Source organism: Cebidichthys violaceus, unplaced genomic scaffold (genome assembly GCF_023349555.1).
Source record: "Cebidichthys violaceus isolate CVI_PGR_0920_01 unplaced genomic scaffold, fCebVio1.0.p SCAF_16, whole genome shotgun sequence".
Classification (NCBI taxonomy): Eukaryota; Metazoa; Chordata; class Actinopteri; order Perciformes; family Stichaeidae; genus Cebidichthys; species Cebidichthys violaceus.
In genome coordinates this window covers 12,138,828-12,210,916 of record NW_027176329.1, presented here as the reverse complement: position 1 = coordinate 12,210,916, position 72,089 = coordinate 12,138,828, and positions in this window count along the sequence as shown.

The following is a 72,089-nucleotide window of genomic DNA, read 5'->3' as shown; positions in this document are numbered from 1 at the left end:
CATGGTTAAAAGTTACGTATTAGTGATAGATGTTGGAAGGAGATTTACGTATCTAAAAACTTTTCTACGTAAACACCTAGCGACGAGCTAACATGACCGGAGGACGTTAGCACATCATTATCTAGCGTTAGCTATTGAACGCTACGAACGCTAGCTACCGAAGGTTTACTAAATGTATCGTAACAGTGAATAAAGACCTACCGACTTGGCGAAAGGGTCATGTGTTTATGGCTACCAAACGAGGGGACGAGAAAGAGGAAGCTAACTGAGGAGAGAGGAAGGAGACGATAAAGAAGTCAGTTTAGGCATTGCATTATCTCCTTCTACACAAAATAAAGTTTAGCATCACTGTTCCGGAGCAGCGAAATTTCTAATTTAAATCCGACCCTAAAACTACTCTCACAGTACCAGTGTCATTAAGAGCACTTTTAAGCCCTTTTCTACCTCATTTCCGCCCTTCGCCATCCGTCTTGCTACTGTGTGTCTCGTCTTCGCCATTACCTCGTAACTCACCTGACATTAATTCCTCCTCCCCTCCCTTTCTCTCTTTGTCTTTATCTTTGAATTTTAAGATTCCAGCCCTCGAAGTCATCTCGGGGCTCGGGCACTCAGCCAGCACAGTGAGCAGTGTTTAAATCTGTCTCTTCTCTTCCTGAAGAAGCCGTCCTCTGGATCTGCCCTGGAGAGAGAGAGAGAGAGAGGAGAGAGAGAGAGAGAGAGAGAGAGAGAGAGAGAGAGAGAGAGAGAGAGAGAGAGAGAGAGAGAGAGAGAGAGAGAGAGAGAGAGAGAGAGAGAGAGAGAGAGAGAGGAGAGAGGAGAGAGAGAGAGAGAGAGAGAGAGAGAGAGAGAGAGAGAGAGAGAGAGAGAGATATCATATAGAGCCAGCATTATTCATAAGGTACTTAAATTGTTGGGATCTTGAATATTCATATACCTGCAACTAACTGTGCAGCTCGGGAGCTTTGTCAGAGTCGCTGACTGTATGGGGGAGAGGAAGCTTTAGAGATGCTCCGGAAAACAGCTCGGAGGGAACGCATTTTCATGAGATCATTACAGATAAACTGCCACTTAGTTAAGGTATTTTTCCTTACTTATACATACTGTATATATACGTATACATAGTGGCAGGGAATAAAGAATATAAAACCTTTTTTTAAATTTCAATATTCGGTGTGTCGGGGTTACAACACAGATGGCCAAAAAGAATGGGCTAATAACTTTCCCGTCACAACTGCTCCTCTCCCAAAGGATTCTGTAACGGAGCGAGAGGTTGCAGGCAGCAACCGCGGAAAACCTGAACCGATCTATAAATTAGCTCGCAGGCCTCGTGGTCGGGTAAGCCAGGGGGCTGACGGCACTGATTTCTGCCAGTATAAGTCTCAGGTCTCTGCTGGGTGTCCGTGTCGTTTAGTTTTTTAGTTTTTTTCTTCACCACATCGCTCTCTTTTTGTCATACTGCCTCCCTCTTTGTGTGTTTAACAGTGTGGATTTTGGGTCTCTCTGCTGCTACTGCGGTTCATAGATGGCTCCTGCTGATATTTATCATTCTGTGGTCTCTCTCTCTCTCTCTCTCTCTCTCTCTCTCTCTCTCTCTCTCTCTCTCTCTCTCTCTCTCTCTCTCTCTCTCCCCATTGCCTGCCGTGATGGATGGGTAGTCCGCAGTAACCCTATCCCCGTCTCCTCCCTGCATACCTGAATAATAACATGTATACGGAGGAAATGTAGACCGGTCACTATGGCTGTGACCCGGCTGTCTGCTCGGGGTCGCAACCTCTGTGTGACTTCAACTCAAGATCTAAACATAACTCGTAGTGGCGCCTTGGGGGGGGGGGGGGGGGGGGGTTGCTGGATTTGCCGTAGCACATCTTCAGACGGTGAAGGAGAGCAAGTCTGTCGTAGATGGTATTTTTAACCATAATGCCCCAAAATAACTTGCAAATCGTTGCAACACGGAAGTTGTGCCTGACTACAAACGGCTGTTTTATGGCAGCGTCCTGAAACTTTTATGAAGTGAAAAACATTGCTCTCTTTGAAGACGGTAGCCTTTAATAACACGCTGTATCATTTATTTTTCTCAGCACACACTAGAGGAATGATGTCATTGTGCGGCTGACTGATCTGTCGTCGTGTTAAATCACTGTGCTGCCTTTAACTCATTTACCCTCAAACAACCCCGTCTTTAAAGACAGACTAATGACTCGCCAACGTCGACTGCTTCTTCCTGTGCTGGGACTAATGATGACCCAGGCTCCGGGTGTCTCCTTGGCTCAAGTCAGTGTGAACTCTGACCTTATGTGACATCATTTGACTCATTTGTGTCAGCACCAGCAGCTGGTGTAAATATTTATTACTAATCGCCCTGCAATGAGAGGAGTTTGGTTTTATTTGATCATGAGAGAGAGAGAGAGAGAGAGAGAGCTATTTATTTGGATGGCGTCCGTCCTCGTGATGTATTACTCAGCCTCGTGACTGCCACTAACAGGCCGACTTTTAAGCCTGCGTGAAATCTATTCAAATGAGCTCAGTCCATCGACCCAGCAGGGCTTCGGCAACAAAGTAGATCCCACCTCAGCTTTTGCTGGAACCGCCACACAGGGTCATTCTGCAAGACCAAGGTCAGTCAAATAAGTAACTTTACAGGGAGAAGAACACGTACTTCTACAGTTTAGTTTAGTTGTAAAGTCCTATGTCTATGCACTAGTGGTCAGATTTCACAGAGCTTTTACTTAAACTGGACTTCCTGGATCTCATGTCTAAAATAGGCTATCCTAACTGAGAGACTTCTACCAGAAGAGAAACAACACTGTTAATAATTTGTTTTTATCGCACTGGTATTAGATTGTTACTCTGTATCATCCGATAAATAAGTCCGGTCGGTAAGGAACAAATGGTATTGGAGCATTTCTTTTTGTTTTTGGCGGATGTTACGTTTTTCCTGACAAGCTCTTGCAGTCACCCAAATAATGACCGTCCTCTATCAGAAGCCATTTGCTGCTGAGTAGGGAGTGTACTACAGTGGATACACTTTGAAGTGCTTTTTGCCATGAAAACGGCTGCCTGCTGTGACTGAAAATGACCAAAGTTGAGAGAGTGAACTAAAAATCTACATTAAAGTAGCGGGCTAACCAATCGCTAAGGCTAAAATGTTCCTTAAAGCCAACAGGAACTCATCACAAGCGACCCCCTTCATATAGTAATTATTCCGATTGTGAATATAAAATTATTGATAAGTGCAGCTTTAAGCGTAAAGGTGCAACAGTTAAGTTACTTTTTTTTGGGAGAGTCATTTTTGGGAAGACAGTGAAAAATGACCCATTTTGTTGTACTGTCGGACGAGGACCTGCTGTAAATGCATATCAAACAGATCGGTTCGGTTCGTGGCCGTCTCAAAATCAGAACAAAGCCCTTAACTACAAGAAGACGTGTACAACCTAAGGCCTTGTCCCTGTTTTCACCACACAGCAGTAACAATGTGCAGTCATCTCCAAGTCCACCGTCACCTGAAACCCCCCCCCCCCAAAAAAAAATCAACTCTTCCTAGAACCACACAGATCTGACTCCAACTGCCCTCACAGGATCTTTCTACGGATCTTTCCATCAACATTCTTTTTTTTTTTTTTACTGGAATACGTAATTGTCCACAACTGTCAAATTCAATTGATTCAATTCACGAGGCCTTATTGGAGCACATGATACAACCAGTGAAAACCATCCTCGTTACCTGCCTTTCCTCGACATTCGTTCTCTCTTGCTATTTAACAACCACAACGTTTTTTTACGGCCGTCCCTGCACTGTAATAGGCCTCTCATTGTTAAGAAGCCATGTGGCCTTGGGCTGGTGGGGATGGTGGGCTGCTTTTAAAGATGGATCTGGTGGATGTGTGCTGGTAATATAATCTTCTAACGTGAGTCTGTGAAAATGTCACCGTGGCCTGAAGCTGCACTGTTTTTTTTTTGTTTTTTTCAGCCTCGCTTTGTACCCGCAGGTAAGAAAATCACTAGGAGTAATTTCAAACTATATTTTTAGGTGGATATATTAATTTTAGCAGCTAAGGGCTGCAGTCATCGTGTTAAATGTAATACTCCTCATCAAAAAATAAGTAGAATGCGGTTTATTGGCATCAAAGATGTTCATTCATATGTTTGTGCCCTGTTGAAAGGTAATGGCTCCCCCCATGAGGCACATTCTCACAGTGTTACACAGCGATCCTTCAAAGCACTCAGCAGGGGGAAGCTAGGCTACATGCTACAGCTCAATGCCCTTGACAAACGGCGACACATTTGGAGCAGCCTAAAAGAAAAACAGTACGACCAACTCTTAATCGATCTGTGCTTTTTTCCCCCTGATATCTTGTGCAGTGAAGCAAATGCTCAGTTGACTTGAAAGAACTAAAAAGCACTCGCCCACCTTGTCCTCGCTGCAACTTTCACCTTTCTTTGCAGAGTTTTGTCAGGGTTTTGGGCACTTTATGTCCACTGTCATCACTCACTTGTGTCAACTTATGACTCCGGGCAAAAAAAAAATCTTTTTCTTTTTTATTGCGTTTCAGCTCCATTATTGTATCACTTTGTCCCGTGGTGTCTATACTTTATACTTTAGTGAGAGACATATTTCTACCATGAGTGTGTGTTTTCATGGAAATCCAATAGACAATAGAGAGACCTGAATTTGAAACTGTACCGTCTGTACACTGGGGTCTCTGGGTAGAGCAGAAAAAAACAAACAGATGCAGCCGAGTGTGCAGTCAGTGCCTCACGCGATGTCAAATGATGGGACGTGCTGCTACTGTCCCATGAGACACTGGACAGTCAGCTCAGTGCACAACAACAGGTTAGCGTACATTTTATGTGTGAGGTCGTGTGTGTGTGTGTGTGTGAGTGTGTGTGTGTGTGTGTGTGTGTGTGTGTGTGTGTGTGTGTGTGTGTGTGTGTGTGTGTGTGTGTGTGTGTGTGTGTGTGTGTGTGTGAAGCTAGCAGGAAAAAAAGAAGGAAACATACAGCATCAATATTGTAAAGGCAGTGGGTGGTATCTAAAAGGCTTTTGCTTTTTGCTTTTCAGATGTCACCTGCTGTAAAACTTCCGCTATTTTCTGACATTTTATTGGCCAAACGACGGGAAAATAATCATTAGTTGTAGCTTTATTGCTGGCATGTATGAGACTTTCGAGTAATTCAATGTGTACATTAATTTATGCTGTATACATGGGAAAAATGTGATTACGACAGCTGCTTCATTGCTCACATCAAAACATGGTCACAACAGTGTGTTGCTTAAGTTTGCTCCGAAGCAACAAAAAGAAAAAAAAAAAATAAGAGTCACCTGCAGGAATAGTTTTTGGGAAATGTAATGATCTGCTTTCTTGTTCCGAGTTAGATGAGAAGATCAATGCCAGTCTCATTCAGCTCACCTGTTTAGCTGTGTAAAGATGTTATGTCTGAACACAAAGAGAAGTGGGAAAACAACAAAGGTGCAGTGACTTCCTGGAGACTTGTTGTCACAGTGAGGATGCCTGGAAACCAGCGCGCTTACCACACAGCAATAAACACTTTGGCTTGTGATCGTGGTTGGATGACAATTGCTTGTACCTCAACTCTCAGCAGGAAAGCACATTTCCCAAAATGTCAATATTCCATTGCTAATTAATGCTTTAATACTGGATCAAGACAGGTGTCTTAACAAGAATCCTCATAAGATAACAAACTTATCCTCAGTAAGTATGCAGTAGACACTTCATGCATACTAAATACAGGACTCAAAAGTCCCAATGATATAAAGTGCTAGTTTGTTTGCTTAACACCATCTTATGCTCTTATGCCTAGCAGCTACCACAGGGATATTTGTTAACCAGACAGAGTCGTGGGTGGTTATTCGCTGTTGTTTTTCGGGGGCTGCCCAGATGTCAAAGCGAATCACTGAATCCTCTTTGATCTGGCTTCTCTGAAGCAGCCCACATGGCTCGACATTCACAGGGTCTATTTACCTCTCTTAAGTGAGGTGGAAAGTGTCCCTCATTAATAACGGTGGATTGTTTTGTCTGTGAGCTGTCTGCCCACCATTGGCCGGCTGCTGTTTTTTTGCTGAAAAAAAATGGAGAAGTGCATCCGCCGAGGACAGGGGCCGCAACGGGCCGATGGCAGCGCCTTTTAGCGGCGCCGTTAATCTGAATATCAGACGCAAAAACATTCAGCCTGCGTAAATTGCTGCAACGAAAGCTGCTTATGTTTTTGAAAGAGACAGGGATTGAAATGGAAAAAGGTGCGTTTACGCGTCAGGCGCCCCGGAACATACGTGTGTGCATAAGTGGTTGTTTGCATGTACAACGTGCTGCTGAGGAGACGGGAGATTTGCTGGATGGAATGTCACCAGTTGAACTTTGCTGTCTAATACGTCTTGGTGAGTGAGGTAAGTCACATGGGCGGGGGGGCGGGCTTTCCACAGCACCTGTCTGTCTCCGTGGTTCCACACATGATCATTGGTTTCTAATCGTTGACCTGTAATGCATGCTCTATAATCCCCCCCCCCCTCACACCCATGACTCATCGACTTACTGCCTCTCTACAAAGGCAGCTTTTCAATATCAGATTTCTTCTTCTCTGTGTGTCGCAGTGGGAAGCTTTCTAGATTAACAAGCCTTATTTTGATTATAGCGTATTTATGTAAGTGCCGCACGGACAGAAAAGGAGATACCGGATCTATGAAGTTCAACACAGAGGCCTTCCCGTTTAATCTGTGTGCGGCCGCCACACGCCGCAGTGGGATGTGGGCTTATTGCAGCTGGGGGGGGCTTACGGGTTCACCACGCGGAGAGAGGGTGTTGTCCTCGAGCCGCACAACTGGCTTTTGTGTTTTCATTACGCTGACACGAGGCGGTCTTCGGAGGGCAAGAGTCGAGTCTGAGTGTGGCACTGCTGTCATTTGAGAAACTTCACATTTTCAGACACACTGTGTGACTCGGGGCTTTTAAATGACGAGCTTGTTTCATAACCACCAAGTCCAGCGTTCACTCTCCCTTTTTTAGCTGTGTTTTTTTTTGGTCTCTACCGACTCCTGATAACAATCTCTGGCTGTTTAGCTAAAGCGCTGTGTGTCACCATCTAGTTTCTAGCTGTGTCTGTCTGCTGTTCGATGCTGGCCGGCATTGTGCTGTAGGCCACGAGAGCAGTGAGAGGGGAATCCTAACTGAGCTGAGAGATGCTATGAAGCTCTGCAAAGGCAAGGTGGGTTCATCGCTGCAAACGTGTGTGTGTGTGTGTGTGTGTGCTGTCACACTACAATGGCCCCGAAAAGGAAGATGTCATTGACGGTCTTGCCTTCATAATAAAAAGCAGAGCTCCAGACACAACATGTCTGCTTCCAGCACACAGTGAGGCCCAGGTAGGTGTGTGTGTGTGTTTTGAAACGGGGCTTTATTAGAGTTCCCTGGGTACCCATTGGTTTCTTTTGTCTGATCCCTCAGACCCCATGGGAGCTCAGAGGCTTTAGAATTAAACTTAACTCTGTTTCCGACACACACACACACACACACACACACTTGTTGCTGTATAGATCTGCCCTACGCCGCCTCTTCCAATCGACACCACCACAGAGGGATCCCAAGGGGCCCATGTCAGCCTCCCTATTCATTCACTCCATGTGTGACATCGATAAAATGACCTGCATATGCTCAAACGCACCTTTCTGCCGCTTCCAATTTCCTGCCTGCTCACCGACACGACGCAGACGAGAGGGAGTACTGTATGAAGACCCGGTGTGCTCCGTGCCTCACAGAACACGGAGAGCGAAAGCGACAGCTTCAAGATCGCACCATGCGTTCAGAGTGTTTGTTGACTATATTAAGTTATTATTGGTTCCATCGACTGAGTAATCCACGGCTTCTAGTGGGTCAGTAGTACAAAGACAATTGTATATTCTACAAGCGTTTAGGCATCTGCGATTAATAGATAATCTGATTGGCATTTCATTACCCAATAAAGGAAGGAAGAAAGATGTGAGCAATCCTCACGGACTCCGTCCTCCATAAACGAAGAAATCGAGAAATCAACAGTAACACGTATTGATTCATAGATTCTTACTTCCCTGTCCACCGTAGAGAGTGATGGGAATCTGCCTGTAGTGAAGCAGGCGAGCTCACAGACAGACAGGGAGCCTCGATCAGTCAATGTAGACACGGTTCATGACAAGGGCAGCGGGATATTTGTGTGATTTAAGCAGCTTCACTGAATGCCACAAAAATAGACTTGAGGGTAAAATAAAAAAAACAGAATCTCAGTGAGAGTAAAGACGGATCTAAGGGCTGGGAGGATATATTCAGCCTGGACCCCCTGACTGTGGTGATACATTTGTTAAAAGGGAAAAGCATCTGTTCCTCGAGTGAAAAAACACATTTATGTGCATTTAACCGCTAGGGTTCCCCCACTTTAACCTCCAGTGATCACCAATATTTCAGCCGGACAGATCGACTCCTTCATGCTCTTATGTGGATACGTTTTCTCTTGTCTTGCTGGGTCCATTTTTTGGGCTAGAGTGTACTTTCAGCTTATTGGATAAAAGAATGAGAAAACAAAAGCAAAAAACCCCATAAAACCCTGCGTATTTTTATGTACGCTGGCTTTGCATCCGTCTCTTTAAACGTCAGGAGGTAAAAAACAAAAAGGACTGACTCGCATGATGGAGAGTTGAGACGCTGGCGTCCGGCTTTTGCCACGCTGGGCTGACGGAGCGAGAATATTGGTTTTAAGAGCTTTTTTCTTTTCCTTCCGTTTGATCAGAAGCCACTGGTGAGAACAGATGGAAAGGGAGAGGAAATTGAGAGAGGGAAGGAGACGGATATAGGGGGGGGTGGAGAACTGCAGTAATATTCTTGAGAGCTGCGGTGATCTAATACTTGCTGAAAAGGTGTAATAAGTCGGTATAAATGGACTGCAATCTGTTGGGATTCATGCAGGTGAGCAGCGAGAGGCTCGTCTGACGGGGCCGAGCTGGGTTTGGCAGGTGCACTTAAGACACACAGAGAGCTAAATAATAGTGAAAAGGGTTATTTCTTTTCATTTAATTCTTTAGGGCAAAATTCACAACAGTAATCCTATTATGCTATCAGTGTTGTATAACGTCCACGGCAGCATTCTCGTGACAGGTGGGTAATCTCAGGAAAAGTGTTCTGACAGTCCATCAAACCACAAACCTCGGCTGGAGTCTCATCCCTTTAGGATTCATTTTGAATGTCTTTCTGTTTTGATTTTAATCTCTTTTATGAAAGCCCACACACACACACACACACACACACACCCCACCGCCGCCACCACCACAAATACGAGCACCCCACCTTCAAACACACACAATAAAGCATCCTCATATCCCCACCGCAGCCCGCTCTGCCTCCGTCTTCCTCTCCCCTCCCACCGCATTGTATCGCCGTCCTCACCTGGAACGGCCACATCATGATCTGTTCTCAGTCCGTCTCCTAGAGAAGTAATCACCTCGCCTCAGCTGCAGCAGACGCAGCTGCTGTTCAGATGAATGATACAGAAGCAGTAACGAGAAAAACCCACACTGGATTTCGTCATTTTGCTTTTTTCTTTCCATCTCTACTGCTTTCGGTTTAGGATTTAACTTATTTGAGGGAAAATAGGCAAATGTGTCTGGGATTATTTGCAAAGTCACCAACAATGCTGCAGGACTGTAAAGCACAAAGTAGCGGTGCAGCAATGTTCTCCTGATGCAGATTCCAAAAACCCCAAACTCACCGCTCCGATACCAGTGCGCTCAGTGACCAGTGACGTCGGTTCTTATTTTCTGAGCCGTTCTCCTTTATCGACAAGCTTTGTTAAACGTTGAATTAAAACCAAATGGTACTTCAGTGTTTCAAACAACTTGTTACAGCTGCAGTGTGCATAGTGAATTTTTGGGAATGTTAGCTGAAGTTTTAGCAGTAAAGGCCTGCTACTCCCTTCACATTAAAAGGGTTTTATTGAAAATAAATAATTAAACATAAATAAATTAAACAAATACAATTTGAAAATAAATAATTTTTCAAATGATGATTTTTTTTTTTTGGTTATTTACACAATAATATCATGTGTGTATTAATAACATATTAATATTTCATGAAATATCATGGTTATGGTCAATACCGGTATGTCCCGATACCCCCTTAATAGAAGACTAAGAAAAGCAGCAAATGTTCACACTTGAAAAGCTGCAACCAGAGATTTTTTTGGCATTGATTGATGTATTGATTGATTGATTGATTGAGCTCTAATTAAACGCGGACCGTCTGGCCTATCACCGATCATCCTACCAATACTGATCTGACTGTTCGACGAATTCTTATTCTGCGGCTCAAACCCGACTTGTCCGGCTGAGATACACATCTAGCAGATGTTTCAAGAGATAAGACGACGTACACATGAAAGTGAAACCACTGTCTCATTTACAGCCTTTCAGTCAACGGACACATTTGATAATTAGTCCTTCAGGGCAGATAGTGAATAAACAAAGAGGTAGTTCTTTTCATGTGTTCCCATAAGCCTCATTCTTTCTTTATCTTCTTCTTCTTCTTCTTCACACACACACACACACACACACACACACACACACACACACACACACACACACACACACACACACACACTCTCAGAGCACCCACTCGCCCACTTTAAGCACAGTCTCTGTAAGGCCTTTAAATAGCTCTCTCTTTCTCTCTGGTCCATCACTTAAGGACACAATGTGCACGAGGTCCAGTGAGCCCGCTGAATGACGGCGTATTTGCCAGCGCTTCTCCTTTCTCTGCCAGAGTTTGAAGTGGCTCTCCTCCTGGGCCGTGTTTGCGATCGTCTCTGTTGTGGCCAAGGTAGATTAATCATTAATCAGCCCTCCCTCTGTCCCAGCACCATCTGTGTGGGCTCGTCCTCAGCCCAAAGGACCTCCGACCATCCCCTCCGTTCTTCCTATTCTTTGTCAAAACAAATTTTTTTTGCTACAAACAGTATCCTTAATCCTTTTTTGGGTCGTGGACATTTTTTTGATTTAAGGGCAGGAAATGTTGTAATAAATCGATTCGCTTTTACACACGAGGCAGGAGGCAGGACGCAAAAACCTGTTTTACTGTAATCTAGTGTGAAAACATTTCACATTTGCATAAGTGTTTACCTTAGAACGTGATTAATGAAAACTCTTAAGCTGGGATTTACTGCTACAAAGTATAATAATCCAATTATCCCAGCCAGCAATGCGTGCGTATCTATATCTTTCCCACTATTATTTCTCTGGTAAGCCTCTATTTTAAAATCTTTCCCATGGTAAGTTGGTATAAATCACAATGAGCACACTGCAGTCCTTCACATTGCTATTGTTGATTTTGTTTAGCTTACATCAAAAAGTTTATAGCACTTGTGCCACAAGGAAAGCTGGAGCCGCAGTCTAATCAGCGTTTAATTACAGCCGGTCATCGACTACAGTGTCGTTTTCTGGTTTTACTCATTAGCCATGTGGAGTTGGCCCTCAGAGGCCTTGCAGAGTGCTGCGGCCCCCACAGCTGCTTTCCCCATTCTCATTTCTCCAAGAATTTTCTTCACTCCTCTGGTTTTCTATTCCTTCTCATTCCTCTCCGGGTGTTTATTTCTCCATGTGTGTCTCTCTCCCCGTGTCTATTTTTCTGACTTTTACTCGCTGTTGTTTCTGCCTTTCTTTTTTTTCCGCAGCTGATGCTGACCCACCTGAACTTCCCGAATCTCTCCTATCCGCCGGAACAAAATACTAATAAGTGTGTCGAAATGACAACTGAATTTGAAGTAGCATTTACAACCAAGCATGGAAAATGGACTCTTTGGTTGAAATATGAACTACATGTCCTTTAAGTGCTTTATTTTCAACATGCCATCACTGCCAGATTTCACCTTTCATTTGCTTATATTTAAGTAGCTGCAAAAGTACAGTAGGAAGGTATTAAATATTAAACGTCTGACCTCACGGAAGTGCATTCACGTAGGCGTGTGTGTGTGTGTGTGTGTGTGTGTGTGTGTGTGTGTGTGTGTGGCTCCCTGCTTTAGCTATTTAAATGACTTAAAAGCCAGGTTCATCAGCAGGTCAACCTCGAAGAGACATGGTGATTTATGGTGTCTGCAGGAGGGAGGAGGAGGAGGAAGAAGGTGGGGGGGGGCATCTAACACCCCATGCAGAATGGGGTGTTTTGGCAGCCTGCATGTTTGGCGCCCCTGCCGTGACAAACTGTGTTGACGCCGTGGATAAAAAATAGGCCGAGGTGCTTTCATGAACACGGAACTGTGAAAAAACAACCAAACAAAGATTTTTACAGAAGCTGCATCCCACTTTTGATTTGTACACCTCCACCTTTTTTCTCTTCTCATCTACGACAACAAAGTGTAACATTAACTTCTTAACAACAATGCACGGCCAATTTAAATCTTATTTAGATCCACAGGCACGCATACATTTACTTGCCTAAGAGTGAGTCAGCCCCCCCCCCCCCCACTGCGCTCCCCTCCTACACTCATGCATTACTTTCCTTTCATCTCGCGACTCGCTTTAATCTCAATCACTCTTGATTTCCTCTCCATTTCCTCCTTTCTGTTCTCTGTGTCTGGCCCGCTCTTATGCTCATAAATCTGTCACGCCGAGGTCGATTAGTCTTGACGTTCGGTGCAGATATCGTAATATTTGTCTGTGAAGTGATACCGCCGCCCAGGCACTCTGTACTTTCACAGGCGAGGAGTTAGTTTGGGTGACATTCGAGATGTCAGAGAAGCTTCTGTAAAGAGGAGTCATTTGTGGGGAGACACATGTGAAAAAAAAAATAAAAATACTGCAGTTCTGTTTGGAAAAGACAGCCGTGTGCTTTTACATTGCTTGTCATCTAGTTAAAGTGTCTAGGCTACTGCAGTGCGGCTAAGATGGCTGCACACACCAGTTCAATGCATGCATGAAAGGGAATTATACATCATGCTAATCAACCACTTAACGTTAAATGCCTGGAGCCGGTCGCACCGCAAGCATTTCTGTACGGTAAATGTGGAGCTGGAGCCAGTAGTCGCTTAGATTAGCTTAGCATAAAGACTGGCAACAGGAGCTAAGCCGAGTTCTGTCCAAAGGTGAACAAAATACGAGCGTCTGCAAAGCAACACACAAACGACTTCCTGGGTCTGCTTGTTACATATATTTATACCCAGTACCTGCCAGGTGAAACTGTTGCTTAGCCAACGGAACCAACAGACCAAACTTTTGCTAGCTTGCTAATTTATGACCCGTTAAGAGTGAGGAGTAAAAGAGGTCATGTGGTTGACGCACCTGACATGACACTTGATTAAATTCAGTTTGTAAAATATGTGAAGGGGGACGATTTTAAACATGTCACAAAAAAAGCACAACACACTTCACATTACAAGACATTTTACCTGATAGCGCTGCGTAATAATGAATCCCGCTGCATTTCTAGGCTAACCCTGTGCAGCTGGTTGAGGCAGAGACAGTTGGTTAAGGTTAGGCATTGACCTGGAGTAGTCGGGGTCACGATAGCCCATTGGTCGGGGCAAAGGACCTGAAAAAACAGCGTTACGATACCTCGGAGAGCGTGGACGCCTGGCCAATCTTGACGCTTGAATTGAACGCAGGGTGGGTCTTGACAAGAAAAGCAGTGGGATTCATAATAATGCAATAACGGTTAGCACAATCTGAGAGGCTACCTCCCACTCAATCAAACTGCGTATATACGACTGACTCAAAATTTCTCCATGCATATAAATACGGATAATAACTTATATTATATATTTCCATTTACAAAGGAATAGTAGTTCAATATTTAGTTTTCCCCCTGAAACTGGCAGTAATGCTACAGTTTGTGATGCTATCGTGACTTCCTTTTGACGTAGATTATAGCATCTGATTGGACAGTGCGAACATTTACAAGCTCTTAAGATATTAAGATATTTCTTACATGTTAATGGTGCAACCCATTTTGGTAAATGTCTGATTTTAAGCTACTACGAACTGTACCCACAAAGTTAGTGATGAATTTATTACCCAATCCTAAAGATGAAAATAACGACATGTTATCAGCTTAACGCCACTAAAATGCTATATTTTATGTTATGCAAATGTATTGCCATTTAATCTAAAAAACAAAAGGGAAAACACCATTGTTTTGGGAAATTTCCCCCGAGATGAGCACAGCTGCTCTGCAAAAATGACTAAGCAGTTTTACCCGCTTTTGCATATTTTCCCAAACACAAATCCTGTTGACACACTTTTGGTCCAAATCATTTCCCTAAAAACACAATGAATAAAATCAGAGTATATTCAGCGCATAAATATTTAGATTAATTTTGCTCTCCACCCGTGGTGCTGTTTACCCTGTATTTTTGTTTTCCTCTCTGGATGCATCAGCTCAGTGCTTCTCCTATGGGCCCAGTGTTTGATGTGGAGTAAAAGGCTCCAGGAGTTTATGAATGAATATTTTAAGAAGGGATTCAGCGAGGCGGCGAGGCACAAAATGGTTCCTCTGTCCCCTTCTACAAGCCAGTCAGTCATCCTGCCGCGAGCCCAACTCTGGTATCTCATAAAAGCAAAGCTGCATCACTCTGCTGGGAAGGGGAGCGGAGTACAGCAAGGTCCTGTGTGTGTGTGTGTGTGTGTGTGTGTTTGTGTGTGTATGTATATATATTTATGTGTGTGTGTGTGTGTGTTCAAGAGAGAGAGGCTTGAGGTGGAGAGCTGACAGACAGAGGGAGTGTGAGACCGAAAACAGAGGTTCAAGGTGTGGGGAAAAAAGCGCGGAGGAAAATGTGTGGGCAAGAGTTTCTAAAATGGGAACTTGTGCTGTATGAACAGCAGAGATGTTCCCATACCCTTACCGAGGACCAATACTTGTGTTTCCCCGTCTGCTCATAGATGACGTGATGACATGATATCGGATCAGTGCCGAGACTGCTGGAGATGTTGCTGTAAAGGAGCCTGATCTTGTATGTCTCCTCAGCACTTGAAACTTGAACTACTTACCATTGTTTCAGTAATCCACCACTGAAGATAGACCATTGCTCTTTGGAGCGCCGGAGCCCCCCCATGTGTTTTCTCTGTAACTGTGATTATTTTTGACAGAACTTTTAATGCCCCCGCTTCTCAGCGGGGAAGTAAAGCTAAATCTCGACAAAACACCAGGTTAAAAATATGATGCAAACTTTTCACAATAGCAACAAAGGTGCCAAGGGTGCTCAGACTTTGAGCTGCATTCTCTGGGATTTCCCAACGCAGTCGATGTTTTCTGTACTCCCTGATGCGTATGCGCTTGTTAGCCAATCCTGTGAAAAAAACCTGGCAGTCAGCGTGAGGCTGGTATCAGTGTTGGCTCGGAAAAAAAATACACTACATCGACACGCAACGTGATCTCTGCTCGAGTCTCTGATTTTTGGCCGCAGTGCTGAAATTCCTCTTTGTCTGGTTCAAACCGGTCGTTCTCCGTCGGTATGGAGGAGGTAGAGAGGGAGGGAGGTCACGGTGGTGGGGTGCTGTAATGCGAGTTGCATCAGAGTCTGTCTGTGTTTTCACCTTGTTTTTTTCTCTCCCATGTCCTCTATAGCTACAGTGATAACATCAGGAGTGGTTGTGGGATTTTCTTAAAGGGGGACAATTGGTTTTGGAGCAGGTTTGAATGACCATAATTTAAACTATTCAGATGCTGAAATCAATAAAAAAAAACAAGATTTTAGCCTTGTTAGCGACGATTGTTTTGACATCAGATCAGTATTTCTTTTTGTTTTGTTAGTGGAGATCAGCTGCCTTCCACTGCTGCCTCAGAGATTATCTTGGGGAAATCCCATCCCTCAGGTCATTGTGTGCTAAACGTCCTGAGATTGAGTTGAGACCGGGAAAGCTAACTATCTCTGAAAGCATCGCCTCAGACACCTCGGGAGGGGCCAGGGCCACCGAGTGGGCAGGCGTGACCGACATACATAATACAGGGACGCTGTTTTGTCAGGTGAACCCCCCGGCTCTGTGTCATGAGGATGAGGTAATGCGTTATTAATTTTCCTCCATATATGTGTTTGTTAACAAGGACCGTCTCACTCACTGATACTGACTCGAGTAGCTGGAGCGGGTATCTGTGACAGTGGGGCGGATCTGGTACCGGATACCATATAGGGACTACAAAAAGTATAAGTATGTGTAGGTCTGTGAAGACAATAAAGATGTCTATTCCACGCAAACACACCATTTCCCAACCGCTACTCACCACATTTTGTATGTTCCTTAAAAATTAACACTTTGTATCACAGTGCCACAGCGGAGGTGAGGTCAGTGGTTTATGGTGCATCAGTGCATTTTAAATTAGCAGAGTACATAAATGTCTTTATCTGAGTCACTGGTCAATACCACGGAGGCAACATTTTGAGGTGAGATCAATAAGCAGCATGACCATCATGGACAGAGGTTGGCAGAAAAGTCGATTATTATTAGCTGGCTCTGAAGCAAACGTGTAATGACAAAAAATGCTCTGGGACAAAATATGTCGTACGAAATATTACCTGTGTTTGAATTGACTGAGCATAAAACCTTTTAATGTGTTTATTAATAAGGTTGTAATCTGTGATACTCTCGACAGATTTTTACAGCTTCTAGAGGTACAAAACGAAACTGAGGGGGTGGGGCTTGTTTGAATAAAACCCAGAAAAATGCAAGAGCCTATGTGCTTAAACACCAGAAGAGTTGTATCTTCGCTCCCTCTGACATCAACAGGGTGGGTCATGACGTACCTCAGAATAAAACCAGCAGCTCCACACCTTTCTGACTGAAAAGGACTGCAAGAAAGTGGTGACATTCGTATTAAAATGTTAAATCATAGCTTTATCAACTGCTGCAGCAGGTCCAAAAGTGTCAGCCTGTCTATTCACTGGAGCTCCTTTATGAAATATGTATTTGTCATTTACAGCGACGTTCATTTTCAGTCGCAAGGAGCAATTTTAAATCTCTCTTGATTTAGCAGAAAAGCCAATTTTTGAGAGCCTGAGATATGATCACTTCGGCAGCACATTTTCCCCCTGAGCACTTTCTCCTGGTATACAATTGAGAGCACTTGAGGTAGACGGTGTTTTTCCTCTTGGTCTTTCTAATAACGCCTCGTAAAACCCGGCTGATTTCCCTTAAATGTTTGTTGATTAAGAAAACGGGAAGGCAGGCATGCCTCGGTGCATTAGTTACCCGGCGAGCCAGGCTTTAAGGTACGCACCGCCCCGAGGCCACTTTCATTCCATACATACACAACTCAGCACTGTAAATAAGCACTCACACACACACACACACACACACACACACACACACACACACACACACACACACACACACACACACACACACACACACACACACGCGGCGCAATTAAGAATGTGCACAAACTATAGATGAATTCACGAGCTTAGAGTACTCCATGCCCAGTATTCCCAAACACACACACACACACGCACAGAGGTGTGATCCGCCAGGCGAGGCCGCGAAACGCCACTATGTGAGAAAACAACTCGCAGAGCAAACAGAGCCTCACAAGGAACCCGCTTGTTCCGAGGCCAGAACCCGGGGCAGCGCTCCTCGCATCTCTGTGAGAGGAGAGGGAGGAGAGCGGAGTGATCCGAAAAGAACCAGGCTTCGACGCGAATAGGACGCACGGAAAAAAAACATGTTGAGGGAGCAAGAGAGAAACATGAGAAGAGGAAAATGAAACGAGAGCACAGGGCCGATTGAGGATAGGGGCTCTGAGAGAGAGAGGTGGCGTGGAGGTTTTTGGAGGAAAAGTGAAGATGATAGCTGAGCCGCTAAACGAGGTCATGCAAGAATGAAGCCTTATGCCGTGTTCACATCAAACGTGGCACATATTTTCCGCGCGAGTAGATTACATACAAAGTCAATGATTAGACGCAAGTAACGCAAATTTGCGCGGGGTGGCGTGAATGGCGCATATTTGCCTCATTCGTGCCAAAATTGTCGTGACGCTGTGTCGCGATAGCCTGTCAGCATTGAGATGCTCCTCCTGTCATCACTGACGTCCTGCCGTTGTTGATTCAGGAAAAAAATACTGTAGCCGTAGGTAAGTGTGAGATAAATGGATTTTTGACTAACTAATTGTAGATTATTGTAATGTGTGTTATAGTTAAAACGGCCAGCAGGTGTCGCCAGCTCACCACTAGGGGGGTTGTCAGTGCATGGTATTCACGCTTCCTTGCAAAGTTTCGCAGAAGAAGAACAGCAAGCGAAGAGTAACGTAGAAAACAGACACCCTCAATAAAACATTTGTTTGAACTATATTCAAAGTGTCTGCTGCCGTTCTTTGGTGCGCCCGTCATCATCCACTGACGGGAGGGCAACATAAGCACCCAGAGCTCTATGATACCTCATATTAGTAGAGACCGGACGAAACTGTGTGTAGAATTGTTTGTGTTAAACCACATGGTACAAACAATGAAAAAGACGCTGCCGTATTTACGCCTATATAACATTATGTTGAGTGTTGAGCTCCATTGAGAAAACAAGTATTTTAAAAGTTATTTGCTTGTCTTGCGGAGAGAACTAACAAGACATGAATTCAAACTTTTTACAAATCGGCATCATTACGTAGTTATTTCGGCGTCCCTTTTCGCCCCTTTATTGCAGTTAAATCGCAACAAAATCTATTTATTTTGGGTTCATACAGCTGAGGTAAACCAGCCGACGTGTGGCTTGATAGACACAGTGAATACAGTGAAAATTTGCGCTTGTGTATTTCAATATCGTCTCCAGGGGTCATCAGTCGTTTCGGTTCCTGACTTTTTGGCTTTTAAAATAAAATGTTGCATATACAGTAGCCATCAAGTGTGTATTTAAGACCCCTTTTACGGCGTACTGTGTTTGTATGTGAGTCCGTTTGACACATTAAAAAGTCAGCCGGAGTCAGTCAGCGTTTTTTAGCCAACGTTAGCTTAAATAGCTAACCATCTACAGCGGATACAATCGGCCAGTGAAGGTTGGCTAGACGGGAGAATCCGCTTTTGTCTGCTTCTGTTTGAAATCAAGCCGCCATTGATTAAAAAATCAACAAACATTCCGCCGGCTAACTATAGCAGTTTTCACAACTAAATTCACGTGTCTGGAGAATCAGGTAAGGTCAGGTTTTATTTTCATAGCTTGACATTGACCGTGTCAGACGCATTCTCATGAACTAGAAATACTCAATTCAGTCCAGGTGAGGGTTGAGGCCCGGTTTTACACTGTGTCCACGTAGTTGCTTCGTAATGTGGTCGTAAACCACGGAGTCTCTTGCCGTTCCTTTAAAATTTGTCTGACGTTTTCGGCGTGGAATGGAAACGCCATCAATGCGCCCACTTGTCTCTGTGAATTCTCCGGACAGTGACCGGCTTGGCGCACACATGGGCTCGCTCAGACATTACGCGGACTTTGCACTAGGGAGCTTGGCATGGGTTAGGGTCCGTTTAGTGTCCGGTTCGACTGATTTTGACATTCGCGTTCTCACCCTCGCCTCCTCTGGGTAACATCTAGACAAGTTCGGGGTTGCAGTGCATGTGCTGAAGAGGGGTTTAGTTTAGCGGACCGTCAATGGCTAAAAGACACGAAGCATAAACTGTAATGTAATCTCTCTGCTATAATTCTGGATAGTTTCCCGCTGAGTATTTGGCATGTGACTTTTTTTTTTTTAACTTTCTGAAGCGACTATGAAAAAGGGCCCCAAACCTTTGCTATGCTTTCTGCAGAGACAACACTGAGCCATGAGGTCTGGAATCCAACATGTTTCTCCCCCTCGCCTCTCTCTCTCTCTCTCTCTCTCTATATATATAAACATTTCCATTTTCCCTCAAGCAGAAGCAGACCGTTTTGAGAAATGTGAGCTTGTTATGCTTTATGATTTGCAATCTGGTGCCTTATTGACACGTTGCCTCCTCTGCCACAGGAGATCCCTGTGGATAACATACTTCAACAAAGCACGCCGCCTCGCACCTCGGAGGCAAAAGGTCGGTCGAGGCCGTAGATGGATTTTTCAGGCCCGGCTTTCTTATTCTTTTCTTTTTTTAAATAGGGATACTTTAGGATGTTTCCAGCTCAGCTCACTCTGGATGACTGGTATTCCCCTCTATAGATGTGAATCGAAAAAGGCCTGCTGCCAAACGTTGTAATGACCGTTCCGGTGCCAGGGAAAACTTGAAACATGAACCGCATCTCGGACAAAGCCGATCTTTTTTTTTTTTTTTTTTGCGGACAGAAAAATACCCACATGTTCAGTAACGACATTAATTCTCGACTCGCTTATGTTTGCGAGGGAGCCATTCTTATTTTTCTGAAATTCTTGTTCGGTTTGCTGCTTAATTGCTTTCCCCCTCTAAACTACGATGATTGTGTCGGACACTTTTTCCAGTCTGGAAACCTTTACTCTGATTGGATGTTGAGTTGCCCGAGTGCCCTGGTCTCCGCTCTGCTCTGTTGCCATATACATTTCGGGTTGCTGTGACGCCTGGCAACAGTTGTTTACGTAGGCTGCGAGAGACCTGCCAGCTAGAGGTCCTGGAGCTGTAATGAAACGCTATGCTCAATATTTCCCCTCAAAACCCAAATAAAACCGACGTCAATAGCGCTTTTCTTTTTTAAACATCCAGAAATCCTTTCCTTTAGCGTAGGCTGCACATTGTAGATGTTTGCTTTATTGGCAAGAAGAACTGGCCGGCACGTCGCTCACAGAGGCGCGTTTGTGATGCTGTTGATGATGCACATTAAAGAGGCATTGTTCTCACATTTTCAAACGGCATCCAGTTGTCTGAGCTCCCAGAGTTCCCTATCTGTTCCGTCTCTCCCCTAAGCATCTGTTAACCATCAGCGCAACACCACTTCAAACGCTATAAACTGGAATGAATAAATAGTAATAGTACAAAATAGCGGGGTGGGAAAAAAAAAACGGAATAGTTATTTGCCATCTTGACAGTGTTTGTAGAATGTAGGACTTTTTTCACTATTAAAAAAAAAAAAAAACTCATGAGGGAGTCATTTGTATTGTTGTGAAATTTTTTTGTATTTGGTGTGTATTAATAGTATGTATGAGTTTGTATGACCAACACCACTGAGGAATTGAATTGGAAGGAGTGTAGGGGTATTATTCATTTGTTTGTTTCTACAAATGGATATATATATTGGGATTTATTTCATATCCATATATATTAAGAACAACTTCTGGGTCTACCATAATGTCTCTGTGCTCTGCTTTTGCTTATGTGTCACTTGATGATGTGATTTTCTCATTGCTCTGTATTTCTTCTTTTGGTAAACCATAATTGAGTTAACGTCAGCCGATAGCTTTGACTTCTTCTCCAGGGTTGGGGCCTGAGTGTATATACGTGTGTGCGTGTGCATTTCTACGTCTTACGGTCCGCACGTGTGGGATATCTACAGATCTGGGAGCCGGATCTGGACCTCCAGCTTCTGCAAGACACCCTGCTCTCATTGAGATCCAAAACGAGAGATTATCTCCGGCATTCCACATCTGGAAGCAGTTGAGCGCAGAGGAACCGCTTCTTCTGAGAAATATACAAATATGTAGGACAAAGTGCACATGAATGGAGGGGGATGTGGCTTTTTATACTGTATGTCACTGACTCTAACTGTGTCCTGATGGGCTTTGAGCTTTTTGTTATACACGTGTATTGGATTTCTTGATTTATCATTTTCGGAACTATCTGCAAACACAACACAGCATATTTGTCGTTATGTTGGCGTCTACTCTTATTACAGTTATACAAACATCATATTACTTTCGAACTTTATCCTGCGACAGTTGAAGGAATAGTTTGAGGTTTGAGATGAAGCTAGGAAATTGTTAGCTTAGCATAAAGACTGGAAACAGGGGGGAACAGCTAGCCTGGTTCTGTCCAAAGGTAACAAAATCTACCCAGCAGCATCTCTAGAGTTCACTTAATTGGCACGTTATATTTCGTTTGTTTAAGCCACGCTAAAACAGAGGTGGAGTCTTGGTGGCAACATCCCAGTAACAAGAAGGTCACAAGAAAAAGATGCAGACATGAGTCCTAAAATTAGTCAGCATTTTTTCACTTCTGCCCCCCTTTTGGTTAGATGCCTGAAATAAGATTTGTGGTTTTCACAAACTTAACATATTTTAACGTTTTTGTTCTATGATATAAAATACGCAGTAGATAACCCTCCAATGAATTTAGAATTTTTTAAGTGTCTTAAAAAAGGCGGTTGCCAACAAGTAGCTAAGAGAGACAACTACACATCATAGTGTCCTCCTTTACAGCCTCGTTGTACACTCGCAATCATGCCACCTGTGTGTAGTTTGTTTATAGCCTAATGTTAGCTTAGCTTTTACTTCTGGCGATTGAATTTACACTTGTGATGCTGAACAAAACGTGTAAGTATCATAAACTGTTTTTCTGGTTAGAGCAGACACGCTTTCTATCTTTTGATAGAATTTTGACGTTATACCAGCAACAATACTCCAATTGCAATGTCGTTATCTGTATAAAACACAGACATGAAAAAATAGAAAATATTTATTTTTAACTCAACATTGTTTATATTTCAAAATAAAAGCATCTTTCTGGGGGAAAAAAAACTTGTATTTCTTAAAGCAGGCATTTTATTCTGAAATACTTGCAGGGCAATGTTGCAGAAAATGCAGTGAATTAATGGATTACAGTATTTTAATTGTGAATTCTTATTATTTACAAATGAGCAAGCTCTTCTTAACTTTTTTTTCTGTCTAAAATAAGTATAAATGACATTTATAATGAAATAAAACATTCTGGGCAACCTTTATGTAGAAAGAAGGGCTGGTAGCAGCAACAGCGTCCGTGTGGACACCACACGAGTGAGAGACGAAGCTGCTTACCCAGGCGTGCGGACCAGGCGTCAAGCTCACCATCTCCAAAGCCAGTAGCTTCGTATTTAGCAGACAGGTATCACAGTTGTATAAAACTCCCCATCCAACTCTCTACAAGAAAGCAAATAAGCGTGTTTCCCAAACTGTTCCTTTAACAGCGACATGCCACAGAATCACCTGATACTTTGACCTAGTTGACCTCATGCACTTGAGCTGAACCATCAGCTGTAGGGGCTCCTGCTGACCGAGCTAAAACAACACCACCTCCAGAGGTTCAAGCAGGATCGTGACCTTTTGTGAGATTTCATAACATTTGAAAAAGAGTGTGGGGGGGATTTCATGACGTATTCCTCCATTAATGAAATGACATACATCAGTAAGAAGAGCCCTGTTAAAACTACATCCATTTTCTCACGTCCTGTTTTATGTAGGCATAATTATCAATTTGAACTATGCTTGCTACGCCTTTGTAATCATTCACTCTGAGCTCACTTTGTCCTCGATCAGTCCTCTGAGATAGAAGCTGTTTAAGCAATGCAAAGAAAACTGCTGTTTTTTATTTTTATAAAATAGTCAGTGTGAAGTCAAGCGAAGAGATAAAAAGTTCTGACAGCAACCTCTGTGGTTATTATACATAATGGATCAGCATATTTCCAAAGACGCACCTGCATGAATACACACACACACACACACACACACACACACACACAATCATGATGATAATATTCAAACATTTGCGGATTCATTAACACCCTCCCATACATGCCTACCGCTCTCTGCAGTGCGATGGTGTGTGGCTGAAAGCATTTTTGTTTTCATGTGAGATGATTCATGTGAGCGCACAGCATGGTAATCACCAGCTAGTTGCCGTGCATCAATCAATTAAGAGAATCTGTCAGAGTCCCATAATGGTTTTAATACGCTGCCTCTTTCCACTGGCTGGGTAATTGCCACGTATTTACTCAGTCATCTCGGGTAGTTCTCTACCTGGTTAAGCCGGTGCCTGAATATAAATGCCTGGAAAGTTAGTTTCAGGTGGATTGTTTGAAAGGAAAGCCTGCCACAGTGCATACAACAAAATAAAATAAAAAAAAAAAAAAAACCAGAAATGATGAAATGATGATTAACATTGCACCTGCAGCAGGAAGAGACTGAAATCAGGGAAGTGCTTTATATGTGGATGACTAGATTTGATTCTTAGCGTAATGGGGCAGTGTTGGAGGAAGCTTTACTAAGTGGAAGTAAGTAGTACCAAGCTGTAAAAGCACACGATTACAAGTAGAAGTCCTGCATTGACAATATGACTTAATATGACTTAATATGCTATTGATAGCATTGATGACATTCAGCCACTAGATGTTGCAGTCCCTCTTTTAATTGCACTCGCATCACAAACAAGTGGTTGCCGGTTCCTTTCACAATCTGTATATTTCGTGGGGCGAGACGTTGACAGACTGAGGTCATCTTGCAACATGTTAGCTAGATTTAGGTGACTTTGCTTCAGTGTTTCAAGGTTCATGTAACGTGATCTCAGGATACGGCTAGCTAACAGTGGTGTGGTGCAGGTGATACGTAGGAATACAGCGTATACCGACTTTCTTTTCCTTTTTGCAGTATACAGACTTCTAAATCCCCAACTGATGCGCATCATATACATTGTTTGAGTGAGCTATTGCGTTAGGTTACTGGACACAAACCATCGCTAATGCTAAAGTAGCTCCTCAGGGATTGAAGCTGCTATTTTTCTAACTTTGACAATCTAACTGGTGACAACACATTAGTTAAAATCGTAAATGGACTCGCGCCTTCCTAGTCTCCCGACTGCTCAAAGCACTTTTACACTACATGTCCTACATCCAAGTTAAGTGTCTTTCCCAAGGTCACATCGACATGGACTGGAGGAGCCGGGGATCGAACCGCCGATCCTCTGAATAAAGGTACTATGGCTGTTAGAGTTTATATATGCCGCATTGTAGTTTTATGGGTTATTGTTGTTCGGACGATGAAACTAATATGTGCTAACGTCAGTTATCACTTGTTGCCACAATAACTATTTACGTATTGTGCTGCCTGATGGAGAGCAGGGAGACGCCAGTGTCAATGAAGTCAGGCGTGGCATTGATTCATATAAACTGTTGGTTTAATCTTTATAATGCCTCAGATTTTATAAGCTCTTCATATGCTTTGCATGTCAAATATTTAGTTTTGTAAAGTGATATTTTTCGGACTATAAGGCGCACCGGATTATAAAGCGCACTGTGAATTAACGTGTCTATGTTCACACATAAATCACACCGGATTATAAAGCGCATTAAGCAAAACAACACAGTCCGGTAAATCAAACTTTATTCAACTCCGTTGTAACAACAAATACCGGTACAGAAAAATACACTCACTTATCGATTCATTCCTCTTCCACAAATCCATCGAATTCTTCATCTTCAGTGTCTGAGTGAAACAGCTGTGCGATTTCGGCATCAAGAATGCCCGAATCCCTCTCGTCATTTTCCGAGTCAGTCTTGTTGCTGTTATCGGTACTTGGCTGTTCAGTGATGATTCCAGATTTCGTGAAAGCTCGGACGACAGTTGCGACCGACACCTCAGCCCACGCATCAGCAATCCATTGGCAGATAGTGGTGTAACTAGCCCGTGTTGCCTCCCGTGCGTAGCGTAATGCTCCGAATATCCATTGAGCGGAGCGGCTTCGTTGCTTACCAAAGTTGTACTTACACATTTCGACAGATTTTTGAGCGCATTGTACCACATAAAATCGATCAATAAGCACAACAAGTAACCATACATAAGGCGCGCTGGATTATAAGGCGCACTGTCAATTTTTGAGAAAATGTAAGGATTTTAAGTGCGCCTTACCGTATTTTTCGTACTATAAGGCGCACTTAAAATCCTTACATTTTCTCAAAAATTGACAGTGCGCCTTATAGTACGAAAAATACGGTAAATACAGCTGATAAATTTCGTAGAGTAAGGTGTGGAGTATTCCCTCAAGTTCAAAGTGGCGTAAAATTACCTCCAAGTGTGTCCCTGAGAAAGACACTGAAACACATTAAATGCTCGTCCTTTTAAAGTAATTGTAGTTAAAAGCACCACATGTGATTGCCATAAGCCATCACCTTATCCTACTTGTCATTACCTAGTCTTCATCTCAAAACACTTCAGTGGAACATTTCAAACACGGCAAAAACTAGTTTATTCTAATGAGCCAATAAATTCAGTTTTGGTGGGCAAAAATCCTAAAGCCTCGTGCTGGAATATAGAGCCAGGGAGTCACAGCGATCGCAATCTAATAAGAGGAGGCTTTGTGTGGAGCAATATATTGACATGCAGTTCGGCTGTATTTGCCTTTCAAATGAGCCTATTGATGGCTTGAAAGTCACAACAGTCACAATCCAACTGTGCCAGTTGGAATTGAGGTTTCCGCTGCGGAGTAAAAAAAAAAAATAGCAACAAGCGGGGCTGAACCTTTTTGTTCGCTTTCGTACCACCCTGCCTCTTCCTTCTGCTTCACTTTCATCATTCTTCTTTCAACTTGTCTTGCAGATAGGATTTGTCAGGGGGAGCGACGATGAACAAATGTCGCCCTCCGTCCTCTCGTTTCCGGTGAGCTCAGCCCCGGTCGGTGCCGCTGATTAATGCCGTCTGGCCTTGTTTGGTGCCGACCGTGGTGCCCCGCATTCAAGGCCCCTCAGTCTCTCGGCTAATTAAAGTCATTCTTCAGTAATATTCCTAAATCAACTGTTTCCTCTTGCCTATTTGAGACCTAATTGGAAGCATGTGCACTCAACCCAGAGGGCTCCTTTTAACCCCTGACACTTCAAGAATGTTGCAGTCATTGATTTTTACTTCACTTTGCTGTGTATTTTTTTGCAGCCAAAGAGAGTGTGTGACTGTGAAACCTTTGCTGTTTTTGTTTTTTTGGTTTGTGTTGTGTGGTTGCACGTGTTTTTGGAAGCTTTTTTTTATCTTAGCGTTATCAAAGTATCAACGTTTGCAACATATTGGCTGCACAGCCGACCCCATGCTTCATGCTGAGAGGGTTTGAGCTCAGGTCGTGTTGTGTCACCCGAAAAGGCATCAGAATGAAAACAGGATTTACATGAATCTTTGACGAATAACATCGACGGAACAAATGCGTCTTGCCTGCAGAAAATTTGCTGTTGAAATGCCGAGTGCCTTTTTATTTCATTATTTTTTTTTTATTTCACACTGATTTCATCATTGCGATGGCGCCTTGTGCAAATTCTTTCTGATGCAGACAGTTTGATTTGACACTCCTTGTCTACAACTTTGTCTTCTATATTACACACATTATTAAAATATCCCTGGAAGATTAAAGCATCCAAGGATGAACCATCGTTTGTGTGTTTGTGTGTGTTTACTATAAATCTCTAATATGCGCTTGTACACTGTGATTATACCATACCACTGCGTTCAGTGCAATTTGTGTTTTTCTTCAAATCATTTCATATTTCATGTTTCTTGGCTCCATTGTTATTCAAATGTGCTTCCCCATTAAAGCAAAGTGTCTCCCGCCTGACTTCGCTGTGTGTAACATAGCAGGCTGCTGCTTAAAGCCCATTGCCAACTTCAGACACTACGCTCTTTGCTTTTACAATCCTGGAACCCGACACATGTTTAGCCTCTGCCTGCCGCAGTAAACAATGGCTTTGGTGCTCGGACTTGTTGCCTGTTTTTTATCATTATTGTCGCTTCATTTCAGTGGATCTGCAGGTTGTTATGAGATTTAGCATCCGAGGCTGTTGGGTTTTCTCTCCACAAAACAAACGGGCGTAAAAACTCCATTTGGAATGCGAGATAATTTCAAAGACAAATTGTTGTGATATTTTTCCAGGGTGTTTATTGGTTGAACGGAGCGGCGGCTGTGACTCACTGAGGCGACCCCGGCTTGTCGTTTTCACGCTAGAAACAAAAATAGGGATTGGAAACAATCGGGAGCGATAGAGAGGCTGGGAGGGGGAGATTGATTTCTCAGTCACCATTTCTGAGCCATTAAGCTTTACCTATCCTCCTCGCTGCCGATCTGCCTCCCCTCACACACACCTGCTCCCACACGGGACATTAGTCGTGTTCAAAAGGAAAGATGAGACACACACACCGCCTCTCGGCCTCCGTTGGTCCATGCATCCGTCTTGTGCCTGTAGTCGCTCTCTGTGAGCAGCGAGCTACTGTACCTGCAAATTACTGTTTACAGGCAGAGCGGGCATTGTTGTTTTTGCTTGCTGGTTGTGTCGTCACACAGTGGAGAGAAGCACACTACAAAGAGAGGGAGGGAGGGAGGAAGAGGTTTCTAGTGAGGTCAAGCAAACGCTGCCTCCTTGAGCAGTAACATTCAACGAGCAGCGACTGAAGACGTTACACAAGAGGCTGGACTTTTTCAAAAGAACCCTGCTACGATTGTGTTATAACCACGATGCCCTTGACTTTAGAGAGCACTGACACTGTTATAGAACATCATAATAAGTCCATATTCAAAACTAATACAAACAAATGAAACCTAATAGTAAATCAGAGAACCAGGGCCACAGGTTGTAATGTTATGACACTGAACAGCAACATAAAGCTTCACAGTCAGACCATGTCAAAATAGTAGACCCCAAGGATAATAAGACCCAAACCAAAAAAGTGAGAGAACTATAGACTGGGTGTAAGAAGTGGACGTAGTCATCGTGACGTCACCCATTGGTTTGTGGACTGCTGTTTTGAAACCTTCAGTTCTGCGATCTTGGATTGTGGCCGTCGCCATGTTTTTTTTTGCAGCCAATGAACGGAAGTTACCATATTTGGAATGCGGAGGACTGACGTAGAGACGACGCCGTATACATCTCTGGCAGCGGCAGCAACCTGTCAATCACAGTAAGCCCGCCCTAAAGCATACTCTGCTTTATGGTCTATTTGACTCTAAATGGACCATAATTTATTAACTGAACATCATGCTGTATTGAAGAAGACTTGAGAGAAAATGAGACCATAAACTCATGTTTACAATGTTTACTGAGGTAATACAAGTGAGAAGTAGAGTCATTTTCTCATAGACTTCTATACAGTCAGACTTCTTTTTGCAACCGGAGGAGTCGCCCCCTGCTGGTCAATAGAGAAAATGCAAGTTTTAAGACACTTCGGCTTCAATCGGCAGACCCAGAGGTATTATATATTATATTAGCCTCGTAAAACTCTTGCAGAAATGCACATTGACGCGTGGTTAACGTTGTGAAACGATTGGTTGGGTTGAGGCAACAAAACTACTTGGTTAAGATCGTGGTTTGTGTTGAAAAATGACCTAACAACGTAACGTATCAACGCAACGTAACAGCGTAACATTGAAACTACCATAAACAACAATAACTTTCTTTACCTAATGTTATGCAACAAGCGTAACAAGGTTCAGCAGGCTGGATTAGTCACTAACTGAATATCTTCCTAAATGAGTTCCCTCTCTTACTTTGGAAGACACTGACTTGATCTGAATAAGTCAGACTGCTGATTCATCATCTTATTAGCTTCAGATTAAGGTTGTACATGTTGTCCCCCATCACTTACAATGGAAGCACATTATGAAGGAATCTCTTATACATATTCATACATATACAGTATGAACAGTAAGAATGATAATAGTAACCATAAACTTTTAAAAATGCACATGGGGCGCTTGGCTATTGTTTTCAGACGGATTTGAGAAAATGTGAACCTATGCTTTAACAAGCATTCTTGGTGGAAAAATGTAGCAATACATACAATTTACCCTGCACCTCAGAGTTCTTCATCTTTATGAAGCACCATGTGATCGGAGCTGACAGCGAGTCCTCGCCGATCCATAATATTGGCACACCCAAGTAGACTCAATATTAGTTGAACTAGGCCCAACTCGGGTGCTGCATCAGGTGTTGCTTACAAGGAACCAAAATGATCTGTTAAGAGCTCTGTTGTCAAGTAAATATCCCATGAAGGGTCTCTCCATCTCGTGGATCTACTTGTGACACTGTCCTCCTTCATGCTTAAAGAGCTACTTCCGTTTTTGGCACGTGTTGTCACGAGTTTTGAGACTCTTTCTCCCCCGACTCATTTACAACTGGTGTAACATCAATTTGCTTTGCCTTTTTAAAATCCACTTTTTAAATTGGGACTCTCTGTTGCGACGAACAAATGCTGCTTAAAGCTAAATGTGATCACACGTCTGGTTGATTGTGATTTTCAGTTGGCACTACGGTCTCAAACATATCCACAGGACATGGTTCCTCGACTTCAACACAATCCAAAGCCTCAGATTTGAACATCAACTAAAAACATCATGCAAATTTCCATTTACTGCAGAGCCACAATGTCACACTATAAGGTGAGGTCACCATGAGTCTCTGAGAGAGAGAGAGAGAGAGAGAGAGAGAGAGAGAGCTTTCAGGCTTTGATGAGAGCTCAAAGGTCTTGTGGAGGTGTTTGGCCACAGTGGCCTCTGCTGGGCGGTGAGGGTCGAGCACGCGGGGGCCGAGAGAGGAGGAACCTCGGCCGTCATATTTTTTCAAGAACTGGCTGACGATCGCTAATAAGCTTAATCCTGCATCCGACTATAATGAATCACACTCAGCCAACTGTCGTGGTGGACAATAATTGACGTGGAGTCAATTGGGAGGTGCATCTGTTCTGCCTTTGCTCAGTTACTGTAGAATGATGACAGCAGTGTTTGCATGTTTTTGTTTTTAATTCAACTGGAATGCAGCGGTGTCTATGAGATTAAAATCAGAGCTCATCAAAGCCTGAAAGCTCTCTCTCTCTCTCTCTCTCTCTCTCTCTCTCTCATATCTTATCGTGGAGAGCGATATCAAATTAATATCTGACATTAATTATAATTCCTGAGATAACAAGCACGCTGAGAGGTCTGAGGAACGAAAAGTACAACAAAAGAAAAACAAGCAGTGAGAGGACACACAAATATACCCAATATTTACAGAAAAAAACTTTAACAGTTTGAAGGCAAACTTTAAGACACTATGGAAACATTTGTTGTATTAATAAACTCCAGCCACAGACGGAGAGAACAAAGTCAACTGGTGTTTAAAAAGCAAGCGCATGGTATACAGTAAGTGATGTTTTCCAATAAACTGCTCTCGGGAGACTTCACCAAAGCTATTTTTGGTCTGTTTAAAAGTAGCCGAGCTCTGATATAAATCAAGTAATTGCTCACAGAGTCCCGCTGATGTAATTTCAGCCTTAAGCTCCGAGAGGCAGAGATCGGCCATTAAAGTGGAATAAAAAACGATGCCGTTTCATTCGTCTGCGTTGAGTGGCCCTAATGCCCCCGTCTGAGTCGAGAGCGCGTGGCGCTGTTTCGTGTTTTAAAGACGTGCATTTGGCGCGGTAATTGAAAGGCTATTATATCACAAAGGGTTTGAGGTCCCAAATGTTATAGCGCCAACGGATTAAAGCCCGACTCTGACGGAGCGACCGAAAGAGAGGCCATTTCACAGAGAACCCATGAAAGCCTCTCGTGGATCTTTAAACGATAACTTTAATCTTCGAGCCACATTTTCCACAACAACCTACAGACAGACGGGGGGGGGGGCTTATGTGTCATCATTACAATTTTGGCAGACTGTATTACTGTATTCACACACACACACACACACACGCACACAAAAATACTTGTGCAAGAGTGACGGCTAAATCAAGATGCCAGCAGGAAACTGCTTTTGGTATGTCATCCTGTTACAGCTCAACATTAAACGGGATTAGAGGGGAAGCGTTTGCTCAGGGGACGACTAAATCTGGAACGAAACGAGGAAAAAGAAACATTCATCATACTTTGAAATGTGCCTTTTCTGCGCTTTAAATCAAATTCCGTTACCGCGAGACATCCTGATTGTTGTTCCTCCTGTACCCGGTGGAATTTCTTCCTATCGAGTCATTTAAATAGGAAAAGTATAAGCTTCGAATAAACGGGCGAAAGCAGGTTCCCACAAGACTGGAGAAAAGGCTTTTGAGAGCAGCCAAGAAAAAAAAAAACACCATCACCCTCTACTGCTGCCATGTCATGACATCATCCTGCTTCCTCTGTACTGGTGTCCCTGTGGCCCAGGCATCCTAATTCTCTGGCTGATGCTCTCCAAAAAAAAAAAAAAAAAAAGGCTGGGTGACTGAATTCAACACTGACAGACAAGAAAATAATAGCGCTGCACTTTAGCAACGTGAGTATTCTCTCTGACACAACCCGACATTACCAGCTCGGATTGCCCCTGAATTAGATAGTTAGTTTGCTTTGGCCGCAGTCGCGGCTCCCACAAAAACCTGGACACTGTATAAACTCCAGAAACGTCTCTAATGACAGACACATGGCACTGAAATGTGACCCCCGAGCAATAATCACCGTCATTTAGGGCTACAGCAAATCAGTGCGGGCTATTCACACCGACACCAGTGCGGACCGACAGCAGCGTGGGGGAGCAGTTTGGTGAATATATCCATGTAGGTACCAGAATTAAAACTGTTTAACAATATCAATAACTCAGTATAACTTTTTTTTAAGCTTTTATTTTCTTATTGAAAGGCTTTCTTGAGATGTGGCCATTTTATGTAGAAGGAAAAAGGTAATATGACCTTATTCTTGCCATTAACCTATGACTTATAGAGCTACACGATTCAACGATTCAATAAACTGTCACAGTTCAGTCATCCAGCCATCAGTAATTTTCCATTGATCCTGCCTCTGCCCCACTCAACCTTTCAGCCACGCCCACCTCGTCAGTTCACTCCACTCACCTGTGCACACAGCTGCCTCTCATCACATGCAATCAGCCCAGCATATAGTCACCAGCTCCACACTCACTCCTTTGCCAGATTGTTCTTTGCCATGCGAGTCTTTCCAGCGTTCTCCTGCCTGTCTTCCCGGTACCGACCTCGCTTGTCCCTGATTCCCTGCTTCGTCTGCCTCCTGGTTATTCGACCTAGCCTTCCGTCCCTGACCAACAACTTTGCCTCTCCTCTCCTGATTCCTGTTTGCCGGTTTCTAAACCGTTTGCCTGTCTGCCGGAGTCCAAGTAAAACGTTGAACTTTTTACCTCTGTCTTCTGAGTCCTTTGTACTGCAATTGGGTCCATACACCACCCGTTACAGTACAATCTGGCCAGACATGGACCCAGCAGGACCACCCTCACCACAGAATCGGTTTGAGAGGATTGAGAACGCGCTCATGCAACATCAGCAGAGAATGGAGGAGGCTGATGCATACGCCAGACGAGCTGCAGAGGCCAATGCCAACGCCTTTGCAGCCCTCTCCGCCCAGTTGCAACAGCAGATGTCCACTCGCCCTCCTGCAGTTCCAGTCCCCACACCGGAACCTCCTGCTCCAGCTCTGCCACAGCCCAGGATGATCTCCGAGCCCCGAGTGGGAACCCCTGAGCGATATGATGGAAATCCTGAACTCTGTGGTTCATTCCTGACCTCCTGCTCCTTACTCTTCAGCCTGCAGCCATACACGTTCGCCACCGAGGAAGCCAGGGTGGCGTACGTAATCAGCAACCTGACCGGCAGAGCCCTCCTCTGGGGAACAGCAGAGTGGGAGAGGCGGACTCCCGCCTGTGCATCATTCCTGGCCTTCTGTGAGGAACTACGCAAGGTGTTCGGGTTGGGCGCTTCCGGATCTGATGCCGCCCGTGATCTGCTCTCCCTGCGCCAAGGGAACCAGTTAGTGGCTGACTTCTCCATCGACTTCCGGACCAGGGCCCGTCGGAGTGACTGGAACACTGCGGCTCTGCGCAATGCTTTTCTGCATGGTCTGGCAGACTACATCAAGGATGAACTGGTTTCCTATCCTCTACCTTCCACACTTGATAAACTCATTGAACTTACTGTCCGGCTGGACCTCCACATCCAGGCCCGGAGAAGGGAGAGGAGACAGAACACTCCTGGTCGTCTCGACCCAGCCCGCTGCCCGTTAAAGAAACAGGGCTCACCAGTGAGTGAGGAAGTCCTGGTGAGTCACACGGCAGCAAAGTCTTCCTCCTCAAGCTTACGCCCCCTATTCCAAGTCAAGCTCCTCCTTCCTGGTGGTGCACACACCCTGCCCACCTTTATAGACTCTGGTGCAGATGCCAACATTATGGCCGAGAGCTTAGCCATACAACTGGGACTTAAGAGGGTTCCGCTTGACACCCCAATTCCTGCCAAAGCCCTTGATGGCCATCTTCTGGGGACTGTCACTCACCAGACTTCTCCTGTCCACTTGCTACTTTCCGGTAACCACCATGAGACCATCCGGTTTCACCTCCTGTCATCTTCCAACATTCCACTGATCCTAGGCTACCCTTGGCTCCGTCGACACAGCCCCCACATCGACTGGGCCACAGGGGCCATCCTCGGTTGGAAAAACTCCTGCCACCAGGTCTGCCTTAAAGAGGCCTCCGTACCCCAGCAGACAACGCACTCCAGTTCCTGTCCTGACTTGTCCAGAGTTCCTGCCGAGTACCATGACTTCCGGGAGGTGTTCAGTAAGGCTAAGGCGACTTCATTGCCACCTCATCGGCCTTATGACTGTTCCATTGACCTGATGCCTGGCACTTCACCTCCCAAGGGGCGTTTGTACTCCCTGTCTGGTCCTGAACGGGAGTTCATGGAGTCTTACATAAATGACTCCCTGGCTGCCGGTATTATCCGACCTTCGTCGTCTCCTGCTGGGGCAGGATTCTTCTTTGTGGAGAAGGACAAGACACTGCGCCCCTGCATTGATTACCGGGGACTTAATGACATCACTGTAAAGAACCGGTACCCTCTTCCCCTCATCTCCTCAGCCTTTGAGTTACTTCAAGGGGCCATGACCTTCACCAAGCTCGACCTCTGTAATGCCTACCACCTTGTCCGCATCCGAGAGGGGGATGAATGGAAGACTGCTTTTAACACGCCCACCGGACATTATGAATATTTGGTGATGCCATTCAGCCTCACCAATGCCCCAGCAGTCTTCCAGGCCTTGGTCAACGACATCCTCAGAGACATGATTGACAAGTATGTTTTCGTCTATTTAGACGACATCCTCATTTTCTCCAAGTCCCGCGAAGAGCATATCCACCATGTCCAGACGGTCCTCCAACGCCTGCTGGAGAACTCCCTTTTCGTGAAGGCCGAAAAGTGTGAGTTTCACACACAGTCTGTGTCATTCCTGGGTTACAATGTGACCCCGGGTCACCTGGAGATGGATCCTGCCAAGGTGGACGCAGTTAGGTGTTGGCCAGTCCCTGAAACCCATAAGAAGTTGCAGCAGTTCCTGGGCTTTGCCAATTTTTACAGGCGCTTCATCCGCAACTATAGCTCCATCGCTGCCCCTCTCACAGCCCTGACATCCTCCAAGACTTCCTTCCGATGGTCCCATTCTGCAGATACGGCCTTTCAGACCCTGAGGGACCGCTTCAGTTCTGCGCCCATCCTCCAAGTCCCCGACGCCGAACGGCAGTTCGTCGTGGAGGTGGATGCATCTGACGTGGGTGTAGGGGCTGTGCTGTCCCAGCGAGCAGCCAGTGACCAGAAGCTCCACCCATGTGCCTTTTTCTCTCGGCGTCTTTCCCCAGCCGAGAGAAATTATGACATTGGTAACCGGGAGCTCCTAGCTGTTAAACTGGCCCTGGAGGAGTGGCGGCACTGGCTGGAGGGAACCAAGCAGCCCTTCCTGGTTTGGACGGACCACAAGAACCTGGAGTACATCCAAACCACGAAGAGACTCAACTCTCGACAGGCACGATGGGCCCTCTTCTTCACCAGGTTTAATTTCACCCTCTCCTACAGACCTGGCTCCCGCAACGTCAAACCTGACGCTCTGTCGCGTCAGTTCCAGAGGGAGGATGATGGCGCCAATGTTCCTGACACCATCCTTCCGTCCCCGTGTGTTGTGGCATCCCTGACTTGGGAAATTGAGAAGAGAGTGAGAGCTGCCACAGAGGGTCAGCCTGGTCCGAGTGCATGCCCTACTGGTTGCTTGTTCGTGCCTGCAGCTCTGAGGTCGGATGTACTCCAGTGGGCCCATGGTTCAAGGTTGACCTGCCATCCTGGGATCCAGAGAACCCGGGATGTCCTTCTACAATGTTTCTGGTGGCCCACGTTACAGGAGGACACCCGGGAGTATGTCAGAGCCTGCCAGACCTGCAACCAGAACAAACCATCGGGCCAAGCCCCATCCGGCCTCCTGCAGCCTCTCCCGGTGCCACATCGCCCCTGGTTCCACATTTCAGTGGACTTTGTGACAGGCCTGCCCCCATCGGATGGGAAGACGGCTATTCTTACCATTGTGGACCGCTTCTCTAAGATGGCCCACTTTGTGTCCTTGCCTAAGCTCCCGTCAGCTAAAGAGACAGCCCAGCTGCTCCTCAACCATGTCTTTCGCCTTCATGGGATTCCTGTTGACGTGGTCTCGGACAGAGGGCCCCAGTTTTCATCAGTGTTCTGGCGAGAGTTCTGCAGCCTCTTGGGAGCCACCGCCAGTCTGTCATCCGGGTACCACCCTCAATCTAATGGCCAGACTGAGAGGATGAACCAAGAAATGGAGACGGCCCTCCGGTGCATGGTGTCACAGAACCCATCCTCTTGGTCCCAGCATCTGTTGTGGGTGGAATATGCCCACAACACCCTGACCAGCTCCGCCACCGGTTTGTCTCCTTTCCAGTGTGCCTACGGTTACCAGCCTCCTCTCTTCCCAGGGAGATGGGCCTCAAAGTTGCCTTCATTTCTTAGCAGTTGCCATTTTCTAATGCAGCATTTTGCTAATAGCGAGCTAAGCTGATGCAGTTAGTTGATTAATCGATTAGATGTTCATGCTCCATCTTCTCCACGGTGGGGATTTACTGCTTTCTCCTTGCCTGCTATTCTTGATAATAAACACAATAGATTTTTAGTTATTTGTCTGGGGAAACGAGCAATTTGGTCAAATCACCTTGAGCTTTAGAAAGCAGTAATAGGCATTTTGTCACTATTTTCTGACATTTTGTATCTTAAACGACAAACCAATTCATGAAGAAAGTAATCGGCATATGATCTGAGTTGCACACTAAATAGCACGTAAACAAATGCTTAAGACCTTATTCACATCAGTGTTAACATCAGTTCACATCAGCAGCTTGGGCTCAAGTAGAAGAAGCCACAGCCATCCATGAAGGCTCTGTGCAGGAGAGCTGAGCAGCTGGTGACGTACAGTATGTTGGAGAGCGGAAACTATTAGCAGAGACCTTTTAGATGCTGGCAGACTACAAAGACGAGAAGCCACACCGCTAATGGGACAACGTTGGCACTGCCTGTTAGCTCTGACTGGACCGGATTGGTTGACATGTTTCAACAGCCTTCTTGAGGGGGCGGGACTCTCTTCAAGAGATGGTCTCGTCTCACGCACAGTGGTCGAAGCGCCCATCAGGGCCGCGGTTCGAGACATTCTCTGAACTTTTCTCTGCACTTTGCTCACATTCCCGTCTTCACTCCGAGGACCGAAGAGTCAAGAGTGACTGAATCTGACGCCTTCATGTGTTTGGATCACAGACGATGCATACTCATGTAGTACAATTTTAAACATAATTTTGCACCTCAAGAACATCTTGTCTCGCACAATGTACGTCACCAACACCAACATGGCTGTTAAATTTAACGTTATCTTACCTAATGTGTTGAGCCACTGCCAAAATTCAAATTTCTTGATGTGGAAAATGAACTTTTAAATTGATCAAACATATGTGTAAGTCATGGCACAATTCAAATGGAATGAAAAAAAGTATTTTTCACTCACAGTGACTACCGTACATATTTCTTTCCAAAATTAGGTCCCATGGTGGTCCACTGGAAGGGGCGGGACATCACATCTCTATAGCCAACAGCATATTAGCGTAGCAAAGAACTAGTTCTTGGCTGGAAGAAGTCACAGTCTGGCACATCTGTAAAACCGCAACATTTCAGTTTTACACTTTAACTTTAAAGGTGCTGGTAAGCAGATGTTGTTACCCTCTGATAGTCAGAATAGCTGTCCCCCTTTGTTTTTGCTAAGCTAACCAGCAGCTGTTGAACTGCAGCCCCATATTTACCGGGCAGATATGAGAGTGATATCAATCTTCTTATCTAACTCTCAGCAGTTCCCAAATATTTCCCAAAATGTCAAACTGGAACAAATAATTAACATTTATCAGTCATGTGCTTGTAATACAAACCAAATAGAAGCAGTTAGAATAAGTCAAAAATGAAAAAAAAACTTTAACACTTCATCATCAAAGATTTAAATGATACATAAAATATAGTCCTAGCTTGTAAGAAAGTTTTAAAAAAGCATCACAAAGAGCTGCTGTTACGAATCGCTGAGTGTGTTTTCTCTCTCTCTCTCTCACTCACTCACTCACTCACTCACACACACACACACACACACACACACACACACACACACACACACACACACACACACACACACACACACACACACACACACACACTCATCCACTGCTCTTTCCGTCAGCCTCTCTGCTGTAGTCTGCTGGTGGTTTGGCACCAGGGCGGCGTCGAGGTTCTGAGGGGAGATCTGGGCCTTGTAAATACAGCCATTATTAATCTTAATAGGAGCGACCCAGGACGGCTCTGAAGGTGTCTCTGCCGTCGGAGGCAGCAGACCTGCCGTAAATCAGGCACTCTGTCCTCCACTGCATCACTCTGTAAATCTGTCACTACCTACGTACATCTTAACCCCCCACCCCCCCCTCTCCCACAGTCGCTCCACTCTGCTGCCCGCTGTCTGTTCTGCATGGGGATTTTGAAGGCAGTGACAACAGATGTGTGGGCAATAATTAGAGCGAGGGAATATATCATTTCACAGATGAAGAGAGGGCCTTCCTCATGATGTGTGCTGTTCATGACAGATGGCAGTGCGTCGGTTGGTTTTATGGTTGCCCTCTGTGTGATTTAGTCATGCCGGGCAGATCGCACAAAATTACTGTTGGGATGATTTTTTTTACTCAGGTCCTGGTTTCGTCCATGTCTCATCATCGTTTGTTGCCAGCCTCGATTGTCAGTGTCAAGTGTTCTCAACTCAACGGGAGTTTATAACAATGTCTTGAGGTAAAACGCGGCTTAAAACAACACAGCTAATTCCGTAGTTTTCTGAACTATACTTTCATACGGGTGTTATTGTTTTTTTAATGGCAACAAATTCCATGAAAAGACAGAAACAATATAGACACAGTGCAACAAGTCATAACGTCAAAACCATGCCCATCTGAGGGGAAAGAAATTGGCGCCACAATATGCAACCAAGGGCCGAAATGCTAACAAAATGCCTGTAGCTAGCTAAAAACGACTTGAGCATGTCAAAAAGGATTACTTTAGCACCCTATGTCTACCAGGGGAGCAGTTGAGAGCTAAAAATGATGATGGGACAAGTTAGCTGTTAGCAAGCTAACATTATGTGTTGGCAAACTGCAGTACCGTCATTAGCTTTCAAACATAATAATACTACATAGCTTTCTGATTTGTCCACATTCTTTAAAACACACAAACTGTGTTATCAAACTGCTTTATCCTAACATATAGAAATATAGTTAGCCTAAAACAGAAATGTGGACAAAATTCTTGCTGCAGACGTACAATTGGTGTGGGTGGGACTTAATTGCGCTCTGTCTCCGTGTGTTGTTCCGTCTTCCAACACTGATTTCTCGACCCTGTGGAAATCAGCCCATAGCCCATTGGTTCCCACTGAAGACATTTTTTGAAATGGCAAAGCAATTTCCTGAAACAGTTGGGCATCGAAGATTTTAGCAAACCTCACATTAAGAGAAGTAAGAGGACTAGTTCCTGCTGTGGATGAATACACACAATAATGAGGTTTGCTGGTAAGTATTTACAGTAGCAGGACTCAAAATAAACTCCCTGTGTTCCCTGTCACCCAGTGCAATGTTGTGGCTCATTACATGTTTTTAATAGTTTTTGGACAACAATGGAGGCCTATGGCACAATGTATGTTTGGAAACGGCTTCACGGGCGGAATAGATGAGAAAATCTAGAATATCATGAGCACTGTCCTTTAAAAGTTACTGAAGGTGCTCTCTCTCCCTCCCTACAACACACACCTGCAGACACAGCTCATGACCACCACACATCAGTCCTGCAAAGACACTTCTATCCATGCACTTGTAAACCCAGACACACGTGAGAACACGTGCACCCGTTATACATCTTCATGCAAAAAAAAAAAAAAAAAAGGAAATTTAAAAGTGTTACGTTTCAGCATGGGCGCAGTCCACGACTGATGAAACGCAAGCTCTCGACAGTATTGGCTAGACCGTACACACACATACACACAGTGCACGAAAATCTCAGATGGTGGCCCGGCATCGATAGCCAACAGTAGAGCTCATTCTCCTTTCCTTGGGGAATTTTGATTGGGATGCCGATTTAAGCCATCTAAATTCCCTATTAAACACAGCACATTATCCACCAATTCTCTGGACGCCATGCCGGTAAATATAGATGTCTCTCTTACAACTCTGGACATGTTTAACTGCAGAGAGGCACCATGCAGTTGGTTTGTAGTCCTGGGCTGTAAAGCACCGTGCCAGGTTAGCTACATATTATGGTCCAATAATCAATGTCAGATGAGACAGAGTGTCATTTTGTAATCTAATCAGGTCCACAAAGTATAGCTGCTTTAACAGCTGGTGCCGATCCGACTGTAATTCCCTCCCACCGTCAAGGACTGATACTATTATCTTGGCCTGGAACAATGGCTGGCTTTAGCAACGGCTGTGTGTGCTGTATGAGACAGAGCGAGCAACCGGTGGACTGCTTACATTGCAAACAAAAGCCGGCTTGTCCGGGGATCAGTGAGAGGGGAAAGTTTATATTTTTACACTAGTATCAATGGCTGAAGGACCTTAATATAAAACCCTAAGAGGAAAGGAAGCCACCCTTCAGCGTCTTCAGCGCCAGCTCCAGTTCACAGGGTCGAGGGCGATGGCAGGAGTAGTAACCTAACATGCATACCTTTGGGCATGGAAGGGAACCAGAGGAAACATGTGGGACCAGGGTGGAGATTTGAGGCCAGGGACTGACCGTCCTATTGTGGGGAGCCAGTGCTGGCCGCTGAGTCACCCTACCGCCCAGTTTAAGCATCTAATACAAAGTTTCTCATTCTGAAATCAGAAGCGCGACCTTGGTATGAATTTTTAATTTGCAGTAAATTCCTTCGCACAGCCTCGAGCCACAAGTCGACCTCCTCCGCTTCATCCGCCTCCATCGAGCCCGAAACGGCCGTCAGAAGGCCCGAGGCTTTATTTAGGGATGACCGTCGTGTCGGACTGTTTGGACGTGTAACCGTTGCTAGCGTTCAGCCTGCCGTAATAACAGAGCGGCAGCGACTTGTGGCGAGAGCCTCCCGTCATTTTCTCATTCCTCGACCCGGCCAACGCCGGCCCACCCATCGACCCACTCCCCTCCAACAGCTCTCCCGTCTGAAAAACAAAAACAACAGATGGGCTGTGCCAAGGAGACCGTGACTGCTCCCGGCCATTACCGCAGTCAGGAGCCGCAGGGTTGAGCTGCTTGGGTTGCAGATATGTAAAGTAACCTGGTGGCAAGGGGAGTCTGGGCTGCTCTCCCTTGCATGTCTTGTTCTTGCTGCTCTCAGCACCTCATAATGCTTTTATAATTACATACCAACCCAGCTGAATCCTGATTAGGTGATCATTTTTTTTTCTCCTGGAGAATCAGCTACTATAAACATGTACAGCAAACATCAGGTCGGCTCGTGGTGGAAGAAGTACTTAGATACTTTATTTAACCCCCTAACCCTTTTTATTTACATATTATATATATATTACACTATTAATGCTGATGCATCAATGTGTAAGTATGTTACTGTTGTGGTTGGGGTGCAGTTTGTTTTGACTACTAATAGGTAGTGTAGTCCAGTGGTTTACAACCCGAGGGTGGGCCCCCCTCCAGAGGGTCACAAGATAAATCTTAGGGGTCACTGGTTGATTAATGGGACAAGAACCAAAGTCTAAGTTCTGCTTTACAGATTTGTATTCATTATTTTCTTAATATTATCTTTATGTATATTTTTCTTTTGGTTGAATATTAGAGCGATTTACCTCTTTGGGCCTCAACTGTTATTTAAATGAAGCAATTTGAGGTAGTTTAGTTTAGAGGGTTAACCTCAATCAAAAATGTGACAAGGGGCCCCAACTAAACATTTTTGTAGGGGGTCATAGGCCAGAAAAGAGATGGGGTTCAGGTTTCTGAAAACTAACCAGTAAAATCAGCATTCTCTCTGAAATGTAGTGGAAGAGAAGTATAAAGTACCTCAAAGTTGTACTTAAGTGCAATACTTGACTGAAAGTCTGATCAGAGCGCATTTACCAGGTGGAAAAAGGCGAGGCGTGTTTTTTGTAGTTTGTAGTTGTTCTTATTAATTTTTTGTTACTAGGCAGCCACAGAATTCGCACTCACGTTAGCGTAACACAAACTGTGACATGTAAGAGTACAGTTTTACATTACTGAAGACAACTTACCTGAAACCTCAAGTACCGCACTAACTTGTCTGTTCAGATCATGGTAACGGTTGGTGAACACATGTAACTGCAATTCTCCAGCAAAAGTCCCCACAATGAGGAAAAAACTCAAAGGAGTTCAGGTGCTCTTGCCCTCTGTTAAGTTAAAAAGACGTGAGGTTGTCAGCAACGCAGAAGCAGCGTGCAAAACGCTTCACTTTTTATTTGAAACAATTCTAAAAAGACGCCCCAGGCTACTGAAGCATACTCTACCTGATCAGGGCCTATATACTTACTTTTTGCCCCTCAGGCTAACCCTCTCTAGTTACTTGAAATTCAACGGTATCAGGCAACTGACAGAAGCGGTTAATCACTGTGTTTATAATACTTAAACATTTATGTTGGTGATAGGGATTCATGATTATGTCATGATGAAAACAATTAGCTCTTGAAAACACTCCTCCAGAACTGAGTCTGCTGTAGGTATATTACGTCTTCTTTTTTGGTTTTATCAAGCAACATCTTGACTCAAGGAAACGTGTTGTTATGTAGAATTGGTTTGTTGCTATGAACTGGCGTGTGATTGTGGTTGTCATGATGTTGTGCGTCACGAGGACGGAGCACTTGTTCGGAGCCGGCTTCACGCACACACCTCATTTTGTTTTCAGGCAAACATTCGCTCTGGCTGGAAGGTCGAGTGGGGACTCATCTGGGACAACAAATGGCATGAAATAACACAAACAGTAATGGCTCTGTTGGGGATGAGGCCATTTTCACTACATAGGAGGTCTATCTATTTCATCTCTTCATAGTCGTTTTGTTTGGGGTAATAGCAAGGCGTTCTTATCAGAAAGGGGTTGTAGCAAATGGTGAGAGACTGGAAACATGAAACAAAGCCGGGTTCAAGACGTAGATTCAGCTGTTCAAACACTTGCTGCCATTCTACTACTGGGAGAAAATAACAGCCATTTTTGTTGTCCTCCACCTGGAGAGAAAGGGATAGTCACACTGAAAATGCCAATTTAATCAAGAGGGAGAATGGGGCCGTGTAATATCATCATTATAGGTGTGAAAGGCGGGCCTTGAATCTGCTTCGCTATCGTCATCAATCCTCTCTGGAGGTGTTTTCATCCCTCGTCTCCTCCATCTCATCCTCTCATTCAACGTGTGAGGATTCAGGAAAAGAAATCGAAGCAGAGATGAGAAGGAGACTTCTGCGTGACATCTCTCCTCCCCTCCCACCGTGAGACCAAAGGTGTGTGTGTGTGTGTGTGTGTGTGTGTGTGTGTGTGTGTGTGTGTGTGTGGGGGGGGGGGGGGGGGGGGGGGGGGGGGGCTCCTATGAATCAAACGTCTCTTCTGTTTCCATCCAGGAGACACAATGAGGGAACCGAGCCGCTCCTGGAACGCGCCGCCGAGCAGCAGAAAAGCTCGGCGGTGCCAAGTACGCGGCTCTAACTGCTACCAGATGTACAATTACAACCACTTACAACCGCCGAGGCCCTTTTTTTGGTGGGCAAAGAAAAACAGAGGGGGATAAACTCCTTGGCAAAATAATGAACATTCTGCAGAAATATTTATCCGTTTCAGCTTTTAGCTGTGTTTTTTTGAACACTAGTATTTTACTCTTTCTAAGACGAGGATTGTGTGTTCTGAGCCACATAAACCACTACAGAAGTTACTATGTTTTATAAGCTAATTATAGCCCAAACACACACTGAGTAAGAGAGTGTGTATTGATTTTCATCCAGCTCATTATTGAGGCCAATTGAATGAGCCAGATTCTTTCCTCTGCTCCAAAAGTAGGACAAAAAAAAGAAAGAATTCTAAATCAATTACCAACCTGCTTTATTCGTCTTTTTTTGAGGATTTAATGTTCATTGAAGTTGACTCGTAGTTTCCCGAGCTGTGCCAGGTGGTATACAACCTCATCTATCTTGTCCAAACGGTTTTACTTGCCTTCATTGTAGAGAGTTCATGGGAAGATTTTTTAGAAGGAGATGTGGGCAAGGAGATAGAGAGAATGAGAAGCATCTGTTTCACATGTTTGGGAAGTCCCCTATTCCTTCATATTCTCCATTTCTGGAATGTTTTCCATTAACCCCACGAGCCTCTGATCATTTAGAGATGGAATGTTGGAGGTGCTGGTATGTTGACAGTTAGCTAGACAACTCCCCCTTAGCTAATTTTGCAATGCCTGTCAAGCTTTCTTAAAACACCCAGAATTATTGGTAGTTTTGTAAAACAATGGGTTGTTAATGTCAGACAGAGTTTAAAAAAAAAAAATGCAGCTTTTTTTTTTGCAGAAATTAGGCTGGCAGATTTATCAGCTCTGGCTTGCTAGTTCATAGTGATGTGTTTGCGAACAACCTATTAGCTACATGAGTTTAGTGTTTAGATGAAGGATCTTGTTGAAGGGGTCTTAAATATGCAAGGCTCAGCAGAGGATGTATTTCCTGAGGCAGCTGAAGAAGTTCAACCTGCCAAAGATAATGATGGTGCACATCTACACTGCCATCGTTGAGTCCTTCCTCTGCTCCTCCATCAGTGTCTGGTACGCTGCAGCCACTGCCAAGGACAAGGGCAGACTGCAGCGCATCATTCGCTCTGCTGAGAGGATGATTGGCTGCAATCTGCCGTCCCTCCAGGACTTGTTCGCTTCAAGGAACCTGAAGTGGGCAAGAAAGATTGTAGCCGACCCCTCTCACCCTGGACACAAACTGTTCGAGCCCCTTCCATCTGGCAGGAGGCTGTGGTCCATCAGGACCAAGACCTCACGCCACATGAACAGTTTGTTCCCATCATCAGTTCATCAACAAAGCCCGGGACCCCCCCCACTGACTCCCACCGATACACATCCCATCATATTTAAATACACTTGACAATTTTACATTACACTGCATTACACTTGTCTTACCTGTTTGCCTGAGCACTTTATTTTATATTTTATTGTACATTTTTTATATTTTCTACTTTTTGCACTGTGTTGATTAATGTTATGCACCATCAACCACATACAATTCCTTGTATGTGCAACATACTCTGGCAAAATAAACGGTTCTGATTCAAATGATTTAGAAATTAAAAGATTGTGATTTTATTGATTAAAACAAATCTTGTCATCAATAGTTTTAATGTATCATAAGCTGCTTAGTTAGTGTAAACAGGTTATAGCTCCCTCTCTAATATCTATTCATGTTTATTCATTTTGAAAGCCGTAGTCCACACTGCATCATACACTGATTTTTCTACCTCTGGTAACTATGGCAAGGGGAGTCGGTGCGTACAAAGAACTCACACATAAATCATCCGAAGGGATTTATCTATTTGTAATAACAAATAATCTTTCACAGCACTCCATGCAGCGAGAATATAATGTCGTTTTCTGGAGGTGCTGTGGGGACTCTCGTCTTTATTCAGCTTATTTGGCACCCCAGCTGGAGCTTAGGAAATTGAGTTTAGCACGTCTGTATTTCTTACAGAATTTTCCAGCGTTTTGATTTGTTTAAAGTCCGTCTGCTTCTGCATAACAATACGCCATCTGTAAAAAAGATGGAAAATAATCTTTGCGCTGAGCTATCGCCGCTGTATTGCCACGATACTTTTCCTAATGAAATGAATGCGCTGTCTGTTGAGCCATAGAGTACAGCGAGCAGCCCAGCTACACTAGGTAAGGCTATGCAAGCAAATAAAACGCTGACTCCGCAAGAGCGTGACTCACAGGTGTGCAACAGTGTACATAAGAGGTGGACAGCATGTTATTACAGGTGCGTAACCACATGTTGACGTACCCTCCCTCCCCTCTGCTGACAGAGTTTTATATGATTCGGTCTCCTCTGACCCTGAAGGCACAGGGTGAGCACACTGCAACCAGTCACTGTAACCCAAGCGCCGCTGAGTATGACATTATGATTTAGCCTCAGTTTTGTGGCGAGGAATGCGATGACTGAAATGGGCTCAGGGAGTCGGTGCGGGATCCCTAAATCACTACGCCGAGGATTGCGATAACTATGTGTGAATAGACAAGTTTACCAGTTAAACATTTTTCAACTTTTTGTTGGTCTTTTGTCTGAGAAGAAAAGAAAGAAAATACAAATGCCTCCCGACTCTTTTGACTCGCACTGGTGATTTAGAGCAGTAGTTGAGGTCAGGGGTTCCAGTCATCGGATGGATCATGAAGCCCGGCCAAGTGATTTTCTTCAGATTGCTGATCATGGGTGGAACGAGTACTAAATGTGTTGCTTGGAAAAGAACAAGTGCTGTTATCTTGACTTTTTCGTTTACGTCAGCAAAATGATGTAGAAAACGAACTAATGAAAAGGAGCTCTTTTAAAATGTTCTCAGTGTAAATTATAATTACTTGCTCTTAAGATGAAGACAGACCATTATAGAGAGACCCCAGAAAAGGGTGCTTTCACACCTAACCGGTTTGGTTCGGTTTAAACAAACTCACATCTGTCAGACGGTTTGTTTGAGCTGGTGTGAAAGCTGTCAATAAAACCCTAGTGCGGGCCGAACAACCAAACCCGGGCCGCCTAAAAAAAGGTGGGTCTGGTGCGGTTTGTTTGCGATGTGAAAGCAAATGAACCAACCACAGGATTATATGATATGTATGTATTTATGCAAATCAACGCATATGCCCGTCAGCGTGGGCATTTTCTCTGATTATTAGGTCATAAGCTGTTTAAAACTGCCGGGCTTGTAACTTATTCTTTGTACTTTTTCAGTCAATCAAGTCCATTAAAAAGTGTGTAATTAACAATAATTAGCCCCAAGTCATTAACATGCGGTCTATTTGCAGTCTAATAGTAATAAAAGGACGCCAAAGAACATAAATGCACTCATCAGATGCATTAAAATGCTGCATGAATTTCTACCGATTACCAAAAAATGTTTGTTCCCCACGTGAGTCCTCCTGATGATGCAGGCCGTAAATCGCCAAAACTGTCCAATCAACGAGTTCAGTCCGCATGACTTCATGTTTAGTCCCCTCGGTGCATTTGTAAAAAGTCAAATATACAGACATCTATCAAAATGCAATGTATCACGTTTCCTTCCCTACGCGCCCGCATTTACTCACTCGTCAACTTGACTTTTGAAACTTTAGAGGCTCGCACACTCACAAAAAAATGGTTGCAGACTGGAGTCCTGAACGGGGTTAACAAGAGGACCTGAGTTCACCCGTCTCTGGGCAAGTCTGATCCGCGAAGGCGTCTGTTGGTCTGACCAGGCAGGTCTAACGGCCAAGTATGTGCCACAGAATATTCTAACTTGGAAAATGTGTGTTTCAGGTTTCTTCAATTGGTTTCCGACCAACATAAAAGCAGGTCCAGAATCCTCTCACTGTCTCACCAAGGAGCCGTTCTTCATTTAGATAGCTGGATGCTAAGGAGACAAAGTGTGACTGGGTCAAATTGAATAGAGCAGTTAAGCTTGAATAATGTGGGAAAAATGAATGCTGTCACTATAAAAATATATCTTATCAGGCATAAAACCTTCCATCAACCCCTGCCATCAAGTAATAGCCTGTCGCGTTTTTTGCAGCTGGAAATGATAAATGACGACAAAAGAGCATTTGGGTTATTTTATCTCAAACTGCATCACTAAATTTGACTAAAAATATGGACGCCTTGTTTTGACACAATGCCATAAGTTTTGATGAAGAGACGTGTTGGTGTTTCACTCGCAGCTGACAAAAAAGACAGGAACCTGGGAAATCAAGTGTGTCAAAATTGTCATTCGTTTGGCGTCTGGTAGGATAGGACATTTTTAATCATGAAAAGCCGTTTCCTCGTCCAGTATTACAGCACATCCATTGCTGATGGAATATACAGCATGTGAAATACTCCCACTGTGTTTTCTTACAAGAGTAGCAGAGCTGTGGGGGCATAATGACCCCTTTCATCCATGTTTCATTCTCCCTTGAAATGAAGCTTATATGATTTCTCTCTGCTCACAATACGGTAACTTTCCGGGAGGAATCAGATTTTTTTGTATTGATTCTGCACCTCCCGTGACATGCTGGTGGTAATTTGAATTCCAGGGACTCTATTGTGGTGAGATATGAGGCCGGAATAATCATCTGAGCCTCTCTCATTTGGAATTCATAGGAAACGTTAACTCACGTCGTCATCCCTCTAGGGATGTTTTTGGCATGTCAACATATAAATATTGGATTCTTTGCTATTCTTACAATTTGCAGTGAGGTTAAATTATCATTCTCTTGGCAGATTGCCGAAGGACATTCAGTAATATTTAGTATGACTGGTGACCACTGGTGGGTTGTTACAAAATAAAATTTACCCAAGTATTGTAATTCAGTAGGAACATGCACTCGACTCTTCTATTTTCTTATACTTCTACTCCACTACAATTCTCAGCAATACATCAGTTTTTTAGTAGTTCTTTTACAAATCCAGATTTAGCATGTTATAGAATGTGTTTCTTTGTTACAAATTGGTTAAATTTAATTGTCTTATATAAGATGGTTTAGTTTCTTAGTTATTTTGAAGTTTGGATAAAACAAGCACTGTGAAGGTGTCACTTGTGGCTCTGGGTAATTGTGACAGATGTTGCTTTACAAACCAAATCATTATTATTATTATTATTATTATTATTATTATTATTGTTATTATTATTCTGTGAGTAATGATAATCTAATGAAGAATGGTAAACACTCAAAGGGGACATTTTTCTGCTTAAACTAGTACTTTTACTCTTAATACTTCTGTATGGTACTTTTACTTAACATTTTCAATGCAAGACTTGTAGTATTATTATATTGTGGTGTTAATACTTCTACTTAAAGGATCTGCTGACTGTGCCTGTGTGACCAAAAAACCATATTGACGATCCATTTCAATAAATACTGACAAAATATGTTAAATGAAGATGAAGCAGAAACATCTGTTTGTGTAGCATTTTGAGTTCTGCACACAGTCCGTCTTCATCTGTTTCATACGTAGAAAGTTTATTTCTGCCTTTGAGAGGAGAAGAGGAAGTGATGTTATTTCAAGCCCAAATTTCTTCATAAATCCTGCGGTTTTGCAGCATGTTCCGCAGTACGTCACGCCGACCTCTTTCAGCGTGTGTGGCTTCTCCTGTTAAGAATGAGCACATTCACACTACAGGTGCGCCGTCGAGAGACTGTCAACTTAGTCAGTTTACGAGAACATGTTTCACAGAACTGGAACGGGGACAATAAAAACCACTGCAGGGCTGGACTGGAAATACACAGCGTCACATTACCACCGTGAAAAATACCCCGACTGTACCTAAATCATAGAATACTTAGGCTGGCCTGCTTTCTCTCTCAGCTGTGTAGACAGTAAGTGGGATGTTTTTTTTTTTTCTTCTTTCCAGCCCCGGGGTTACCTTGGCAACCCAGAAGAAAGAAACTTGCTCGAAAGGCTGTTCAAACTGAGGCGTAGGCCGAGTCGTGTCTTTTCAGCGCCGCGGGGTCCATTCCCAGAAGCCACCGGTCAGTCGGCCACATGTCGGGAGAAATGGGCACCGACCGATATTGTTTCCAATAAGAGCTTTCAAACGGAGACCTGCTCGCGTCCTCGCACAGACTGTCAGTGGGTGCAGCCACAGAAAAAAAATCTGGCTGCATACACCATGACGAATCAAACTGGCTCTCAGGTTTAGCAACTCCGATGTTTGAATTTCACTGAAAGCCATATAATAACTGCAAACGGATCAAGATGGCTACATAAGGCATAACTTTCCCATCAGAGGCAACTTTTAAATACAGTTCCCACGTTCTTTTTTTTCTTTTTTAACATCACATGAAGACACCAAAACCAACAATGTGTCAGTTCATCTGTGTGTTTTCCGACTTCTCGACCCCGTTTATGGCACTTGGCCTCAAGCCTATTCAAATTTACTAAAGACCTAAATTCTTAGAAACGGGTTGCAAATATGTCGTTGAATTGTGTTTAGCAAAAGCCAAGTGATTCCCTAAAACATCCTTAGTTTTTAGAAAATCTTACTAAACAGAAGTAAATGTATTGGGGACTATTTTCACATGAATGCACATAACATTGTTATCATGCTGAAGAAACGCGTCATCCAGAGCTATTGTGAGGCTCACAGGGTTTTAGTAGTGTATTGGCTTGAATGTAAGACAGACCACCATTTTTCGAACAGCTGTTTTTGGGGAAAAAAAATTGAAGCAGCTGTTAGCATTTTTCAGACTGACTGTCATGAGGAGGAGCTCAAACAGTCAGTGACAGCGGTAACTCTGATCAACAGATGATTTTTTTTTTTTTTTGCAAAAAAAAGGCCCCAAGCTCAGGGATTTATTTCAAAATACATAACTTGCGTCGTTACAAACTCTTGTATGTTAAACTGGACTTCTTAACACTTTTAAGACTAACTCTAAAAGATATATTTAATATATTTTAATATATTTGAACCTGGTGCATATCCCGTGTTCCCCACGGGATTTTGTGAGACTATTGTGGGTGGACCTGGGACCTTCTAGGGTGCTCCCCCAGAAGAAAGTTTTGTACATTTTAAATCTAAATGCATCAATCTGGTGCTCTTTGTAGTGTAGTGGTGACCATGGTGTCAAAGCAGGAAAAAGAATCCACTGTTTTTTCATTGTACGGTGCAACGGTTTTCTAAAACACACAACATTTGCATTGCGGACCATTTTCAACAGCGCCACCCATGGAGGCCTTACCAGATCCCAACAATAATGTCCTGTATTCATATTGTAAATAAATGCTGTGCAGTTTGAAATGCTTGCTATGTCCAGCAGTATTCATTATTGAAAGACATACATAGTGAAAATTGCAAGTGACAACAATGATAAAAGAAATTCAACCATACGGACCCTAGAGGCTTTCCAAATGTTATCAGAGTAATCTTAACATTTTTAGTCCTGCCCCAAAAATAATAAAGTACTCTTTAGTTTAGTCTTTTCACATGTTTTCAGCAATTATATGTAAGTATTACATGTATAATGTGTTTAGAAACAAGTCTCAAATTTTACTTTACCTGCACTTAAACATTTTGTTGGTATTCAGTACTTCTGAAATACTCTTCAGAAGTCTTTTACAAAGCTTAGTTTACTATTGTAGTGAGCTCAGTTCCTCAGCACAGAGAGGTGAAATGACACTATAATTTTTTTGATTTCTGCTAACAACTGAGTGAACCAAAGGGCTATAAAGTCAGCGACCACTTAAATCACATCACTGAACATTAAACACAAGATTCCTTTTTTGGGTTTCATTTTTGTACGAATAAAAGCTGATCAGTTGCTCAGCATGAAATCTCCACCAGCTTTAATTAATACTTCCTTGATCCTCCTCTGTCCCAGAATTCAACTTTCCATCCTGATTGGCTGCCTTTCTTTAGCGCTCCCTAACGATGCCTAGTCACCACGGTGGTTGCTGATGAGGAGCGTGTCGCACCTGTCGCACTCGTTAATGATAATTGCATCTCCTTCTCCGTTCTCCTCTTTTAAATACGCCACTGAGGCTTTCTGTCCTCCATGATTCTAATTTCATTTCATCCCCCTCAGAGCTATTTAAGAAGACTTTTGAGACCAGACATTTTTTCTGCGATGTCACTTCACCCCATCCCATCACTACCGCTGCTTTGCCACTCTCTTTCCACTATCCAAATGGGATGCCAGCCCTCATGCATTTTTAACAAGAGCAGAGGGATTCTGCTTGTCAGAAGTCATACTTCTGTGTGTGTGTGTGTGTGTGTGTGTGTGTGTGTGTGTGTGTGTGTGTGTGTGTGTGTGTGTGTGTGTGTGTGTGTGTGTGTGTGTGTGTGTGTGTGTGTGTGTGTGTGCGCGTGTGTGCGTGCGTGCGTGCGTGCGTGCGTGCGTGCGTGTGTGTATACTGCATTTTCGTGAACATCAGTGCATGTGAGTGCTGCTCATACTTGTTTGTAAAGGCGAAACTGATGAAAAGGGCCAAAGAGCGAGATTGACTCAGCTGAATAGGCTATTTTCGATTCACTCAAAGTTCTCTTTGAATGGAAATGTTATCTTGTAGCTCACTGTATGAGTGTGTGCTTGTGTAAATGTGGAATAGGCCACACATAACATTCACACCACATCTTTTATGTCAGATCAACCTGGCCTCTCATCAGTGTCTTCACACAAAAATATATACTTGTTTATTGTGTGTCCTTTTTTTAAGGTCATTTCGCCTTGTGTCATCCTCTCCTGTATTGTCATAGAGCAAATTGATGTATGCTGGAAAAGGAGAGAAGAGGATGAGCCTTTTTAGTGAAGAGAACCTTTCCAGACTTAAAACAGACCGGCAGATGTCCAAAAATAATCAATGCCTTTATTCTGCTTTTAGTGTCATCTTCACCCACAAAAGCTTGTGGGCGATGAGGTGCTTTTCGAGATTTCTACAGCTGAATGTGGGGGGTTTGAAGGAGCCTCCGGAAATACCAGACAGGTACCGTTTGGCCAGGAGGGCTGCGGTTGCCATAGCAAAAAAAAATGTTTGGGCACAGAAGAACTTTCGGTTGGCCTCGAGGAAGTTCTGGCAAACTGTTTGATGATTCAGAAAGGGAAAGCATGGCTTGGCTCGGGTTGGGTTCTGCAGGGGAGGTGAACTGTGGACCTGGACTGAGGATAGAGAGCACTTTGAGGAACTCCTGAACCTGACCAACATGTCCTTCATTGAGGGGACAGAGTTTGAAGACCCATCCATATCGCTGGCAGAGGTTCCTGAGGTAGTCAAAAATCTCCTCAGCGGCGACTAGGGGTGGATGAGATTCACTGTGATATTCGGATATTCTTGATATTGTTGGGCTTTCTTGGCTGACACGCCTTTTCAGTGTCACTTGGGAACAGTGCCTTTGAAATGGCAGACCTGGATGGTGGTTTCAATTTTTAAAAATGGGACTGGAGGGTGTGCTCCAATTAACTGAGTATCACACCGCTCAGCCTCCCCGGGAAAGTTTATTCTAAGGTGCAAAGAGGAGCCATGCAGATTTTGTCATGCCCGCGGAACAAGTGTGAAGCAGTCGGGATAAGAGTCAGTACCTCCAAGTCTGAGGCCGTGGTTCTCTGCTGGAAAACATTGGATTGCTCCTTCTGGGTTGGGGATCAGTCACTGCCTCAAACAGGGCAGTTCAAATATCCAGGGTCTTGTTCTCAAATTATGGTAAAATGGAGCATGCGATGGACTGGGGATTTGGTTTGGTGGGCTTTGTACCAGACCTTTGTGGTGAAGACGCTCCAACTTTCACCTATGGTCATGAGCTTTGTGTAGTGATCAAAAAAATTAGATCACAGATACAAGCAGCCAAAATGAGCTTCCTTGTTAAGGTTGCTGGGCTCAGACTCGGAGATAGTGAGGTCATTCATTCTGAGGGAGCTCGGAGTAGGGCTTGAAAGGGGCCAGCTGAGGTGATTTGCGCATCTGACCACGATGCCCCCTGGAAGCCTCCTTTCAGAGGTTTTCCGGTTACATTTAACCGGTAAGAAATCCCAGAGTAGACCCAGAACACGCTGGAGGGGTTATACATCTCGTCTGGCCTGGGAACGCCTCGAGGTACACCAGGAAGAGCTCGAAGATGTTGCTGGGGAGAAGGACTTCTGCATACCCTGCTAAGCTTGCTGCTCCCTTAACCCGGCCCCAGATAAAAACGAAACAACTGACGACTGTAAATTTAGATTGTATTGGCCCAGTATTAGAGGTGAGATGCTGACCCCTATAGTTTGGGCCATGTGGCTAGGCATCACTCATTGTACCTTTGAACATGGTTGGGTGACATGCTGTAAAACCTAATTTGTTGAGGCTTTTATTGTTCATGAATGAACACATCTTGAGTGCTCTTTCAAATATGTAAAATGTACTTAAAAACAAACTGAATGCTTGTATGTTTATAAATCTGGGCACGTTTTGCAATCCATGCTCAATATTTAATCTCGGTTATATGACCCCCTGCCCACAGATGCGACCCCCTGGGAGGGGGCTGTATAAAAAAAGCTTGAGTAAACCTTGACCTGTGCATTTTAAATTGTGTTCTGTTATGAGCATGCAAATGAACAGTGTTTCCGTTAAACATCTACAAAGTATCTAATAGTGAAGGGTAAACTAAGAAAGAGTGAACTTTTTGCTGCTGTAAAAGCTGGTGGTCTAGTGGGTTCATTGGTGCACGTCCATCAGATCAAAGCCATTTATCGTCGTAGAAAATTCATTAGGGTCGCAGAAAACAATCAGACTGTGTATCTGTAATTAACAGTACTCTCTGATTGCCTCCACACCATTAAATACCACACTAATATCTGGCCCTTGTAACCCCATTATGCACTGCTTAATTAAAAATGCAAATTAAGCTCCCTATAATTACACATTAACTGACATGGAACTGGACAAAGCATTGTGTGTGTGTGTGTGTGTGTGTGTGTGTGTGTGTGTGTGTGTGTGTGTGTGTGTGTGCATGTGCATGCATGGTTATGCGCGTGGGTGTGCATGTGGGCTGTGTTATGGGAAGGTGAGTAATCGGGTATTGATTTGAGTGGTGAGAAGTGAGGTTTTATGAAAATCTAATTGCGGCGGACAATTAATGGAACTTTGTTGATGTCAGTCAAAGTTTAAAAGGAGAAATGAATCCTTCTGCTGAGTCTGTCAGTAGCTGGTGTTGACATATCAAGTGCTGACGATTCTGTGAGAGCGGTTCATCCACTCTAGTATGTCTTGGGGGAAATTGCCCTAAATTGATCTAATAAGTCAGTCAAAATGCACCCTTCAGCAGAAAGATACACATTCAAGGTGGTTCTTACAATGCCATAATGCTTTTATGCTGACTGTTTTCTGAATATCTACGTTACTAGAAGCATCAGTGTTGGGCAGTAACCCACTACTGAGACTACATCTATAATGCGGCGTGTTTTATATCACTGTTTTTCTATGAGGTGCTCGTCTACACTAGCATTCGGGTTGTTTTAGCCCTTTGCCCATAGTGACGCAACTAAACATAACAACGACTACATCTAGCCCTCTTTTCAGTCAGCAAACAAGAAAAAAACTGAGCATCACAACCAACACAATCAGCCTGGCTGATAAAATCATTATGTAATGGTTGCAACGTCGTCTGACAAAATCAGCATAAATCCAGGTCAAAGACAACATGTATGTGCTGTGCTATGTATTCGGCTATATTGACATTTTTAAATGAGTAATCACATAAGTTCAGATGGTTTGAGGCAACAGCAAATCCTTGTTAACCTAACCGCTATCCCGATCCCTTCCCCTCTTCTCTTGACCCGATCCCTTCCCCTCTTCTTCAGTCTATTGCGACTGTACTCCTTCCTTTCCTCACCCACCTCATCAACACATCTCTTGTTTATCAACACTTGACCCCTCTGATGTCAAGAACTTCAGACCGGTTTCTCTTCTACCCTTTCTATCCAAAACACTTGAACATGGTGTCTTTAACCAATTGTCTTCCTATCTCCACCAAAACAGCCTTTTGGACCCCCACCAGTCCGGGTTCAAAGTGGGTCACTCGACAAAGACGGCCCTCCTTGCGGTGACAGAGTCGCTTCACGCCGCGAGAGCTAACTCTCTCTCCTCTGTCCTGATTCTCCTGGACTTGTCTGCGGCGTTTGACACTGTGAACCATCAAATCCTCCTCTCATCCCTCGAGGGGATGGGCGTCTCAGGCTCTGCACTCTCCCTGTTTGCATCCTACCTGACGGGTCGATCCTACCAGGTGACCTGGAGGGGGGCCGTGTCGGAACCACGCATGCTGACTACGGGGGGTTCCGCAAGAGTCAGTCCTGGGCCCCCTTCGCTTCTCGCTCTACACAACATCTCTGGGTTCTGTTATTCGCTCGCATGACTTCTCCTACCATTGTTATGCCGATGACACCCAGCTGGTCTTGTCATTTCCCCCTGGTGACACCCAAGTGGAGACGCGCATCGCTGCGTGTTTGGCTGACATCTCGAAGTGGATGACGACACACCACCTCAAGCTCAACCTAGACAAAACTGAGCTACTGTTCCTCCCGGGGAAGGGTTGCCCGCACCGGGACCTGTCCATCACCATTGATAATACCGTGGTGACGCCAACTCGGACTGCGAGGAACCTGGGTGTGACCCTGGATGACCAACTGTCATTCTCGGCAAACATTTCATCTGTTACACGCTCCTGCAGATTCCTGCTCTACAACATCAGGAGGATTCGTCCCTTCCTGACTGACGAGACGGCGCAGGTTTTCATCCAGGCTCTTGTCATCTCCCGCCTGGACTACTGCAACTCTCTACTCGCCGGAGCCCCGGCATCGGCCATCAGACCTCTGGAGCTTGTCCAGAAAGCCGCAGCTCGTCTGGTGTTCAATCGCCCCAAGTTCTCCCACACAACTTCCTTTCTCCGTTCTCTACACTGGCTACCTGTAAGAGCTCGCATCCAGTTTAAGACTCTGGTGCTAGCCTACAGGGCAGTGAAAGGAACAGCTCCTTCCTATCTCCAGGCCATGGTCAAGCCTTACACCCCCGCCCGACCACTTCGCTCTGCTGCCTCGGGGCGATTGGTTGCCCCGTCGCTCAGAGGTCCTGGCGGCCGATCGACCCGGTCACGGCTGTTTTCTGTCCTGGCCCCACAGTGGTGGAATGAACTTCCCACTGATGTCAGGACAGCGGAGTCGCTGCCCATCTTTCGGCGCAGGCTGAAAACCCACCTCTTCAGGAAGTGCTACCCTGAGCCTTCCACTTAGCGCTTATTGTTTTCATACTAGCTTGTTGCACTTATTGTATTCGTATTACTTATAGCACTAACTGTTTTTCTTGTTTCTGCCCTGTACTTTGGCTCTGAGTTATGCTCTGCTTCATGCTCTTAGATGCTTGTTTGGAAAAGGAAATGTACTTATGACTTCTGGTGACTAGTAGTTCTTTTGATTACCAATGTTGAATGCACTTATTGTAAGTCGCTTTGGATAAAAGCGTCTGCTAAATGACTGTAATGTAATGTAAGTAGAAAGATGAAAGATTGTAGTTGGATGTAAAATGGCATATGACAAAATAGAATCGCTGGAGTTTCTATCTTGCAATCTCTCCACAATCTATATATAAATATATATATATATATATATATATGTGTGTGTGTGTATATTATATTTCAAGAGGAAGTCAAGGATTTTGGATGCTTATCCAATGTAGTGAGAGATGTCATCGCTGCCAAATTGACCATCATTGATTACCTAATGTTTCTTTTAGGAAGCAAATGGTGAGAAGGAGCATTGTGAAAACCAGCGAGGGCACAAGTGAATGCCTTTTTTTTTTTTTGCTTTAAGATCACTAAAAACAAAGGAGGAAAGAATAGGAGGGGAGCGTTCCCTTTGCTCCATGGGTAGTCTGGGTATGTGTGCTGATCATTCGGCAGATCCCTCAATGTCAGAACTCGTCTCGGTTGGACGACCTCCAGCTCACACGGGCCCGTGGGCTGCAGCGCTCCGCTGTATCTGCGTAGGCCCGGTTTCCTCTTTCTCATGGAAACAACGGGGCTCTAGTCTACCATGGGAATTTCCTTGGACAGCAAACATCTCCTATTTAACCTACGCTCGGAGCAAGATGGATTTTGTTTTCTGAGAAAATCAAACCCTTTTATAGGTATTCATGGAATTTCATTCTCTCTGCTGTTCCCGCTTAGCCTCTCCGTCTTGTTATTGTTCAGGAGGTTCTGCATCACACACAGTCTATTGTCATTGCCGTCTTCTTTGTCATTTTATTACAGGCCTTCACATCCATTCTGTCACTCTGTCAAATGTGTTTGCCTGATTTTCACTTTTCATTCCGCTGAGATCTAAAAAGCCTAGTGGGAGAAAATGTTCATCTTCAAATATTCATTTATTAAACTCTGATTTGTCTCTCATCTTGAAATTATTCACAAGTGTTGACACAAGATAGGGGGTCCTGTCACCTCAGCATGCATCATACCATGCCATAATGAAACAGAATCCTTTGATGTGCTGTGTAAGAGGCAAGAGACAAAAAAGACTCACTTTTAGGGACTGTAACAAACTCGGAAAATGTGACTCAACACTCTTCTGACGAGGAAAATAATTGACAAAGTTGCGACAAAGAACAAAAAGCGACACAGCTTTTAGGAATAGTGTTGAAAAAAACTGCCGCGTATCCCCCTGCTGATATCAAAACGTGGGAGTGTTCTCAGTCTGTTCAACTGGTTTGAACTCGTCCACACTGAGTGGACTTTTAAACTACTGCACACGTTGAATGTTAGCAGACTGAAATTTGAGTTGCCTTTAATGGGACTGTCTTTTGAAATAATCTGAATTATATTCATCACATTCTGAGTTTTCTTCGTTTTTTTTCAATTCACTACAATAATGCATCACAGCCCTGTATTGAACCACACTATAATAATAATAATCATACTAATAACTTTAATTATATAGCACCTTAAAAGACTTTGACAGACAAAGCAGCAAAAGCAAGGCAATAGTAACAACAACAGAAAGCTCAACAGTGAGGCCCAACAAAGCAAGACTACTTAGGTTAGACCTGAATAAAACAATACAATGATGAAATGGGGAAAAAAATTAAAAACAATCAATACGATAAAAATAAACTAATAAATAACATAGATCAGATTAAATAATTTAGTTAAATCAACAAATAAAAATAAAGCGTTAAAGGAACGACATCACATAAAAGCCAGTCTGTAAAAATGTGTTTTAAGAAGTGATTTAAAAGAGATTACTGATTCTGAGAGCCTCATCTCCTCAGGCAGGTCGTTCCAGAGCCGAGGGGCCCTGATGGGAAAAAGCAAGGTTTAGTTTTCAGCCTCGACTTTGGAACAGACAGAGGGGACCCACCCGAGGATCTAAAGCTGCGAGCTGGCTCATAGGGGGTCAACATTTCCTCTATGTATTTTGGGGCCAGACACATACGTGCTTTAAAAGTGATCAGTAAAGTCTTCAAATCAATTCTAAAACGAACAGGGAGCCGGTGGAGAGAGGCCAGGATTGGCGGTGAGAAGCCTCCGCTACGTACTGCACAGATATGTCTTTAAGGTAAAACAAGTGTGTTAAAGCAGCCTCTGTGTATTCAGCTCATCTCGGTATTCATCAGCGATGTTCAGTGTACAACGGGGAAAAGACTAATCACTCTGGGATGTAAATTAGCACCGCAGGTTTGTTTTTAAATGGAGGCTAAACTATTCCTTATTTACCTTGAGGTAACCCACCTTCTCTGCCACCAAACCTACCAACCAGACCACTTTGATCTCTGCCAGTCAACAACTCAGTACAGCAGAAGTCCCGAGCCAGTGTATGTCTGTCTGCCTGTCTGTCTGTCTGTCTGTCTGTCTGTCTGTCTCTCTCTGCCTGTCTGTCTGTCTCTCTCCCTGTCTGTCTGTCTGTGCTGGCGGGGAAACCTCGGTCCTCTCTCATGTGGCCGTCTGTCCCTCGGCCCAGCCTGTCTTGTTTTTGAAAAAAACCCACTAGATGCACAAGATGGAGCGAGGCACAAGAGGCGCTCAGTGCCGCCCGCCCGAAAGCCCGCGCACGGCGCAGGCATCCCATCAAAGCTGTGGGAGCGCCGCGCTAAGTCAACTTGGCCTCGTCTGAGCTCAAATATTTGAGCAGCGCTCGGCGGCCCGGGTGCCACTGGCAGAGCATCACAGGATCCCATGTCCAAAACAAAAATCTGGGGGGTGGAGATGTGGGTGTAGTGGGTGTCTGAATGTTGGGAATGTGCACAACGCATGTTTTTGCAAACGTCTCTGCAGTCTCTCCCTCCTCCCTGTTCCAAAGTTATCAGGCAGACCTGATTAAGTTTAAAGTCTCTGTGTACTTAAACTTCTCTCTCTGCTGAAGTTATAGCATAGTTTTGATTGAAAAAAAACACTTTTTAAATTTGGAGTAGACTTAACTATAAAAACCAGCTCTGTAGAGGAACAGCCTAGACACCGAGAGCGAAAGGTTCAAGCTAGCTGGTGGTGATAGCCGCTGCGGAGTAGCAGTAACTGCCATCTCAGCTTTTGACTGTTTGAGTGGAACTCAAACAATTTGATGTCAACCTTTACATCACATGCTTCAATGTATTACATTTTACATCAATTCATTATATTGATTTCAATACAGATTCTGAAACGGACAGAACCTACTTAGATACAATTACGGGAGCATTCCGTCATGGGTGGTGGTCCAATATGGGTGGACTCTTGAAGGCCCCTGTCTCCTGAAGGGGTGGTCACTCGAGTTAGTCGCACCACATTCCAACACTCTCATAGTTTAACATGAAGGATAAAAGTTGTTCAAATCAAAAGGGGTGAGGTCAGAAAAGGGTTGATTATCATGAGTCATACGTGCAGCATCTGCATTTTTTAATGTAGGTTCTATGGTAAAATAATCTGCCTACATGGCATTATGTCAAGGTATTACAACTGCTCTATAATGCCAGTGGTGATTAATACTTATTATTAATATTAATTATATTATATTAATACTATAGTTTCCACTTTCTACCTTTTTATAGGGCAGCATACTAGTTTGTGTCATGGAGCAGAGTAACTGAAGCTGCTTGTCGTAGGAAACACCGGTGTATTTTCAAAGTTATTGAAGATGATCAAACTTCCTGCCCTTCAGTTTCTTGTAAGGCTCTGTTCTAACAGCATCCTTTAATGATATTACTTCCTCCTTTTATCATATTGATCGTAGGCTGTTATCATGACATGATGTTTACGATGCAAACAGCTGCTGTTGTCAAATCACATCAATAACACTCTCTTGCACTCACCACCAATATGCTGTATTTCATGTTGTTGCTCATTGCCTAGTACTTTACACATAAATATATAACTCTCCTCCAAGCAGCACCACAGCGTTTTCCCCCACTCACATATTGCCCACAAAACCAGCTTTTTATATGCAGATGCATTTTGCTGTGTGCAGCAGTGCATGGTTAAGGATAAATGTCATGTTTTATGTTAGTACTCTAATGCCATCTAGTGGTCAAAGGGTATACCTGTCAAAATCGCCTCTCACCAACAAATGTATGATGACACAAAACCCCCTCTGTCCCCACGCGTACCTGTTTGTTCTCCACTCACGCAGTCTGGTTTGTGTCCAACAACCCACAGAGGGATATTTTGGGACCTTTTGGGACCTTAGCTCCCCTCTCATGAAAGGTTAGACAGGACACAGGCAGCCTAAACATCACCACCACCACCACCTCCTCTGTGGTGCAGCCTCACATGACTACGAGACGTAAACAAACCAGAGACCAACCTCTCCCTCGGGGTGAAGGGAAAAGCAGTTTCCTTCAATTCTGCTGGGACATGAAGGGGAAATGGATACTGTGTGTGTGTGTGTGTGTGTGCGCACCACTCTGACCTCAGGCCAGCACACTCTCTTTAGATGCACACAGACACTGGATTTATATAGTCTGTTAGTGTTGACTCTGGATTAACAGTTCAGAACATACTGATCCGACAACAGGACGGTTTTCTCAACATCTCCAAAGCTTATTTGTTGAAAGGTTCGATTTCAATAAGACTGAAATCTGTGTCAACAGACGGTAACTAATAATAATAATAGTGGTGTGTGTAAGACTGTTGTTCGTACTGGTTGGTTTTACGGTGACATTCTGGATTATTATAAAATATGTCTTTCATTGCTTTGGCTCTCTACTCCAACACTCTGGATTTCACGTCAAACAAAGACTTAGCATTTGAAAGGCTCTCATTAAAGTTATTATAAACAATATTTGAATGTAGACCGTGCATCAAATGACTACTTGTGTGTTAAAGGGGTCGCTGGTAGTGATCATCACCGAGCTTTACGGTTCTCTTCTTCTTTACGGTGACTTTTTTTCGTCCCACAACTTAACTGTTTGTCTTCACTGCTGCAGCACGTATTGGCCTTTACATAAGGCTATAATGACAAATAAAGGACACGGGAAAGCGAGTATTTTGCCATTTCAACTATTTATTCCAAAACAATATTAATACTCTTCATTTATTTGTTTGTATATCATATGTTATTGTAAATTTGTCATATTTTCAATTTTTTCTAAATAATGTCTTTTACTATTGCACTGCGTTTATTGTCACGCACCAATCATCAAGCCAAACTCCTTGTATGTGTAACATATTTGGCAATAAACCTGATTCTGGAATATATTTCAGAGGACCAACTACCGGAATCCTATTGAGCAGCATCTGGCAGTCTGTCTGAGGTCTCTTGTTGTATTGCCTAAGCTACTGTAAGCACTTTTATTGATTTTTAGTTCCCTCAGGTTTGTCTAGGGCTTTTAATATGTAAGGTAAGAACGGTATTAGTGGATCTGGTACATTCTACTTTTATCAAGGTTGATAAAGTAAAACAGTTTCCCTTCTTGGTTCGGACCAATGAGCCTCCGTATTGTTATATACACAATAGTGCGTTTTCAATATGGGGTGCGAAAGCTCCAAAAAAAAATCGACCTAGCTCTGAAAAAATGTGACAACTGTTTTAACAGCTTAAAAGCTGATGATGTGTCAGTGTTCAGTGTTTGCAGGGCCCCCGAGCAGCCACAACAATCACTTATTAGAGGTTTGAGATTAAAAGCCATTTTAAGTTTTTCACAAACTAACAGGGTGAACCACGGAGGACTTCAAGGACATTTTGCTTCCTGGGGCGGATGTGTAAATATGGTTCTAATTTCTACAGAGTTCTCTCAGATGCGCATGTAAACACCTTAAAATTAGAGCACTTCAACCGCAATGACATTCTTCCACTTCAAACCCTTATGTGCTGAAATACAGAGCCAACACAAACCGCCCGGATACTTGCAGGCTGCAGTGTAAGTCGGTAGGATATCTGTGAAGCAACGGTGAATCCCTCCATAATGCGGCCGCTTCCTCTCATAAACAAAGGAGGTGAACTCTAGTTGGATATTTCCTCTATCATCACACACTGTCCGTGCAAAAACAAAAAACAGTTAACATGCAGGTACGTTTCGAATACGATGTGAGGCTTAATTGTGTCTGCATGCATCTGTGCACGAGGATAGAAAGGAGATAGAAGCGTAAATACTTTAAGAATGCAGCTGCAAATGGCCAAAACATAGAGACGGAAAACCTTTTTTCTACACACGCACACACACACACTTCCTATTAATACATGCACACACTTGCACAAAAAGTCAATGCTCCTACAGCAGCACATTTACAACCCCCCCCCCCCCCCCCCAGGCTGCTGAGTGACGAGCCCTCCTCTAGACAGCGTGTCTGGGACTTAACTCTCTAAGATGTGACACAGTTCACAGCTGTGTGTGTGTGTGTGTGTGTGTGTGTGTGTGTGTGTGTGTGTGTGTGTGTGTGTGTGTGTGTGTGTGTGTGTGTGTGTGTGTGTGTGTGTTTGTTTGTTGGTGTGTGTGTCCACTGATCATAAACCCACCTTCTCACCCAAAAACCACTCAACCGTCACACTGCCCTTCAAATTATATTCTGATTTAAACCGATTTGTACTGAATTCAGCAAGATGATAAATGTATTATGTTGCCTGTTTCCTTACGTTGGATTCACAAGATCCATGGAGAGGAGTAGGGTGTGTTTGTTGAGAAAGCAGAGTAAGCTCATGTGCGATGATGTGTCGAGTAGAGGACTATTTCACGGTCATTTCAGCTTTGTTAGCTGTCTTTTTTCTGCCCAACAGGTGGCAGTCATGCTTCATATCCTTCTTGTAACTCTCAAAGAGACACTTGACCTACATTTACAGCCGTTTGTCATGATGTGAGCAGAAATGTTACAAATAAAAACAGAGATCCTGTCATCTTAAAAAGTGACATGTTTTGTAGTGATGTGGAATATTTCTCACTGGTATTTTATCATCAGGGAAGCACAGTGAGTAACCATACGTGATTACCGTGGGTGGTTAAATGACAAAAAGCATGACAAACATAAACGAACAGAACCAATGTTTTTCCTTTATATCTAACTCAAAAGGTGCATAGTCCAGCTACCTCTCATTACCTGAATGAACAAGTGATTGTTGCAGTGACTGACGTCAAACATTCCCGCGTGCCGCCACGTATCTCACTTGTAATCTTTTCTGCGGCTCAGAAATGCCAGTAAATCAGAGACTTGTCTCTGAATGTTGCATTTAAACTGACATTATTCCCAGTGCACCGATTTACAATTCCCTTCTATGATCCCTTTCCTTATGATAGATGTGGAATTCCCAAACAGAGGACAGGAAGAGCGAGAGAGAGGAAAAAAAATAAAAATAAGATAAGGCGTGCAGACGGATGATTTATGGTCTTGACTACTTTTACGGGCTCATGCGTTGGTGGGCCAGCTGCAGAACGACGGTGGTAACCCAATTCCTGCAATAACTAAAAGAAATCAAACATTCCTGTATAAGATCCCAGCTTTCCTTCTTGCTGACCCCTCCGAGCTTTTTTCCCATGCTATCAGCGGCACTTTCTCTGTCTCTTTGTGTCCAGGATAAAGGCCCAATAAATACTTTCCAACCTCCTCTCTCTCTCTCTCTCTCTCTCTCTCTCTCTCTCTCTCTCTCTCTCTCTCTCTCTCTGTCTCTCTCTCTCGTCCCAGTCCCTAACCCCGGGGGAGCTAGTGGCTATCAGAGAGCTTCATGACCTGTTTGCCCTTAAGGATTTGTTGGACCATGGCTGGAATACACACGCTCCTTTGATCCCCGGTCAGAGAGCACTCAGACGTTGTTAACTCCAGATTAGATTCACCTACATTTGCATAATGCCTCCTTTAGTCATTTTGCGGAACAGACAGAGATGCAGGGGGACAGGAGTGGCTAGCCTGCTCAGTCACAGTAATATATTTTAAACTGCGTAAAAGACATTTCTGGCATTATTTAGAATCACAGCTCGTGCTGTGTGTAATTAGTTTTTTTTATGATTTTAATGCCTTTTGATGGGATGGAAATGAGGCTCACAGCAAGGATGTGTGCAACTAAAGTACAGTTAACTTTAAACAAGTGGCTAAACATTTTGAGAATGAATCTTATTTGTGTTTATTTGTTGCAGAGAGCTAAATGAGAACATTGACCGCACTTTCATGTTTGTGCACAATTCAGCCGAAACCCAAAGTCATTTAGCCGAGCTTGGCATAAAGACTGGAAGCAGGGGGAAACGGTAAGTGCAATTCCCTAATGTCAAACTAGTCCTTTCAACCACGAGGAAATCAAACGAACAGATAAGGGTTATCACCGGCAGAGCAAAGCTATGCCTCTGTCTCGGTTCAGGCCTGTGCTCTAGTATCTCTTGCGTAAACCATGGCTCGGACTGAAAGCGGCCTCTGTGTGCTCTGCGGCCATGTGGACAGCTATCGCTTCCTGAAAACCATCCCATCTAACACGCGCACAAACATGCAGAGCCACCCCTCTGGCCTACCCTCAGTCGCGTGCCTGGAAACGGATGAATTGAAGGTCCCCGGACACGACAGGCCTCAGTTACCTCTGACATGGACTCTGTTGGCAACGCATGAGTAGGCACCAGAAACACACACACACACACACACACACACACACACACACACACACACACACACACACACACACACACACACACACACACACAGAAAGCCATGGAGATAAAGTGGGATGCAACCATTACATCATCATCTGTGTTTCTCTGATTCTCTACTCGGTCATCTCTGGAGGGAGGGAACCATGTTTCTAATCAGATAAGGTCTATGGTCGTACAACATGTAGATCTGACTTATACCTAAGAATCTGTTTTTTAATAGAGAACAACGGTGTGAACAAATTCTTCTCATCTATCTCTCAGCAGCAAAGTAAAAAAGTGTCATTCCCAAAATGTCAAACTATTCCTTTAAACAGCCAATGAAACATTGTTATATTACTGTCAAGGCCGCATTCCATTCCTATTTTTTAATCGGCTTACATCAATAAAGCTTAAAGTAAATTAAAAATCTGCATTTTTAATAGACTATCTTTACTGTAAAGTACAGTTTCTTCCATTTGTTTGTAATGGATTTATCAGCTATGTATATTTAATATGCACACTGAATCTCCTGAGTTGAGGTTGGTGTGGTTCAGTGGTATTTTTGGATGCCGCGTTTTATAGCTGCTATGTTTCCATCGGTGATGACAGAAATGAAGTCGATGATTGAAAGAGCTGTAAACTCCCAGTTTCACCTCTCTCGCTCTCTCTCTCTCTCTCTCTCTCTCTCTCTCTCTCTCTCTCAAACACACAGTCACACAAACCAATATTTTAATGTTAATTCAACACAAGCTCTTAAGTCAACAGTATGCCAGTGTTTCTGTAATTCACACCCATCACAGTTGATTTAACAGTAATAGTTTTTGAACCGCTGCCTCCGGCCCTCATCAGCTCCACGAGTGGACAAACGACACTTGAAATAGTTGTCGCTAAAAATCAACACTTGCACAGACGCTGTGAGACATACTGTACTTATCCTGCACATCGCAAATCATGATTAGCCGATTATGAGCTGTTGAAATTATTCGGTAGTATATTCCAGGACACTTGCACGTTCTTCAAAGAAACTTGAATCAAAGACAGCAACTCTATTGGCCCTGTAAAGTTATAAACCTGACCCGAGACGCAGCCTTTATTAAAATTGTCATATACATTCAGGTGCATACATGAAATCTGACCACTGCATTTAACCAGCCTGACGAGATGGATCTTTGTGTGATATGTGATCCTGCAATTCTCATGTGATCTCCTCACATCGTGAGCTGCAGTTCTCGGTAAATTAAGTTATGCTGTTCAGTAAGTGGAGAAGAACTATATGTCACTCTGTCAGTGCTGTCCTTATCATTTACAGGTGCTGCTATGCAGGCTAAATGGAGCTATTACAGTGTCAAGTGGTGGCACAGCTGCTGTAAAACTCTGCCTCGGTATTCCCGTCACAAGTGTAGTGTATAAGGTCGCCAACCAATGTTTATTCAGAGAAAATTGACGGAGCGTTAAATCCGGATATAGAACAACAATGAAAACAATAAAATGTAGAGATGTGAGATGAACGGTATATAACAAACCATGACTGAGAATGAACAGACATACACTACCAACACATACCGGTCTTATTTCAATTCCTGCACAGTGCACCCAGGCTAATTCTCACCTTCTTTGTGAGCTCCAGCACCTGTGTTATAAATTAGGCATCATCATCATACTTGCTATTATATGGACTAATGTCCTAAATGAAAAGAACAAAAAATAGTATCTGATGGCCTGGTGGTTATGACGCATACCATAAAATCTCAATCCTCTTGGTTCAATTGTGGCCAGGGAATTCTGTTGTGTGTCCTAACAACCCTAATGGTCGCAGGTGAGAGTTTAAGCATGTTCGGAAAATAATTAAATGTTCCTTTACAGTGTTATTCCGTGCAAAAAAAAACCCCAACAAAATATGCATTCTGATTCATCTTATGACTAATTTATCAATTATTCTAAAGATTAACTATACCAATTCATTTACCCAAAATGAATACCAAAACTTGTCTGAGTAATTTTTAATTATTTTGTTCAGTCATCTTATCTTAAAAACAAAGAAATGTAACACTAGATTAGACCCTATTTGCCTGATCAGAAAAATGCTGGACCTCAAATTCACATTGATTGCTGTGACATGTTGATTCATTCAATCCCCAAATGTCCTCACAAGCTTTTCCCTAAACGGGAGAATCAGTATTTTTACATAAGTACATGACTTAACATGGTTATGACATGAATTGATTTTGTCACAGAAGTAATATGCTGTTAAGATAATTAAAGGTATTTTTGCATAGGAAATAATTGAAACGATTTACAGACTGCATAACAACAGTCACAGACAGTAACAGTCTGTAAAGTTAGTTTAAGCCATTTGTTTCACTCATACATGGCAAATTAAAGTAAAACTGAAATATAAAAGGGTCGATTAACAACGTTGGACGATCCACGGTAACGTTACCTCATCGCACGTTAAACGATGTCTTGTCGTCGTCTTGACAAAGCGCTCTGGGATGCTTTCGGTTCGTGCATCAGGTTGTATGTCCGTGATAAAACATTTCCAATTTGCAGAGTTTACAGGGCACCCCGTCGTTGGATCTCTGTCTAAAATACTTCCACACTTAAAGGATCGTGGGCGAGGTTTTCTTTAGCTGCAGCTTGTTCTTCAACAGGATGAATGCTTTTAGGGATTTCTGACACAGCCCTAGTTTTTCTGTAATCAGTTAACTGCTTACAAGGTAGCCATTGCGCTAACTAGCTGTTTCTGGCTAATGCTGCTAGCGCAACATACTCAGTAACTGTTAATGTACTGTTAGGATAATGTAAATTGTTGGATGTTTTACTGGTTTGACTCTTGTTGGCTCTATACATAAGCTATGTGTAGCCTAGTAGATGAGTTAGATCCTTCAGGGACTTAACATTTATCTTTAACTGGTGGCTACTTGCTGTCATGTATTCAACCAATTTGTTAGTCTATTCAGTACTTTTCTTCTTTCTTTTCTTTTGAATCTTGTTTTCTTGTTAATGTACTCTAAATTTTACTTGCAGTACATGTGGAACATTTTCACCAAACAGAAGGTGACGGGGACAAACACCAGGGCTACATAGCCGCTGGTGCTGACATGCATATGACTGATGTACCCTCCCGTTTGATTTTTTATTATATAACAGAGGCCTAGGATCCCAGGGAATGTCCTCAACCATAGTTAAGTGCACTTTTGTCTGAACCTCTACATTAAAGGTTGGGTAGGTAACATTTTTAGAAACTCTCTTTACATCCAGAGAGCAATCAATAAATCAAATTCTTTAACAACAACAAAAAAAAAAAATCTGCTATCTGTTGTGGCTATTGTGTATTTACTAAGTATTTTAAAAAACTTTTATATCTCATTGATTCAAGTATTCAGACCCTTTGCTGCAACACTTGAGCATTAGCTCAGGGGCCTCCCATTTCTCTTGATCATCTTTGTTTCTAGACCTTGATTGGAGTCCACCTGTGGAAACATAAACTGATTGGATGTGATTTGGAAAAGCACGCATCTGTCAAATATAAAAGGCTCAGCCATGAGGTTTGAAGGAACTGCTAGCAGAGCTCAGAGGCTTGGGGGAAGGCTCTAGAGATCCTGTATGGAGATTGGAGACACTTCCAGAAGTGCAACCATCACTGCGACACTCCACCTATCCGGACCAGACAGAAGCCTCTCCTCAGTGAAAGACGCATGAAAGCACCTAAAGGACTCTCAGGCCGTGAGAAACAAAGGTTCTCTTATCTGATGAAACCAAGATTTATGTGTTTGGCCTCAATTCTAAGCGTCATGTCTGGAAGAACATCAACTAAGCAATACCATACCGTCCCGTGAAAACACTTGCGTCAATGTGTATATTGAGTTTTTTCTTTTTAATAAATTTGCACAAAAAAAATAATTCTTTTGTCATTGTTGGGGTTTAGACTGATGGAGAATACTGAATCTAAACTTTTAGCATAAGGCTGCAACGTCACAATGTGTAAGAAAGAGTCTGAATACTTTCTGAAGTAGGTCAAAAGATGTGAGTGATCTTATAGTGTGAAATCCCCAAATGGAACTAGTGGTGCTGCTGCAATTAGTCGGCGTAATCGATGATGTAGACGCAGAATGTGTCAACATCAATATTTTTCATTGACTCATTCTTTTTTATTCTTTCTGTCCTTGGAGCTGCTATACAGCCATTGAGCCAAAATGTCAACAAGTGTTTGAGGGAAAATGTGCAAATTCAATGCTGCAGGGGAATTTATTGATTAATTTACCATTACAATGTTGTCATTAGTGGCAGCCCTAGGAGCTATCGTTAAAAGTCAAAATAATAATTTACCTGCACACTCTATTACAGTATCACTATGTGCTTAAGGCTGGAAGGAAGGTTCAGAGGTACAGATAGGAATGAATTTGCTGTTACTTCAGTTTGGCTACCAATGCTGAAAGAAAGGATTAGAGAGTTAAACCTCTTAATTTAAAACTGCATTTTGAAAGTGTGATATGCAACACTCTTCAGTGTGACTCACAATGACAATATTTTAAAAACAAGATGGCAGAATTTAAAAAAGTGGCCTTCAAAGGCATGACAAATCGCCTGCAAGATCTAAGATAGCACACCATTCCCTCCCACCCTGTCCTGCACAGGTCTGGAAGTCTTTTCTGTCCCGTTTTCAGATAAGGACAAGAGCAGCACTTTTCGTGACGCTCTGCAGGTTTTGGAGCCGGTCACACAAAGAGCTCATTCAACCAACCAGGGCAGAAATATCCTCCCAACGCAGATGCCATCTCTCCAGCCACGTACGGGACACCCGAGAGAGACGTGGCAATAATAACGCTTCGGAAACTTTCTTGGCAGCAGCTCACAGCCAGACATAGCTCAGGTATGTGTGGTCAAGAGAAGAGGGAATTAAACACAACACTCCGAAATGAAATGAAAAACCGCTAACTTGAGGTCAGATTTATTAAGGGCCACTCGAGGGAACGCAGGTTTTTTTTTTTTTTAGATTAATCACATTTACTCATGGTTACATACGCAGACACACACTCACCGTGTTGGCGGTGCCGAGAGACTGCTCTGCAATTACGGTGAAAATCTGAAGTTAAACGTCTTTGCATCGATCACGTTGACGCCGAATGAGCCAATTGGCTCGCGTTCAGCTTTTCCTGTCACATTAGGGATGTCCAGCGGACAGTTGCGTGCATCCCGATGCCAAATCAAATACATCATCGCATAGGTGGAGTGTGGCATGGCTCAGTGGGCTCACATCGAGGCGTGTGCAACAAATTGGCCGTAATACAGAGCAGCTGTGAAAGCGATTGTATAATTACAGATAAATTCAGACATCTCGGGATTCTGGATTTCCCAAAGCAACTCACACACAGTAGGGTGGTCAGTTACCGCAGAGTGACTTCCCAGATAAATTAGGATAGATTGAAGTCTACTATTTGGGGAAATATAAAGGAAGCCTGTCTTAATGAAACACGATGGCTCATAGTGTGTTTTGTATCTACTTTATGTTTATTGTAACCATTGAGAAATGAGCTCTTCGGTCCCACAGGTGCAATTCAAGCTGCCGAGGATGTTGCGGAGGAGGTCTCAGTTTTACTACGAGGCATAAAACCGGGACTAAATCAATATTTGTGAATCAATTAATCTGCGGTGTTGGGATCAGAGCGGTTAGGGGGTCCGGCATCCGGTTGTTCGCGACCTGTCGGAATGGGTTCCATGTGCCGTCGAGATGCTGCTGCACCGCGAGGCTGTCAGTGGCTGGTAAAAATAGAGGGTGTAAGGGATTAAAGAGACAGTCATGCTGCTCTGTCCTGACACCTTTTCGCAGATACGAAACACATTTAATTGAGCGGTTCTTCCACACACTTGGCGGCGTGTGGGTATAATCTCCCATCACCTCAGTGACACCGGGCCTCGAGGGGGGCTTGGGGGAGGGGGGCTTTACGGTAGAAAAGGCCAAAACCCCTTCCACTTATTTTGATTGTGAGCATGAATGCATGCATGCATGGACACACACACACACACACACACACACACACACACACACACACACAATCTTTCCTTACACACATTACACATTGTAAAAGTATAATGTGTAGTGTGAGGGATTACAACTCAAAATGATGTAACATTGTAGTGACTAATCCCAGTGATTCTCCGTTACTTTGACTTGTTTGCTGTCTTATTGCTGCTTACTGCTGTCATGTTGTGTCTTTTTGGTTG